The sequence below is a fragment of the Heptranchias perlo genome, unplaced genomic scaffold (genome assembly GCF_035084215.1).
Source record: "Heptranchias perlo isolate sHepPer1 unplaced genomic scaffold, sHepPer1.hap1 HAP1_SCAFFOLD_836, whole genome shotgun sequence".
In the NCBI taxonomy this organism is placed as follows: Eukaryota; Metazoa; Chordata; class Chondrichthyes; order Hexanchiformes; family Hexanchidae; genus Heptranchias; species Heptranchias perlo.
This window is the reverse complement of record NW_027139873.1, coordinates 8,659-80,165: the sequence shown is the minus strand read 5'-3', so window position 1 is coordinate 80,165 and position 71,507 is coordinate 8,659. Positions and strand designations below refer to the sequence as shown.

The 71,507-nt window shown below is 50.5% G+C and overlaps 1 protein-coding gene and 1 long non-coding RNA gene across 3 annotated transcripts; both read right to left on the bottom strand.

Moving 5' to 3' along the window:
* Window positions 1–21,106: 21,106 nt before the first annotated feature.
* Window positions 21,107–49,160, bottom strand: LOC137319408 (E3 ubiquitin/ISG15 ligase TRIM25-like). Of its 2 annotated transcripts, none has more exons than XM_067981622.1 (6): window positions 48,510–49,160; window positions 46,882–46,977; window positions 45,962–46,192; window positions 42,739–42,761; window positions 41,575–41,783; window positions 21,107–24,413 (listed from the first exon to the last, which is right to left on the bottom strand). In XM_067981622.1, the coding sequence occupies exons 1-6, from the start codon at window positions 49,068–49,070 to the stop codon at window positions 23,881–23,883; spliced, it is 1,653 nt and encodes a 550-aa protein (XP_067837723.1). In that variant the 5' UTR covers window positions 49,071–49,160; the 3' UTR covers window positions 21,107–23,880. The 2 variants fall into 2 exon arrangements, with proteins under 2 accessions (XP_067837723.1, XP_067837725.1); XM_067981624.1 differs by having other exon boundaries at window positions 41,650–41,783.
* A 7,798-nt stretch (window positions 49,161–56,958) lies between these two features.
* LOC137319407 (uncharacterized) lies at window positions 56,959–63,705 on the bottom strand. Its single transcript, XR_010962139.1, has 3 exons — window positions 63,576–63,705; window positions 58,714–58,848; window positions 56,959–57,379 (listed from the first exon to the last, which is right to left on the bottom strand). It is a non-coding gene; the product is annotated as an uncharacterized lncRNA (long non-coding RNA).
* Between the last annotated feature and the right edge of the window lie 7,802 nt (window positions 63,706–71,507).

Genomic DNA, 71,507 nt, shown 5'->3' with positions numbered 1-71,507 from the left:
CCTTTAGATGCTTCTTAAAAACCACCTCTTTGTCCAAGCTTTTGGTCACCTGTCCTAATGTCTCCATCTTTGTTTCGGTGTCAAATGTTTTGTCTGATTTACACTCCTGTGAATTTCCTTGGGACGTTTTACTCCGTTAAAGGCGCTATATAAATGCAGTTTGTTGTGTGTGGAATTACAGGGCCCAGCATGAATCCTGAGATCCCTGGGCCCTATATTGTCCCCTCAGTGTGTTGTATCTCTACACGGCCCGAGCTGGGACTGTTTCCTTGTTCTGGGGGCTCTGTCCCGCAGGGCTCTCAACGGCAGAGTAACTGAGAGGGACGGAGTGATCGCAGTGGGGGAAGGGACTTCTCAATCACACAACACAGGGGAATGACCTTCCTTTTAACACCGTCAGACCTCTTTAAAATGGACCCGTGCTGGAGGGAGTTTCAGGGAATTGGTCTGATTCTTCCTTTAAGTGAAAGGAGTTTTAATTTGTGTCACTGGTTGACTTGATGCAGGACTGGAATGAGCTGCCTGGATATTCACAGAGTGAGCAACGTTATATTGGGAACTCGCAGGGCAAGGCAGCGATTGGAGCAATAACTCTGTGTTGTGGGACATTCAGATCATTATCAGCTGTGAATAGAAGAGTGAGGAGCCCCCGAGGGAGGGTAAAACCTGCCCCCAGGAGAGTGGGACCATCAATCGGGGGCTGTGTGTAATTCAGGGCACTGGCTCGGTCTCACTTTCTAATCTCACTCACAGGGAAACACCTGGGTTTCCTCCGTCCTCTGATTAATGCTTTGGGCCTGAGACACTCTCCTGTTTATTGGACTATCGATATCAGTAGAATTGTGTTTGCCTTTTAATGAGGGTCTAATCTCGCTGCTCCCTCTTGGTTCCAGAAAGTCCTCTGCGTGTTGGGAGCGATGCGATTCCTCCCTCTTCTGCTCCAAACAGGAGAGAAATAACAATCCCATTAAACGCTGATATTCCCATCTCTCAGGGACAGAAACACCGGCAGAGATGTCGGTCCCGATGGGCTCAGTTTCTGCTCCAGGTTCTGTTCCGTTTGTCAGTCGGTGAGAACTCGTTCACCAACAGTGAGCCGCTTGATATCAATCAGCGCGACTGATTGACCGGTTATTGGTCCCAATTGTGTCATTAGTATCCTGGCCGGCCCTGGGTTTAATCACATTGATTGATCACCAGAAATATCAGGCAGAAGGAGAGTGCCAGAAGGAGGCAGTAATAAGGGGTTAAATGTGTGTGGAGTTTCCTGTTGTCTCAGATGTTCCTGTTCACACACTGAGCTGTGTTTGAGGATCTGAGATATCAGCGGGGGTTGCACTAAATCCCATGGTTTGTGGGACCCGGGTTCACACAATTAGAAATTAATTACTCCGATCAACAGATCGCAATTAGACAAATGTGGCCGAGAGACAGAACTGAGCATCAAAGGGAGAGAGTGGAGCCCACGGATTATGGGATGTCCGGGAGTTCAGGTTTTAATTCGCTGCCAGAGGGAGAAATCTTTTTGAATGAACAAGCTTACAGAAAATGTGAACATGTTCCCTGTTGTTGAGTTTAACCAGAAACTTTAAACAGATTATTGAGGGTCAGCGGGGCCCAGATTAAAACAATCTCAGAATATTTAAATGTCTCGGAGCTGTGATATTTCAGCTGGTGAACACGGGACGGTTTAATTTAGAATCATAGAATCATAGAAGTTTACAACATGGAAACAGGCCCTTTGGCCCAACATGTCCATGTCGCCCAGTTTATACCACTAAGCTAGTCCCAATTGCCTGCACTTGGCCCATATCCCTCCATACCCATCTTACCCATGTAACTGTCCAAATGCTTTTTAAAAGACAAAATTGTACCCGCCTCTACTACTGCCTCTGGCAGCTCGTTCCAGACACTCACCACCCTTAAATGGAAGGACGGAGACAACGGGAGCAACAGATCGGTTCGTGGCCAGAAACAGGAGGGAACGGATTTATCGCCCGATCTCTCTGCAGCCGGATCCACACAGCTGCTGCTCTGGGCGTTAGTTCCACTGCAGCAACTGGCCCAGGATCCTTCACCAGGACCCCCCAAACCCGCTCCCCCTCCTTAAACACCCCCCCCTCACCTTAAACACCCCCTCCCCCCCCCATCTTAAACACTCCCCCCTCCCCCCACCTTAAACACCCACTCCCTCCCCCCCCACCTTAAACATCCCCTCCCTCCCCCCACCTTAAACACCAGTGGATGTAGTATATTTGAATTTTCAGGTTGGCAGGCTGTAACTAGTGGGGTACCGGAAGGATCAGTGCTCGGGCCTCAGCTACTTACAATCTATATTAATCACTTAGATGAAGGGATCGAGTGTAATGTATCCAAGTTTGCTGATGATTCAAAGCTGGGTGCAAAAGTAAGCTGTGAGGAGGACACTAAGAGTCTTTTTTTTATTCGTTCATGGGATGTGGGCGTCGCTGGCGAGGCCGGCATTTATTGCCCATCCCTAATTGCCCTCGAGAAGGTGGTGGTGAGCCGCCTTCTTGAACCGCTGCAGTCCGTGTGGTGACGGTTCTCCCACAGTGCTGTTAGGAAGGGAGTTCCAGGATTTTGACCCAGCGACAATGAAGGAACAGCGATATATTTCCAAGTCGGGATGGTGTGTGACTTGGAGGGGAACGTGCAGGTGGTGTTGTTCCCATGTGCCTGCTGCTCTTGTCCTTCCAGATGGTGGAGGTCGCGGGTTTGGGAGGTGCTGTTGAAGAAGCCTTGTCGAGTTGCTGCAGTGCATCCTGCAGCCACAGTGCGCCGGTGGTGAAGGGAGTGAATGTTTAGGGTGGTGGATGGGGTGCCAATCAAGCGGGCTGCTTTACCTTGGATGGTGTCGAGCTTCTTGAGTGTTGTTGGAGCTGCACTCATCCAGGCAAGTGGAAAGTATTCCATCACACTCCTGACTTGTGCCTTGTAGATGGTGGAAAGGCTTTGGGGAGTCAGGAGGTGAGTCACTCGCTGCAGAATACCCAGCCTCTGACCTGCTCTCGTAGCCACAGTATTTATATGGCTGGTCCAGTTAAGTTTCTGGTCAATGGTGACCTCCAGGATGTTGATGGTGGTGGGTTCGGCGATGGTAATGCCGTTGAATGTCAAGCGGAGGTGGTTAGACTCTCTCTTGTTGGAGATGGTCATTGCCTGGCACTTATCTGGCACGAATGTTACTTGCCACTTATGAGCCCAAGCCTGGATGTTGTCCAGGTCTTGCTGCATGCGGGCTCGGACTGCTTCATTATTTGAGGGGTTGCGAATGGAACTGAACACTGTGCAGTCATCAGCGAACATCCCCATTTCTGACCTTATGGTGGAGGGAAGGTCATTGATGAAGCAGCTGAAGATGGTTGGGCCTGGGACACTGCCCTGAGGAACTCCTGCAGCAATGTCCTGGGGCTGAGATGATTGGCCTCCAACAACCACTACCATCTTCCTTTGTGCTAGGTATGACTCCAGCCACTGGAGAGTTTTCCCCCTGATTCCCATTGACTTCAATTTTACTAGGGCTCCTTGGTGCCACACTCGGTCAAATGCTGCTTTGATGTCAAGGGCAGTCACTCTCACCTCACCTCTGGAATTCAGCTCTTTTGTCCATGTTTGGACCAAGGCTGTAATGAGGTCTGGAGCCGAGTGGTCCTGGCGGAACCCAAACTGAGCATCGCTGAGCAGGTTATTGGTGAATAAGTGCCGCTTGATAGCACTGTCGACGACACCTTCCATCACTTTGCTGATGATTGAGAGTAGACTGATGGGGCGGTAATTGACCGGATTGGATTTGTCCTGTTTTTTGTAGACAGGACATACCTGGGCAATTTTCCACATTGTCGGGTAGATGCCAGTGTTGTGGCTGTACTGGAACAGCTTGGCTGGAGGCGCAGCTAGTTCTGGAGCACAAGACTTCAGCACTACAGCTGGGATGTTGTCGGTCTGCAAAGGGATATAGACAGTTTAAGTGAGTTGGCAAGAAGGTGGCAGATGGAGTATAATGTGGGGAAATGTGAGGTTATTCACTTTTTGGTACAAAGAATAGAAAAACAGAATATTTTTTTAAATGGTGAGAAACTATTAAATGTTGGTGTTCAGAGAGACTTAGGTGTCCTCGTACAAGAAACACAAAAAGTTAGCGTGCAGGTACAGCAAGCAATTAGGAAAGCAAATGGCATGTTGGCCTTTATTGCAAGGGGGTTGGAGTACAAGAGTAAGGAAGTCTTACTACAGTTGTGTAGGAATTTAGTGAGACCTCACCTGGAATACTGCGCACAGTTTTGGTCTCTTTATCTAAGGAAGGATATACTTGCCTTAGAGGCGGTGCAACGAAGATTCACAAGATTGATTCCTGGGATGAGAGGATTGTCCTATGAGGAGAGGTTGAGTAGAATGGGCCTATTCTCTCTGGAGTTTAGAAGAATGAGAGATGATCTCATTGAAATATATAAGATTATGAGGGGGCTTGTCAGGGTAGAAGCTGAGGGATTGTTTCCCCTGGCTGGAGAGTCTAGAACGAGGGAGCATAGTCTCAGGATAAGGGGTCGGCCATTTAAGATTGAGATGAGGAGGAATTTCTTCACACAGAGGGTTGTGAATCTTTGGAATTCTCTACCCCAGAGGGCTGTGGATGCTGAGTCATTGAACATATTCAAGGATGAGATGGATCGAGTTTTGGACTCTCGGGGAATCAAGGGTTATGGGGATCGGGCGGGAAAGTGGAGTTGAGGTCGAAGATCAGCCTTGATCTGATTGAATGGTGGAGCAGGCTCGAGGGGCTGTCTGGCCGACTCCTGTTCCTATTTCTTATGTCCTTCTGGTCTTACAGACTGTCACACTACAGTCCTTCACACTACAGACATTAAGTACAAACATCACCCGACAGACTGTCACAGTGCAGACTGTTAAAGTGCAGACTGTCACACCATATACCGTTGCATTATAGACTGTCACATAATAAAATGTCACATTACAGACTGTCACATTACAGACTGTCACACTGTAGATTGTGAAACTATGGATTGTCACACTACAGACTGTCACCCTACAGACAAACAGCAGTGAGTCTGCAGATATTTCCCTTTATGGTCTTTAGGATCGTGGGGCAAAATTCAGTGGAATACAATTAAACTTTAATATCACATCGGATTCCCTTCCCATCTTTGTTCTCGGTGTCCTCTCCCTGTCTGTCCCCACGCCCTCCCCTGAACACTCCCACCCCTCTGTCCAGACTCGGCTGTAATCACCTCCACTCCCCCTGAACCCCTCCCCCTCTTTCCAGACTCCACTGTAATCCCCACCCCCTCCCCTGAACTCACCCACCCCCTCTGTCCAGACTCGGCTGTAATCATCTCCCCTCCCCCGAACCGCTCCCCCTGAACCCCTCACCCTTTGTCCAGCCACGACTGTAATCCCCTCCCCCACCCCTCCCCTGATCCCCTCCCCCCTGTGTCTACATTTGACTGCAATCGTTTTCTCATTTTCTAAATAAGATAATCTGTGTATTTATAATAATCCACAGATACATTGGGAGAGAGAATTGAGGCAAACTTCCATCTTCTTACAAACACAAATAATCTCATCGAAACGTTTGCTCCATTATTGCCCCTTATTATCCTGGACCATTATATTAATGTGTGTATTATATTAATATTGGGGGTATTGCCCCTTATTATCCTGGACCAGCCTTGTCCTGTATTATATTAATATTGGGGGTGAGATTGGGGTTGGGGTCATTGCCCCTTATTATCCTGGACCAGCCTTGTCCTGTATTATATTAATATTGGGGTTGAGATTGGGGTTGGGGTTATTGCCCCTTATTATCCTGGACCAGCCTTGTCCTGTATTATATTAATATTGGGGGTGAGATTGGGGTTGGGGTTATTGCCCCTTATTATCCTGGACCAGCCTTGTCCTGTATTATAACTTTACTCGCAGTGACCCTGGATACTGAACCCACGATTAGAATCTGATTTCTTTCCACATTTAACGAGAGGCGGAATCCTGAACTCTGCTCCCTGCAGTTCCACAAATCAATGTGGCCATTTTCCAATGACGGGGAGATTGGTCGGAAGGAGTTCCCGAGCTGTAAAACCCAAGGAGTAAAGTGAGAAAGTGTGGGAGCCGCTTTGATCTGAGGTTTCTATCGGGGAAAGGGGGCTGGTTTGGAATGCTGGAGCTCTCTGATCTCAGGCCCATCATTAGATTAGTGAGGGGGAGAAATCTTTCATTCAAAAACACCAGGAGAAATTAAACAGAAAACACATTCCGGCCTCTGAGACCAAACAGGGGACAGAAGGAGCAAAGATTGGGGCCATCGAGACCCAACTTATTACTGAGATTGAATATTTGGGGAAAGAGGATCAGGTTTTTATAATCCTGTGATATCGGAAAGGATTAGATATTGGAGGGGGGATTAGATCAGTAATTTTGATAAGGAATAAAATTAATTGTGAAGAAGTGATGGATATTTATTGGGGGTGAAGAGGATTTAATTATTTTTGGAGGATTAATTTTCTGGGCCGATGTCCCTTGTGTTGATGATCCACAGACAGTTTTAGATATCGTTTCCTGTCCAGCTCGTTGCCCTTTTACACTGCAGTTATGCTGTGATGCTGATTAAATTTACCTTCTGTCGATGTAATGTAAAACTAGTGTGATTCTAATATTACAATCGAGCTGTACGATGTCTTTAACAGACAGGGGACGTTTGGAAACAATCTTTCTCAGAATTTTCCCATAACATTCAGTGATTTTAAATCCAATCTTCTGACGTCATGAAGAAATATCAGATGAGAGATTAATATTTTGGAAAGCTTGTTTCTAAACATTGCCCGAGGATTAAACATATATCTGTGTAAAAGGGAAGGGCTTTTGATCAAGGTAACCTTGTCTCTTCACAAAGTGGAGTCAGTGCTGATTGTAAATCTTCCAAAACTCTCCTCTGATTTTGTGCTCAAGTCTCTGGAGTGGGACTTGAACCCTGACCTTCTGACCCAGAGGTGAGAGAACGACCCACTGAACCACACTGACACCTCAGGGGATTTCCCCTCTGAATTGTCCTCTAATGTTGAGTGTGAATCTGTCACTGGCCATTCTCAGAGGGGTCAGGACCTTCACTGGTCAAAGGTTTCCCGTCCTCTTCTCTGAGCCTCTGACAGCGAGACTCCAGGATAAAAAGGTACTTTGTCTCTCAGGCCCCAAGTCCTGGGTTCATCGAATCATAGAGTGGGTCCAGGACTGGTGTGTGTAGTCTGAGCTCCCTCTTCATTAAACCTCCCCCAGTGTGTCCCCGGGGACAGAGATACTGAATCATGGAGCGGGTCCAGGACTGGTGTGTGTAGTCTGAGCTCCCTCTTCATTAAACCTCCCCCAGTGTGTCCCCGGGGACAGAGATACTGAATCATGGAGCGGGTCCAGGACTGGTGTGTGTAGTCTGAGCTCCCTCTTCATTAAACCTCCCCCAGTGTGTCCCCGGGGACAGAGATACTGAATCATAGAGCGGGTCCAGGACTGGTGTGTGTAGTCTGAGCTCCCCCTTCATTAAACCTCCCCCAGTGTGTCCCCGGGGACAGAGATACTGAATCATAGAGCGGGTCCAGGACTGGTGTGTGTAGTCTGAGCTCCCCCTTCATTAAACCTCCCCCAGTGTGTCCCCAGGGACAGAGATACTGAATCATAGAGCGGGTCCAGGACTGGTGTGTGTAGTCTGAGCTCCCCCTTCATTAAACCTCCCCCAGTGTGTCCCCGGGGACAGAGATACTGAATCATGGAGCGGGTCCAGGACTGGGGCTGAGGACACAGAGTGAGGGGCCCAGGACCCTGGCCTTTTATAACACTCGACATGGAACAATATAATGGCTGAATTTAAAGTAAGGAGATGGTCCACATTCGATACAAACAGTTCCCAAAGCTGGGCTGTGTCTCCCGAGAGTGACTGTGAGATTCCCACTCATCATCTCCTCGATTAAAAGGCACATTGTTTTCATTAAATGGATAGTTTCTAGAAAATGGATTTTGATCCTCGAGGGATTCCTGGATTTTAATTTGTTTTTGTCACTTGCCGGAGATCAAGAGAACAGGGAGTGACCCTGTTAGTGTCGGGGAGGGCAGATTCTGGTCTGACAGTGTGAGTGTGAACAGGGAGTGACCCTGTTAGTGTCGGGGAGGGCAGATTCTGGTCTGACAGTGTGAGTGTGAACAGGGAGTGACCCTGTTAGTGTCGGGGAGGGCAGATTCTGGTCTGACAGTGTGAGTGTGAACAGGGAGTGACCCTGTTAGTGTCGGGGAGGGCAGATTCTGGTCTGACAGTGTGAGTGGGAACAGGAACACCAGGAATAACTATTCTGAAATACACTTTCCTCATTGCTGCAACCTTTGGATCCGATCGTTACAGAAACCATTCTCCCCTCGACACACCAACCTCCCGACAGTTACTGTAATTCCTGGCCCAGAATTAGTGTCAATTCATTAATAAAGAATATTCGAGCTGGGTTTGTTCACATTACAGTTATTGGATTAAAAGAAGGCAGGAATTCACAGAGTGACAGTAGGAGGGGCTGTAGTTAGGGGAGGAGTGGCGGTGGTTCAGGGAGGAGTGGCGGTGGTTCGGGGAGGAGTGGCGGTGGTTGGGGGAGGAGTGGCGGTGGTTAGGGGAGGAGTGGCGGTGGTTGGGGGAGGAGTGGCGGTGGTTAGGGGAGGAGTGGCGGTGGTTGGGGGAGGAGTGGCGGTGGTTAGGGGAGGAGTGGCGGTGGTTCGGGGAGGAGTGGCGGTCGTTCGGGGAGGAGTGGCGGTGGTTCGGGGAGGAGTGGCGGTGGTTGGGGGAGGAGTGGCGGTGGTTAGGGGAGGAGTGGCGGTGGTTCGGGGAGGAGTGGCGGTCGTTCGGGGAGGAGTGGCGGTCGTTCGGGGAGGAGTGGCGGTGATTCGGGGAGGAGTGGCGGTGGTTCGGGGAGGAGTGGCGGTGGTTCGGGGAGGAGTGGCGGTGGTTCGGGGAGGAGTGGCGGTGGTTCGGGGAGGAGTGGCGGTGGTTCGGGGAGGAGTGGCGGTGGTTCGGGGAGGAGTGGCCGTAGTTAGGGGAGGAGTGGCAGTGGTTCGGGGAGGAGTGGCCGTAGTTAGGGGAGGAGTGGCAGTGGTTAGAGGAGGAGTGGCGGTGGTTCGGGGAGGAGTGGCAGTGTTAGGGGAGGAGTGGCAGTGGTTCGGGGAGGAGTGGCGGTGGTTCGGGGAAGAGTGGCGGTGGTTAGGGGAGGAGTGGCAGTGGTTCGGGGAGGAGTGGCGGTGGTTCGGGGAGGAGTGGCGGTGGTTCGGGGAGGAGTGGCAGTGTTCGGGGAGGAGTGGCGGTGGTTCGGGGAGGAGTGGCGGTGGTTCGGGGAGGAGTGGCAGTGGTTCGGGGAGGAGTGGCAGTGTTCGGGGAGGAGTGGCAGTGGTTCGGGGAGGAGTGGCAGTGGTAACAGCGGTTCTAATGTAATGAGTGCAGCTAAAATCAACTAATAAGGACAGGTTTTAATTGTGAATGAAGAGCTGTGAATATAATTTCCTCCATTAATAATTCAGCAGCTGGATACGATCGATGCCAATCACTCGCGCTCATTACTGGAGATTATTTGATGAGATTTTAATTGATTGGAATTGAAGTCCTAATTCTCATATTAATCAGATGATTTTATCCTGACTCCACCAGACAACTGATCCAATGAATCTCCCCTCTGCTCACTATAAAAAGTGCGATTAACATTTGTACATTATTCGAACTCTTACAGAGGACATGGTTTAAGATTTCCAGCAGATCTCCCATGGCATCACTCGATACGTTGCTTTATAAACTCAGGAGTGTTGTACCAAGTGTTACAAATTTCATATCCACCTTCGGCATTCCCCAGGGTTCTGGGTTCAAGGTTTATGGGTTCAGGGTTCAGGGCTTCACCAGATTTGGTCACTCCCATTAGTGGTCCCTATTTCTTGTGTTCAGGAGTGTGCCCATAGTATTATTAAGGACAGAATCATAGAATTATAGAATCATCCATCGGAGAAGGAGGCCATTCAGCCCATCCTTTCTGTGCTGGCTGTTTGAAAGAGCTATCCAATTAGTCCCACTTCCCCGCTCTTTCCCCATAACACTGCAAATTTCTCCTTTTCAAGTACTTATCCAATTCCCTTTTGAAAGTTATTATTGAATCTGATTCCACCGCCCTTTCAGGCAGCGCATTCCAGATCAGAACAACTCGCTGCGTAAAAAAAATTCTCCTCATTTCCCCCCAAACCTTTTGCCAATTACCTAAAATCTGTGCCCTCTGGTTACCGACCCTCCTGCCACTGGAAACAGTTTCTCCTTATTTACTCTATCAAAACCCTTCATGATTTTGAACACCTCTATTAAATCTCCCCTTAATCTTCTCTGCTCGAAGGAGAACAATCCCAGCTTCTCCAGTCTCTCCACATAACTGAAGTCCCTCATCCCTGGTCCCATTCTGGTAAATCTCCTCTGCATTGTGTTTGAATCACATTCTCCCCTCACCCTCAGTGAGAACCGTAATAATCAGCCCGGGTTTAACATTGGTGGTTGTGGTCAGTGAGTCTGGAGATCTGGAACTGGTTCCTGGACTTTGACTGATTTTACCCCACAAGATTCTACTGGAATATGAAGAATAATGTTGGGAACAGGAGAAATTACAAAGTGATGAACCTGCGGCCGGTATTAACTCGAGTGTGTGATTTATATTCACATATTTCAGCAGGAAATCCAAAACTCCCTCAGATCGGAGTTGATTCTCTTGGGCTTTGCCTCCTCCGCAGTTTCGGTGCCTGATTTTATTCAAAGGTTTTCTGAACATAGAAATATTACAAAACGGACGGACAGGAGAAGACCCTCTGGTCCATCCAGCCTGTCCCATATAGTCACGGTGCCCAATGCTTCACAATACAGACACTCCCCACCCACCCGGAATCCATGGGATCTCCTGGGAGAGGTGAGAAAACAGATAAAAACCCAGGACAATTAGGGGAAAAATCTGGGAAATTCCTCTCCGACCTCCCTAGGTGATTGAAACTAGTCCAGGAGGTCACTCTGACCCTGATTAATGTCACCAGGTACCGACCTTTTGTACCAGGAGATCTCCGCCCCAGACAGAAACAGGTCCAGCTCTCGCTCGAAGGAATTCAGTGAATCGGTGTCCACCGCACGAGCCGGCAGCCTGTTCCAGAGGCCCACGATTCCCCGGGGAAAGAACCACCTCCTGACATCTAACCTCCACCTGGCCTCACATAACCTGTAGGCCTGACCCCTGGTCACCCCTGACCCATCACACTCAGCTAGAACCACAGTACGGGCAGCACATTTGGCCTCAGTGCCCTTGGGGAGGGGGAGGGACAGTGATTGTTTTATAGAAAGTGTTTTTCACAGTGCAGAGGATTTGATCCACAAATTAACTCCCAACCGTGACCTTATTGGACCCTGAACACGAGGCAGCTCCTGGGCTCATTGGGTCTTCCAGCACCGCCCTGAATCTATAACTGAAGCGTCTGTTTATTCACAAACTCATCGCCTCTCCTCATTTCTCACTGATTGCTCCATTTTATTTGGAGCTGATTGATGTCAATAATAAAACCAATCAGGGAATGAGCTTGTGGTGAGAGGGCAAATCTCATCAGTTGTACTTTGAAGATCAGGAGATAAGAACAGAAGAAATAGGAGCAGGAGTAGGCCATTCGGCCCCTCGAGCCTGCTCCGCCATTCAATCAGATTGTGGCTGATCTTCCACCTCAACTCCGCTTTCCCGCCCGATCCCCATATCCCTTGATTCCCCGACAGTCCAAATATCCATCGATCTCAGTCTTGAATATACTCAACGACTCAGCATCCACAGCCCTCTGGGGTAGAGAATTCCAAAGATTCACAACCCTCTGAGTGAAGAAATTCCTCCTCATCTCAGTCTTAAATGGCTGACCCCTCTATCCTGAGACTGTGCCCCCTAGTTCGAGACTCTCCAGCCAGGGGAAACAGCCTCTGAGCATCTACCCTGTCAAGCCCCCTCAGAATCTTATATGTTTCAATGAGATCACCTCTCGTTCTCCGAAACCCAGAGAGTTTAGGCCCATTCTACCCAATGGTGACAATTAGTGAAGTGGAGGCTGAGAACAGAGTCTGGTCTCAATGGACTGGTGTCTGAATGATGCTCGATAACAAGCTCAGTCTCCAATCAATGAATCCCCACTTCAAACCAACAAAGAGAGAAAAGAAACACTTTGGGACATCCTGAGGTTGTGAAAAGAGCAATAAAAATGCAAGTTGTTCCTTTGTTGAAAGGGATGTCCTTGTTTGAGTCGAAGGCCCTTCCCCTGTCCCTGTCTCCTGATGTTCCAGCAGCTGTGACAGAGGTCTGGGAGTGAGTTACATGCCCACCCTCCCATCCAGTGAATGGTGGGCAGTGAGAGGGAGTGAAAGGGAAGATGAAATGGTTGTAACAATGAAGGAGGAAGAAGGGAGAAGTTTACAAAGAAACATCGACAATGATAAACAGGTGACTGGAAACTTAACACACAGAAACACAAATACTTTCCCACAGACCCTCCCTGACCCATGGGCTCAGGGATAAGATTTATATTTTAACTGACTGCAGTCAGAATAAAGAAACACATCTTTGAATTATTGATCTTTACGACCTATTTATTTCAATATGATTTAACCCTCACTGGACATCTTGTCACCAGAGGCAGTAAATATTTCACTTGTGACGTCTGTTGATGTGATTGTTTACGCACAGCAAGATCCCACAATAGCAATGAGATAATGATCAGAAAATCTGTTTTATTGACGTTGGTTGTGGGATAAATATTGGCGAGGACACCGGGGAGAACTCTCCTGCTCTTCTTTGAATAGTTTACATCCACCTGAGAGGACAGACAGGGTTTCAGTTTAACATCTCTTCCTGAAGGCAGCACCTCCGACAGTGCAGCGCTCCCTCAGTACTGACCCTCCGACAGTGCAGCGCTCCCTCAGTACTGACCCTCCGACAGTGCAGCGCTCCCTCAGTACTGACCCTCCGACAGTGCAGCGCTCCCTCAGTACTGACCCTCCGACAGTGCAGCGCTCCCTCAGTACTGACCCTCTGACAGTGCAGCGCTCCCTCAGTACTGACCCTCCGACAGTGCAGCGCTCCCTCAGTACTGACCCTCCGACAGTGCAGCGCTCCCTCAGTACTGACCCTCCGACAGTGCAGCGCTCCCTCAGCACTGACCCTCCGACAGTGCAGCGCTCCCTCAGCACTGACCCTCCGACAGTGCAGCACTCCCTCAGCACTGACCCTCCGACAGTGCAGCGCTCCCTCAGCACTGACCCTCCGACAGTGCAGCGCTCCCTCAGTACTGACCCTCCGACAGTGCAGCGCTCCCTCAGTACTGACCCTCCGACAGTGCAGCGCTCCCTCAGCACTGATCCTCCGACAGTGCAGCGCTCCCTCAGTACTGACCCTCCGACAGTGCAGCGCTCCCTCAGTACTGACCCTCCGACAGTGCAGCGCTCCCTCAGCACTGCACTGGGAACGAGTGTGACACAGAAGGAGTGTGACACAGGAGTGTGAGATCGAGTAACTGCACATTTACTCCCCGATGTCGGGATCTCTCGGGGAGACTCTCTGATCCGGGAGATTCCCTTTCGGGAGCGACGCTCACTGGGAAACGGATCCCAGGATGTCACAGGTGCTTTTTGATCCCAGAATCACCCCTGGTCCTGACCAAGGGACGTGTAAAATTACTGAACATACAACGGCCGCCGGTCAATAAACTCCCGCAGCCCCTCAGAGTGAAGAGAAAGAAATCAAAGCCGAGAATACTGGAAACTCTCAGCAGGTCAGGCAGCGTCTGTGGGGAGAGAAACAGATTGTTCTGATGAAAGGTCATCGACCTGAAACATTCACTCTGTTTCTCTCCCCACAGATGCTGCCTGACCTGCTGAGTGTTTCCAGCATTCTCGGGTTTGAGTTCTGATTTGCAGCGTCCGCAGTATTTTGCTTTAGTTTGCGTGAAGAGAAGGGTGGTGTCATCTTTTCCCTGATTGGAGATCTGTCCCCAGTGAGCTGCCATTTAAGAAGAAAGTGCTCGGTGAGTGAAATGACAGGAAGATATTGCCAACGGGCTCTGACCTCAGTGATAGGGAAAGGCTTCAGTTTGAAATATGAAAAGCTCACTTCACGAGAGACCTTTAAACCAGTGAATGGAGATCGAGCTTTGAGTTCAAGTCGTCAACATCGAAACTGTTAAAGATCAACGGAGAAAGTTGGTGTTTGATGTCATGACGAGGGATTAATACCAAAAACAAGCTCTTAATTCTGTAGTTAATCTCCATAATATTCACTCCATCCTTCCCTTGTACAAAGGGTCCAGGTTATGAATTGTTATTGGCCCTAATATCACCGCCATCAATCAGCTGGGGTCAAAGTGTAAAGTTGTGTGAAGTGTTTCTGAATAATGTGAGCTGTGATGGGGAGATGGATTCCTCTCACATTCAGCACCAACACAATAATCACACCAAGTAACTCGCCAAGGCTTCTTCAACAACACCTCCCAAACCCACCACCTCCACCACCGAGAAGGACAAGGGCAGCAGGTGCATGGGAACACCGTCACCTCCAAGTTCCCCTCCGAGTCACACACCATCCCGACTTGGACATATATCGGCCGTTCCTTCATCGTCACTGGGTCCAAATCCTGGAACTCCCGACCGAACAGCACTGTGGGAGAACCTTCACCACACGGACTGCAGCGGTTCAAGAAGAAGGCCCATTACCACCTTCTCAAGGGGCAACTGGGGATGGGCAATGAATGCCGGCCTTGCCAGCGACGCCCACATCCCAAAGAATTGATGATAAAAATATTTTGTCAGAGTTTCCCCCGGTCACAGGAGAAACGAACGATGGGTTTCTTGTGAAAGAAGGAAATAGTGGGAGTGAGATTCCTCTGTGTGTTGTAGGATCCTGAAGCAATGTCCAGATTCCAATGGGCCCCGGGGTTACTGGACGGAGAGAGGCTGAACCCTGATCCTCAGAGGGAGCAGTGGGGGGAGACCCCAAACCTCCAATGGACGACCAGTCCCACTCCTCTCTGTGGGGCCCACAGAAACCTCCCCCCTCCCCCGCTCACTCAGTGCCTTAAATATTCAACCAGCCCCAGTTCAGGCAAAGGACATCACAAAACCTGCAGGGTCACCCTGGGGTCAGACTGTAACTCATCCCAGCTTTTATTAATATCACGTGTCAGAGGAATCCAATAATACAGAAATCATAAGAGAAACTTTACTCTTTGAATCACTTCCCAGCTGAAATATAATGTGCAGTAAAAATATATTCTGAGAGTGAAGGAAAGGCAACTCCCAGTGTAAGGCCAGTGATTCTCTCCCCGTATTACACACCTTGTAACCCTGTCTGCAGATCGAGCACTTTCCCAGTAACAGGACTCACAGTTCAATGGCTCCATTAACCAGGGAAGGTTCCACATCCAGAAACAATCAGTAGAGTTCAGGTACCCGATGATATGAAGCTTATAGAGCAGAGTGGGAGAGAAGGGAGACAGCAGACACACTGTCCACCTCAGCCCCTTCACATCAACTCATTCCCACAGGTTCCTCACTCAGGCCCAGAGCTCAGCTCCATCCGAGGGGACAGAAATATTCAGAGTTACAAAACTTTCACCCAAACCGTGTCTGACTGACAGTTTCTGTCCCCGAGGGAGGAAACATTCCTCGGCCCACAGAACCTAACAGACAGTTGATCTTCACATGGCCTCGCCCCTCCCTATCTCTGTAATCTCCTAAATGTCTCTCAGACGCCCTGACTGACTGTTCAGGGAGCTGGTGAGAAGGTCCTTGTGAGGGTTTGATGGAAACACAAAGTGCTGTGAAAGAGCTGGACTGGAAATGACATTTCGACACTTCCTCACTCACAGCCAGAGCCTTGTTTACAAACTGCACTCAATGGCACATCAGTTCAGGCAAATCAGCTCCCCGCAGACTCCCATTCTGGGTTAACACACAAGGTACAGAGATTACCTGCCCAGGGTCTGAGGCTAAACACCATCTCCAAAGGCCACCCATTCTCTGACCTTCCGAAGGACACTCTCTGGGACTTATCTCTAATGTTCCTGAGCTCACTCTCACAGCCGAGCTCTGACTCCCCCTTTGTGAATTCCATCAGCCCATTGAGAGAAACATTGATTCCCAACCTCGTCTGTGACCATCTTTGAGCCGCAGAGATTACAGGAAGAAACCTTTGATCTTCCTGGGAACGCTGGAGAATGGTGGAGAGGTTTGGGCCCTTCGTGTGATATGGAGTGTCGGCCTGGATTATGGGCTCGAGTCTCTGGAGTGGGACTTGAACCCACGACCTTCTGACTCCGAGGCGAGTCACGATTCTGGCCGTGACAGAGCACTGACCTGAGGTTTGGAAATGTCTGTATGGGGAGTTTTCTGACTGTTCTCCATCAGTCACTGGTCCAGGGACCCTTTACAATTCGACCAATCCCCAGCAGGACTCGGTGAATATGATGGAGTTTGTTACAGGTGTCAACCATGACAAGCCTCTCATCTCCATTCAGATAAAGCCCAACAGGAGATTATTTGTACAGCATGATTCGGTTGAATTACAATGAAATCGAAGATGGAATTAAATCAGCCCTCGTCAGTTCCCCCGAGCTCAGGGGACGGGCTGTTGAATCTGTCTCAGGGAGAATTTGTGCTGGGAAATTCTGATTTAACTTTCAATCACTAGTGGACCTCCTGTGAGGGGTTTAATGGTCAGTTGGTTGAACCTTGGCTTTATAAACAGAGGCAGAGAGTACAAGAGCAAGGAAGTTATGCTAAACCTTTATAAATCACTGGTTAGGCCTCAGCTGGAGGATTGTGTCCAATTCTGGGCACCGCACTTTAGGAATGATCTCAAGGCCTTGGAGAGGGTGCAGAGGAGATTTACTAGAATGGTACCAGGGATGAGGGACTTCAGTTATGGGGAGAGACTGGAGAAGCTGGGGTTGTTCTCCTCAGAGCAGAGAAGGTTAAGGGGAGATTTAACAGAGGTGTTCAAATCATGAAGTGTTTTGATAGAGTAAATAAGGAGAAACTGTTTCCAGTGGCAGGAGGGTCGATAACCAGAGGACACAGATTTAAGGTAATTGGCAAAAGAACCAGAGGGGAGATGAGGAGAATGTTTTTACGCAGCGAGTTGTTCTGATCTGGAATGTGCTGCCTGAAAGGGCAGGGGAAGCAGATTCAATAGAAAATCTCAAAAGGGAATTGAATAAATACTTGAAGGGGAAAAATTTACAGAGTTATGGGAAAGAGCAGGGGAGTGGGACGAATTGGATAGCTCTTTCAAAGAGCCGGCACAGGCACGATGGACCGAATGGCCTCTGAATCAGAAGGTCGTGGGATCAATCTCCACTCGAGAGACGTGAGCTCATAATCCAGACTGAAACTTCAATGCAGTACTGAGGGAGCGCGGCACTGTCGGAGGGTCAGTACTGAGGGAGTGCTGCACTGTCGGAGGGTCAGTACTGAGGGAGTGCTGCACTGTCGGAGGGGCAGTACTGAGGGAGCGCTGCACTGTCGGAGGGTCAGTACTGAGGGAGTGCTGCACTGTCGGAGGGTCAGTACTGAGGGAGTGCTGCACTGTCGGAGGGTCAGTACTGAGGGAGCGCCGCACTGTCGGAGGGGCAGTACTGAGGGAGCGCCGCACTGTCGGAGGGGCAGTACTGAGGGAGTGCTGCACTGTCGGAGGGGCAGTACTGAGGGAGCGCCGCACTGTCGGAGGGTCAGTACTGAGGGAGTGTGGCACTGTTGGAGGGTCAGTACTGAGGGAGCGCCGCACTGTCGGAGGGGCAGTACTGAGGGAGCGCTGCACTGTCGGAGGGTCAGTACTGAGGGAGCGCCGCACTGTCGGAGGGGCAGTACTGAGGGAGCGCCGCACTGTCGGAGGGGCAGTACTGAGGGAGTGTGGCACTGTTGGAGGGTCAGTGCTGAGGGAGTGCGGCACTGTCGGTGGGACAGTACTGAGGGAGTGTTGCACTCTTGGAGGGGCAGTACTGAGGGAGTGTTGCACTCTTGGAGGGGCAGTACCGAGGGAGTGCTGCACTATCGGAGGGGCAGTACTGAGGGAGTGCTGCACTATCGGAGGGGCAGTACTGAGGGAGTGCTGCACTATCGGAGGGGCAGTACTGAGGAAGTGTCGTTTTTCGAATGAGACTTGCCACTTATCAGCACAAGCCTGGATGCTGTCCAGGTCTTGCTGCATGCGGGCACAGACTGCTTCATTATCTGAGGGGTTGCAAATGGAACTGAGCACTGTGCAATCATCAGCGAACATCCCCATTTCTGACCTTATGGAGGGAAGGTCATTGATGAAGCAGCTGAAGATGGTTGGGCCTAGGACACTGCCCTGAGGAACTCATGCAGCAATGCCCTGGGGCTGAGATGATTGGCCTCCAACAACCACGACCATCTTCCTTTGTGCTCGGTATGACTCCAGCCACTGGAGAGTTTTCCCCCTGATTCCCATTGACTTCAATTTTACTCGGGCTCCTTGATGCCACACTCGGTCAAATGCTGCCTTGATGTCAAGGGCAGTCACTCTCACCTCATCTCTGGAATTCAGCTCTTTTATCCATGTTTGGACCAAGGCTGTAATGAGGTCTGGAGCCGAGTGGTCCTGGCGGAACCCAAACTGAGCATCGGTGAGCAGGTTATTGGTGAGTAAGTGCCGCTTGATAGCACTGTCGATGATACCTTCCATCACTTTACTGATGATTGAGAGTAGACTGATGGGGCGGTAATTGGCCGGATTGGATTTGTCCTGCTTTTTGTGGACAGGACATACCTGGGCAATTTTCCACATTGTCGGGTAGATGCCAGTGTTGTAGCTGTACTGGAACAGCTTGGCTCGAGGCGCAGCTAGTTCTGGAGCACAAGTCTTCAGCACTACAGCTGGGATGTTGTCGGGGCCCATCGCCTTTGCTGTATCCAGTGCACTCAGCTGTTTCTTGATATCACGTGGAGTGAATCGAATTGGCTGAAGACTAGATTCTGTGATGGTGGGGATATTGGGAGGAGGCGGAGATGAATCATCCACTCGGCACTTCTGGCTGAAGATGGTTGCAAATGCTTCAGCCTGACTCATCAAACACTCCCAGGGCAGGTACAGCACGGGTTAGATACAGAGTAAATCTCCCGTACCGTTAACTCTGGAGTTCCCCATGGATCTGTGCTTGGTCTCCTCCTATTTCTCATTTACATGCTACCTCTCGGTGACATCATCCGAAAACACAGTGTCGGGTTCCACATGTATACTGACGACACCCAGCTCGATCTCACCCCCACCTCTCTCGACCCCTCCACTCTCTCTGATTTGTCACGCTGCTTGTCCGACATCCAGTACTGGAGGAGCACAAATTCCCTCCAACTAAATATTGGGAAGACCGAAGCCATTGTCTTCAGTCCCCGCCACAAACTCCGTTCCCGAGCCACCGACTCCATCCCTCTCCCTGACCACTGTCTGATGCTGACTGTTTGCAACCTTAGCGTCCTATTGGACCCTGAGCTGAGCTTCCGAACCCATATTCTCAACATCACCAAGACCGCCTACTTCCACCTCAACATTACCCGTCTCCACCCCTGCCTCAACTCATCTGCTGCTGAAACCCTCATCCATGCATTTGTGACCTCCAGACTTGACTATTCCAATGCTCTCCTGGCCGGCCTCCCATTTCCACCCTCCTTAAACTTCAGCCCATCCAAGACTCTGCTGCCCGTATCCTAACTTGCACCAAGTCCCATTCACCCATCACCCCTGTGCTCACTGACCTACATTGGTTCCCGGTCCAGCAACACCGTAAATTCAAAATTCTCATCGTTGTATTCAAATCCCTCCCTGGCCTCGCCCCTCCCTATCTCTGTAACCTCTTCCAGCCCTACAATCCTCCGGGATCTCTGCGCTCCTTCAATTCTGGCCTGTTGTGCATCCCCGATTTTCATCGCTCCACCATTGGCGGCCGTGCCTTCAGCTGCCTCGGCCCTAAGCTCTGGAATTCCCTCCCTGAACCTCTCCCCCTCTCTCTCCTCCTTTAAGACTCTCCTTAAAACCGACCTCTTTGACCAAGCTTTTGGTCACCTGACCTAATGTCTTTTTCTTTGCCTTGGTGTCAGTTTTGGTTTGATTGCTCCTGTGAAGCACATTGTGATGTTTTACTACGTTAAAGGTGCTTTATAAATACAAGTTTCTGTTGTTCTTGTAACACTGCAGCTAATGGGACAAGGCCCATCTCACGGGAATCTCATTGCAGCTGAAATTTCCTCCTCTGATTTATGTGTCAGTGACAAAGAATGAAAATATATTAAAACAACTCGTAAAAGGTGGAGGGAAGCAGGGCATTTATTGAGAGATGTATTGTGGTGAATTCTTTGATGAATCTTTGCTCACTTGGAATGTTTTCGATCGGTTAATTTGAACTTCACAATCTTCTCTTTTCAATTTGGACCTGGGTGTCGAGGGCACAATTTCAAAATTTGCAGATGATACAAAACTTGGCCGACGAGGAGTGTGGGAACCAGGCCTCACGTCCCCCTCCCCGCATCCCCCCCCTCCCCCCTCCCCCTCTCTTCCTCCCTCCCCGACCCCCAATCTCCTCCCCTTCTTCCCTCTTCTCCCCCACTCCCTCCTCACTTCTCCCCACTCTTGCTGGCAAAACTCACTGTTGTTACTTTTCCCTCTCTCTCTTTCCCATGGTTTGAACAAGTTGATATGACAGCATCTGATGTTTACAACAGCTTCTCACAGACTTTCAAGGCCTTGCATCTGTCTTACCTTTAACCTTCGAGACAATCTGCTGAATGAAACTTTTCCAATTTGGCCAACCTTCCCAGCATGTCGTCTTGAACAGTCAGTTTAACCGTTCCTTTGTTGAAATAATATTTTTAACCAAACTCAGCTCCTTTAGCAGGTAATTAATAACTGGTGTTGAAAGTCCAAAATCCTTCAGTCGCCCCTCAATTGAGTGTGAGATCGAACAACTCACTTTAACCCATTCATTGAATCTGAATTGCACTCACCACAGATAAGTTTAAACATTGTTACAAGAAGTTTAATCAGCGTCACATTTACAAAAAAGTTATTTCAAATACGACAAATGAGAAAGAAAAGTGTTACAATCATAACAAGCTGTATAATAACAAAAAGCAGAGACATGATTTTCACCCAAGGATGCTGTCCCACATTATAGACGACCTCCCTCCATTCATGATCCCCAGGGGTAGAGGTCCCCTTTTCAATTTCAGCATTACGTTGTTTCGAATGCACTGTCAGTCTATTAATATTAGGGGTTTTAAACTACAGAAGTAATCTAAGAAAGTGATTTCCCTCATTACTTCTCAGTCTTAATCTTCTACAATCTCCCCCCACCCTCCTTTGTGTGATCCTGGGGCCTTATCTAAGGTCCTCATCCTGTGAGCATCACAGACCGATCTCCAGCCATTTGCTCTTCTAATCTAAGTTTCATTTGGTTAATATCACACATCATGATACAGTCAAAGAAAATCATAATGCATTGCACAGAAAACTACAGAAACTAGGCTCCCCCCAAATACTACCATATCATCATGAAATCTTGGACTTCAAAGATCCTCCAGCTCTCCTTTTTACCATTATCCATCTTGTGGATGATTCAGGCTCAGTATTATTTCTCCCCGGCCCTCAGTTGTCCCAATTTCATTGTTAACTCGAAGGAATCCAACCCTGAATTTTGGAAATCCAAATTCTATGTCCATCTTTACTTTAATTTCAATCCCTCTGATCGGGACCAGTGTGTTTAACACTGTCCTGATTGTTTCATTAACTAGTCGGTTTCTCTATGGAGCATGTGTCAGTGCCTTGATTACCAAGTGTAAATCAGTAGTGATCCAGTATCTGTCCTCACTCTCCTGAGCACATTAACCATTTCATGTAGTGGTGTTGTCAACGTGACTGAGCATGTCTGAGACCCGTCCTTCAGGGCATCTCCATCATGCGTTCCACAGACTGGTTGCCTCACGTGCAAAATATCACATTTACACACACAGCTGTTTCCCAAAATCACACCGAACGTGACATCAAATACAAGCCATTCCTGTGCTTTCAGGCTATCTGATCAACAGACCGGGGGGTGTCTGGAGGTCTTTGCTTATCTCCCCCTGCATGGTCCCGATCTCTCGGGTGGAGCCCAGGTTATAAAATATTCTTCTCACTGTTCAGTATAAGCAAGGACACAACCATCTCCAAGAGAAAGCGATCAATTAACGATTGTTAACTCCCCTTTCCTGACTTTCACTGGATTGTGTATTGATTCCTGATTGATGCCCTTTGGGGGTTGTTCCCAGGTGATCTTTGTTTCTCACCGGTCACTCACACATCGTTTTCCTGACCCTTTGGTTTTTGGTTATCACAAAATGTCCCATTATCACCCATGACCACCTGGGACGCTGATTGTCGACCCCAATTGGTGGGGCAATTTTCCTGTTTGTGTCTCACACACTCAGTCACCTCCTCGTGTCGAATTAAGTTAAACATCCCATAATATTCCCATTTCATGTTGGTTGTGAGCCCTGGAGGAACCTTACTGTCCAATAAACTAAAAATCACCACCCCATAAAACACAGATTAAAAGTTCCCAGTCTGGTCCAATGAATCAATACATTTGCTTAGTTTCAGACAGATGTGTTACCCCCCCTGGGCAGTCCCAGAAGCTCTCAGCGATGCCCAGGAGACCCCGGGGGTGAAATTAGTCTCTGGTGTTAGTGCAACACGGGCGATAGTGAATGGACAGCCCATTTTACACCCGCACCATTTTCTTTCCCACTGAAGTCAGTGTAACTCGGGCTGTCGATTCACCATCACTGTTTGGAGCGACCGTCAAAGAACAATTTCAAACCCCAGCCTCAGATTTTCACAGCAGCACTTTAAAGGGACCGTGCCCTGTCACTACCATTCACTACTGAGATTAACACAGTCGTGCCCTGTCACTACCATTCACTACTGAGATTAATACAGTCGTGCCCTGTCACTACCATTCACTACTGACATTAATACAGTCGTGCCCTGTCACTACCATTCACTACTGAGATTCATACGATCGTGCCCTGTCACTACCATTCACAACTGTGATTCATACAGTCGTGCCCTGTCATGACCATTCACTACTGTGATTAATACAGTCGTGCCTTGTCACTACCATTCACTACTGAGATTAATACAGTCATGCCCTGTCACTACCATTCACTACTGAGATTAATACAGTCGTGCCTGCCACTATTCTGATTCACTACTGTGATTAATACCACTACAATTCTGCAACTAAAGTGGTAAAATTCTACAACTGAAGGAGACAATTAATTGGAACGCTACGAATTACAAGCAAACTCAACCAAAAGCAGCTATTTTTAGCTTTAGTGACCGATCCTCACAAAGAAAATCACAAAGACCCCGGATCCTGACAAAGAGGGGCAGTGCTGGAAGTGACATAATTAGAGGTGCGGACCCGGAAATACCGTCAGCAGAGAGGTGCTCCCGGAAGTGACATTATCAGAGGGGGCGGAGCCAGGAGTGACATCATCAGAGGGACAGAGCGGGGAGTGACATCATCAGAGGGGCACTCCTGGAAGTGACATCATCAGAGACACGCTCCCGGAAGTGACATCATCAGAGGGGCAGACCTGGAAGTGACATCATCATATGGAGCAGACCTGGAACTGACATCATCAGAAGAGCAGTCCTGGAAGTGACATCATCCGAGGGGCAGACCTGGAAGTGACATCAGTCCTGAAGAGGAAGTGACATCACTGAGTCTGAACTATCAGGATTAATTTAACAGTTTTAGGGATGTTTTTTTCCAACAATAAAATGCCGGAAACACGGGTTCAGTGAATGTGGTTTGAAATGTGTGTAAATGTGTCAGTGAGTCAGTGACCCGGTGAAATGACACAGTCCCGGCCTCGTAGTCCAACTGAACTCGGATCCGGCTCTTAGACGGGATCAGTGGGAGGTCAGTGAACCGGGAATTGTGACCGGCACTGAGAGAATCAACACCAAACAAACCATAACATAAACACCAGGATTTACTGCTGACCCCGAGACCAGACTCTTCCCCCTCTCTCTCTGCGCTCCCACACACAATCCCTATTCTCCACTCTTTCCCATCAGTCTCCACATCCCAGGAATGGGGTCCTGAGGAGAAACTCTGGGAGCAGAGGACTTGGGGATCGTCTTTAAACCTCTCTGGGTGAGGTGGGTAGGGCTGTTTCTGTTTAGTCCGTGTTACTGATCTCAGATCATCCGACAGAACCAAGTTCCAGTTTGCTGTCTTTGGATCCAGGCTCATCGCTGACCTTTGCCCTGGAGAGGAGAGAAGAGATTGGTCAGACAGGGTTATTCCACTCCCATCAATGATTGACAGCTGCAGGGTGGGAGTGTCAGTATTTCCCAGACACTGTCAGCCCCATATTACCTCTGAGACTGTGTTCATCCCCTGTTAAATAAATGGCCTTTGATCAGAATCCCTGTTAAATAGCAGTGTGTGGGTCCCAGTGCTGTACACTCAGTGCAAACACTGCAGTGGAGACACACATTAGCAGTCAGTTTAATCACACAAGCCCCTGGCACTGTGCACACGTTCTCCCAGACACAATGGAGGGGATTCACCGGCACACAACACATCCCACAGACTCACAGTTACAGCCCCACAATCTCAGCACTGGCTGTACTGGGAACTCACAGCTCACAGGAGTGTGTCCTGGGCTCTCTCCCTCCTGTTACTGTCCCATCCTGAATACAGGAGTGTGCCCTGGGCTCTCTCCCTCCTGTTACTGTCCCATCCTGAATACAGGAGTGTGCCCTGGGCTCTCTCCCTCCTGTGACTGTCCCATCCTGAATACAGGAGTGTGCCCTGGGCTCTCTCCCTCCTGTTACTGTCCCATCCTGAATACAGGAGTGTGTCCTGGGCTCTCGTCCTCCTGTTACTGTCCCATCCTGAATACAGGAGTGTGCCCTGGGCTCTCTCCCTCCTGTTACTGTTCCATCCTGAATACAGGAGTGTGCCCTGGGCTCTCTCCCTCCTGTTACTGTCCCATCCTGAATACAGGAGTGTGCCCTGGGCTCTCTCCCTCCTGTTACTGTCCCATCCTGAATACAGGAGTGAGCCCTGGGCTCTCTCCCGCCTGTTACTGTTCCATCCTGAATACAGGAGTGTGCCCTGGGCTCTCTCCCTCCTGTTACTGTCCCATCCTGAATACAGGAGTGTGCCCTGGGCTCTCTCCCTCCTGTTACTGTCCCATCCTGAATACAGGAGTGAGCCCTGGGCTCTCTCCCTCCTGTTACTGTTCCATCCTGAATACAGGAGTGTGCCCTGGGCTCTCTCCCTCCTGTTACTGTTCCATCCTGAATACAGGAGTGTGCCCTGAGCTTTCTCCCTCCTGTTACTGTCCCATCCTGAATACAGGAGTGTGCCCTGAGCTCTCTCCCTCCTGTTACTGTCCCATCCTGAATACAGGAGTGTGCCCTGAGCTCTCTCCCTCCTGTTACTGTTCCATCCTGAATACAGGAGTGCGTCCTGGGCTCTCCCCCTCCTGTTACTGTTCCATCCTGAATACAGGAGTGTGCCCTGGGCTCTCTCCCTCCTGTTACTGTCCCATCCTGAATACAGGAGTGTGCCCTGGGCTCTCTCCCTCCTGTTAGTGTTCCATCCTGAATACAGGAGTGTGCCCTGGGCTCTCTCCCTCCTGTTACCGTTCCATCCAGAATACAGGAGTGTGCCCTGGGCTCTCTCCCTCCTGTTACTGTCCCATCCTGAATACAGGAGTGTGCCCTGGGCTCTCTCCCTCCTGTTACTGTCCCATCCTGAATACAGGAGTGTGCCCTGGGCTCTCTCCATCCTGTTACTGTTACATCCTGAATACAGGAGTGTGCCCTGGGCTCTCTCCCTCCTGTTACTGTTCCATCCTGAATACAGGAGTGTGCCCTGGGCTCTCTCCCTCCTGTTACTGTCCCATCCTGAATACAGGAGTGTGCCCTGGGCTCTCTCCCTCCTGTTACTGTTCCATCCTGAATACAGGAGTGTGCCCTGGGCTCTCTCCCTCCTGTTACTGTTCCATCCTGAATACAGGAGTGTGCCCTGAGCTCTCTCCCTCCTGTTACTGTTCCATCCTGAATACAGGAGTGTGCCCTGGGCTCTCTCTCTCCTTTTACTGTCCCATCCAGAATACAGGAGTGTGCCCTGGGCTCTCTCCCTCCTGTTACTGTTCCATCCTGAATACAGGAGTGTGCCCTGGGCTCTCTCCCTCCTGTTACTGTTACATCCTGAATACAGGAGTGTGCCCTGGGCTCTCTCCCTCCTGTTACTGTTCCATCCTGAATACAGGAGTGTGCCCTGGGCTCTCTCCCTCCTGTTACTGTCCCATCCTGAATACAGGAGTGTGCCCTGGGCTCTCTCCCTCCTGTTACTGTTCCATCCTGAATACAGGAGTGTGCCCTGGGCTCTCTCCCTCCTGTTACTGTTCCATCCTGAATACAGGAATGTGCCCTGGGCTCTCTCCCTCCAGTTACTGTCCCATCCTGAATACAGGAGTGTGCCCTGGGCTCTCTCCCTCCTGTTACTGTTACATCCTGAATACAGGAGTGTGCCCTGGGCTCTCTCCCTCCTGTTACTGTTCCATCCTGAATACAGGAGTGTGCCCTGGGCTCTCTCCCTCCTGTTACTGTCCCATCCTGAATACAGGAGTGTGCCCTGGACTCTCTCCCTCCTGTTGCTGTCCCATCCTGAAGACAGGAGTGTGCCCTGGGCCCTCTCCCTGCTGTTACTGTCCCATCCTGAATACAGGAGTGTGCCCTGGGCCATCTCCCTGCTGTTACTGTCCCATCCTGAATACAGGAGTGTGTCCTGGGCTCTCTCCCTCCTGTTACTGTCCCATCCTGAATACAGGAGTGTGCCCTGGACTCTCTCCCTCCTGTTGCTGTCCCATCCTGAATACAAGAGTGTGCCCTGGGCTCTCTCCCTCCTGTTACTGTTCGATCCTGAAGACAGGAGTGTGCCCTGGGCTCTCTCCCTCCTGTTACTGTTCCATCCAGAATACAGGAGTGTGTCCTGGGCTCTCTCCCTCCTGTTACTGTTCCATCCTGAATACAGGAGTGTGCCCTGGGCCCTCTCCCTCCTGTTACTGTCCCATCCTGAATACAGGAGTGTGCCCTGGGCTCTCTCCCTCCTGTTACTGTCCCATCCTGAATACAGGAGTGTGTCCTGGGCCCTCTCCCTCCTGTTACTGTTCCATCCTGAATACAGGAGTGTGCCCTGGGCTCTCTCCCTCCTGTTACTGTTACATCCTGAATACAGGAGTGTGCCCTGGGCTCTCCCCCTCCTGTTACTGTTCCATCCTGAATACAGGAGTGTGCCCTGGGCTCTCTCCCTCCTGTTACTGTTCCATCCAGAATACAGGAGTGTGCCCTGGGCCCTCTCCCTCCTGTTACTGTTCCATCCTCAATACAGGAGTGTGCCCTGGGCCCTCTCCCTCCTGTTACTGTCCCATCCTGAATACAGGAGTGTGCCCTGGGCTCTCTCCCTCCTGTTACTGTTCCATCCTGAATACAGGAGTGTGCCCTGGGCTCTCCCCCTCCTGTTACTGTTCCATCCTGAATACAGGAGTGTGCCCTGGGCTCTCTCCCTCCTGTTACTGTCCCATCCTGAATACAGGAGTGTGCCCTGGGCTCTCTCCCTCCTGTTACTGTTCCATCCTGAATACAGGAGTGTGCCCTGGGCTCTCCCCCTCCTGTTACTGTTCCATCCTGAATACAGGAGTGTGCCCTGGGCTCTCCCCCTCCTGTTACTGTCCCATCCTGAATACAGGAGTGTGCCCTGGGCCCTCTCCCTCCTGTTACTGTTCCATCCTGAATACAGGAGTGTGCCCTGGGCTCTCCCCCTCCTGTTACTGTTCCATCCTGAATACAGGAGTGTGCCCTGGGCTCTCTCCCTCCTGTTACTGTCCCATCCTGAATACAGGAGTGTGCCCTGGGCTCTCTCCCTCCTGTTACTGTTCCATCCTGAATACAGGAGTGTGCCCTGGGCTCTCTCCCTCCTGTTACTGTTCCATCCTGAATACAGGAGTGTGCCCTGGGCTCTCTCCCTCCTGTTACTGTCCCATCCTGAATACAGGAGTGTGTCCTGGGCCCTCTCCCTCCTGTTACTGTTCCATCCTGAATACAGGAGTGTGCCCTGGGCTCTCTCCCTCCTGTTACTGTTACATCCTGAATACAGGAGTGTGCCCTGGGCTCTCTCCCTCCTGTTACCGTTCCATCCAGAATACAGGAGTGTGCCCTGGGCTCTCTCCCTCCTGTTACTGTTCCATCCTGAATACAGGAGTGTGCCCTGGGCTCTCTCCCTCCTGTTACTGTTCCATCCTGAATACAGGAGTGTGCCCTGGGCCCTCTCCCTCCTGTTACTGTCCCATCCTGAATACAGGAGTGTGCCCTGGGCTCTCTCCCTCCTGTTACTGTTCCATCCTGAATACAGGAGTGTGCCCTGGGCTCTCTCCCTCCTGTTAATGTCCCATCCTGAATACAGGAGTGTGTCCTGGGCTCTCTCCCTCCTGTTACTGTTCCATCCTGAATACAGGAGTGTGCCCTGGGCCCTCTCCCTCCTGTTACTGTTCCATCCTGAATACAGGAGTGTGCCCTGGGCTCTCTCCCTCCTGTTACTGTTACATCCTGAATACAGGAGTGTGCCCTGGGCTCTCCCCCTCCTGTTACTGTTCCATCCTGAATACAGGAGTGTGCCCTGGGCTCTCTCCCTCCTGTTACTGTTCCATCCTGAATACAGGAGTGTGCCCTGGGCCCTCTCCCTCCTGTTACTGTCCCATCCTGAATACAGGAGTGTGCCTTGGGCTCTCTCCCTCCTGTTACTGTTCCATCCTGAATACAGGAGTGTGCCCTGGGCCCTCTCCCTCCTGTTACTGTCCCATCCTGAATACAGGAGTGTGCCCTGGGCCCTCTCCCTCCTGTTACTGTTCCATCCTGAATACAGGAGTGTGCCCTGGGCCCTCTCCCTCCTGTTACTGTTCCATCCTGAATACAGGAGTGTGCCCTGGGCTCTCTCCCTCCTGTTACTGTTCCATCCTGAATACAGGAGTGTGCCTTGGGCTCTCTCCCTCCTGTTACTGTTCCATCCTGAATACAGGAGTGTGCCCTGGGCTCTCTCCCTCCTGTTACTGTTCCATCCTGAATACAGGAGTGTGTCCTGGGCTCTCTCCCTCCTGTTACTGTTCCATCCTGAATACAGGAGTGTGCCCTGGGCTCTCTCCCTCCTGTTACTGTTCCATCCTGAATACAGGAGTGTGCCCTGGGCCCTCTCCCTCCTGTTACTGTCCCATCCTGAATACAGGAGTGTGCCTTGGGCTCTCTCCCTCCTGTTACTGTTCCATCCTGAATACAGGAGTGTGCCCTGGGCCCTCTCCCTCCTGTTACTGTTCCATCCTGAATACAGGAGTGTGCCCTGGGCCCTCTCCCTCCTGTTACTGTCCCATCCTGAATACAGGAGTGTGCCCTGGGCTCTCTCCCTCCTGTTACTGTTCCATCCTGAATACAGGAGTGTGCCCTGGGCTCTCCCCCTCCTGTTACTGTTCTATCCTGAATACAGGAGTGTGCCCTGGGCTCTCTCCCTCCTGTTACTGTCCCATCCTGAATACAGGAGTGTGTCCTGGGCCCTCTCCCTCCTGTTACTGTTCCATCCTGAATACAGGAGTGTGCCCTGGGCTCTCTCCCTCCTGTTACTGTTACATCCTGAATACAGGAGTGTGCCCTGGGCTCTCTCCCTCCTGTTACTGTTCCATCCTGAATACAGGAGTGTGCCCTGGGCTCTCTCCCTCCTGTTACTGTTCCATCCTGAATACAGGAGTGTGTCCTGGGCTCTCTCCCTCCTGTTACTGTTCCATCCTGAATACAGGAGTGTGCCCTGGGCCCTCTCCCTCCTGTTACTGTCCCATCCTGAATACAGGAGTGTGCCCTGGGCCCTCTCCCTCCAGTTACTGTTCCATCCTGAATACAGGAGTGTGCCCTGGGCTCTCTCCCTCCTGTTACTGTTCCATCCTGAATACAGGAGTGTGCCCTGGGCTCTCTCCCTCCAGTTACTGTCCCATCCTGAATACAGGAGTGTGCCCTGGGCTCTCTCCCTCCTGTTACTGTTCCATCCTGAATACAGGAGTGTGCCCTGGGCTCTCTCCCTCCTGTTACTGTTCCATCCTGAATACAGGAGTGTGCCCTGGGCTCTCTCCCTCCTGTTACTGTTCCATCCTGAATACAGGAGTGTGCCCTGGGCTCTCTCCCTCCTGTTACTGTTCCATCCTGAATACAGGAGTGTGCCCTGGGCTCTCTCCCTCCAGTTACTGTCCCATCCTGAAGACAGGAGTGTGCCCTGGGCTCTCTCCCTCCTGTTACTGTTCCATCCTGAATACAGGAGTGTGCCCTGGGCTCTCTCCCTCCTGTTACTGTTCCATCGTGAATACAGGAGTGTGCCCTGGGCTCTCCCCCTCCTGTTACTGTCCCATCCTGAATACAGGAGTGTGCCCTGGGCTCTCTCCCTCCTGTTACTGTTCCATCCTGAATACAGGAGTGTGCCCTGGGCTCTCTCCCTCCAGTTACTGTCCCATCCTGAATACAGGAGTGTGCCCTGGGCTCTCTCCCTCCTGTTACTGTTCCATCCTGAATACAGGAGTGTGCCCTGGGCTCTCTCCCTCCTGTTACTGTTCCATCCTGAATACAGGAGTGTGTCCTGGGCTCTCTCCCTCCTGTTACTGTCCCATCCTGAATACAGGATTGTGCCCTGGGCCCTCTCCCTCCTGTTACTGTTCCATCCTGAATACAGGAGTGTGCCCTGGGCTCTCTCCCTCCTGTTACTGTCCCATCCTGAATGCAGGAGTGTGCCCTGGGCCCTCTCCCTCCTGTTACTGTTCCATCCTCAATACAGGAGTGTGCCCTGGGCTCTCTCCCTCCTGTTACTGTTCCATCCTGAATACAGGAGTGTGCCCTGGGCCCTCTCCCTCCTGTTACTGTTCCATCCTGAATACAGGAGTGTGCCCTGGGCTCTCCCTCCTGTTACTGTTCCATCCTGAATACAGGAGTGTGCCCTGGGCTCTCTCCCTCCTGTTACTGTTCCATCCTGAATACAGGAGTGTGCCCTGGGCTCTCTCCCTCCTGTTACTGTTCCATCCTGAATACAGGAGTGTGCCCTGGGCTCTCCCCCTCCTGTTACTGTTCCATCCTGAATACAGGAGTGTGCCCTGGGCTCTCTCCCTCCTGCTCACAGCTCTGATTAAAGTCTCCATTAGTTTCCACACAGTAGTGAGGATTCTGTTGTCAATTGAGATGAATCTGATGTCCCTTCTGTACATTAAACTGTTGCTCCCTGTTCACTCTGAATTCACCAACACTCCCTCTCGCCCTGGGTCTGAGACTTGGACCAATTCCGAGCTGCGAGGAGGGAACAGGTGCAGGAACTCGACCCGCGAATCCCTCGCACTGAACCCTGACTGAAGAAACGTCACCGAGAAATAAAGGGTTAACTAGGAACAGAAAGGGTTAAATAGAAACATAAAGGGTTAAATAGAAATTATGAACATTGTGATCCCCTGTGATATAAACACACCTTGGAATATTCCGCTCTCCCCCTGATCCCTGTCGACTGCTCGATGACGATCCCTGGGACTGGGGCTGCCCCTGTTGTGCTGATTCAGCCCCCTCCCCGGAGCACAGATGCTGACAGCCCTGTGAGGGACAGTGTCCCTTTAAGAGACACTCTGATTGACAGTGTGTAACCCCGCCCCTACCTGACCCATGGCGGGTGAAGCTTTGGCCCATTCCAGTGAGGAATGTTTAAAGCAGGTGTCACTGGCGACTGAGGATTAATCTCAGGCTCCTGATCCACACACACAGGGACCTGAGATTAAAGTTCGGGGATATTTCCAGCTGTCTGAACACAACTAACCCGACCTGCTAACTGGCCATAACTTTCCAAACATCCGTAGATACGGGGGGTGGTGCCAGAGGACTGGAGAATCACAAATGTTACACCCTTGTTCAAAAGAGGGTGTAAGGATAAACCCAGCAACTATAGGCCAGTCAGTTTAACCTCAGTGGTGGGGAAACTTTTAGAACCGATAATCCGGGACAGAATTAACAGTCACTTGGTCAAGTGTGGATTGAATAGGGAAAGCCAGCACGGATTTGTCAAAGGCAAATCGTGTTTAACTGACCTGATAGAGCTTTTTGATGAGGTAACAGAGAGGGTCGATGAGGGTAATGCAGTTGATGTGATGTACATGGACTTCCAAAAGGCGTTTGATAAAGTGCCACATGGTAGGTTTATCATCAAGATTGCGGCCCATGGAATAAAGGGGGCAGTGGAAACATGGATACAGAATTGGCTAAGTGACAGGAAACAGAGAGTAGTGGTGAACGGTTGTTTTTCGGACTGGAGGGAGGTGTGCAGTGGTGTTCCCCAGGGGTTGGTGCTGGGACCACTGCTTTTCTTGATAAATCTTCTTCTTTGGCAGTCCCTCAGGGTCGAGGATGACTTGCTTCCACTCCGGGAGGGTGGGTTCTGCGGTGGCTGAATAGTCCAATCCTGGAGCCGCAGACTCTGCCACAGGTGGGGCAGGTAGTGTTTGATAAGGTGGGTGGGTGAGACGCTCTGGATTCTGTGCGCTCTTTTTGCTGCTTACGCTTGGCCTCCGCGTGCTCCACTCGGTGACGCTCGAGGTAATTGGCGCCTTCATGGATGCTTCTTCTCAAGTTTGGGCGATTTAGGGCAAGCGATTCCCACGTGTCAGTGGGGATGTTGCATTTTTTTCGGGAGGCTTTGAGAGTGTCCGTCTCGCGTTTCCTCTGCCCTCCTAGTGATCGCCTGCCATTGCGGAGCTCGGAGTAGAGCACTTGTTTAGGGAATCTTGTGTCGGGCATGCGGACAATGTGGCCCCGCCCATCGCAGCTGGTTGAGCGTGACCAGTGCCTCGATACTGGGGATATTAGCCTGGGAGAGAACGCTCACGTTGGTGCGTCTATCCCGCCAGTGGATTTGCAGGATTTTGCGGAGACAACGTTGGTGATATCTCTCCAGTGATTTGAGGTGTCTGCTGTACATTGTCCATGTTTCTGATGTGTACAGGAGGGCGGGGACCACGGCTGCTCTGTAGACCATGAGCTTGGTGCTGGATTTGAGGTCTCGGTCTTCGAACACTCTGTTCCTCAGGTGTCACTGGCACATTGGAGTCGATGTTGAATTTCATCGTCGATGTCTGCTCGCACCGAGAGGAGGCTCCCGAGGTATGGGAAATGATCCACACTGTCCAGAGGCTCACCGTGGATCTTGATGGTCGGGGGACAGTGTTGTGTGGCAGGAGTGGGCTGGGAGAGAACCTTTGTTTTCGGGATGTTTAGCCCGAGTCCCATTCTCTCATCCACCTCGGTGAATGCATCGACGATGGTTTGTAGCTCGGCCTCTGAGTGTGCGCACACGCTGGCATCGTCTGCGTACTGCAGCTCGATGACAGAAGTTGGGGTGGTCTTGGTTCTGGCCTGGAGGTGTCGAAGGTTGAACAGTTTCCCGCTTGTCCTGTAGGTTAGCTCCACTCCGGCGGGGAGCTTCATGGTGATGGGGTGGAGTGTTGCAGCGAGGAAGATGGAGAAGAGCGTTGGTGCGATGACACAGCCCTGCTTGACCCCAGTTTGCACTCGTATTGGGTCTGTGGTGGATCCGTTGGTGAGGATCACGGCTCGCATGTCATCGTGGAGCAGGTGGAGAATGGTGACGAATTTCTGGGGGCAGCCAAATTTGAGGAGGATGCTCCACAATTCCTCACGGTTGACAGAGTCGAAGGCCTTTGCGAGATCGAAGAAGGCCATGTACAGAGGTTGATGCTGCTCCCTGCACTTTTCCTGGATTTGTCGCGCGCTAAAGATCATGTCCATTGTGCCTCTTGACGGGCGGAAGCCGCATTGAGACTCAGGGAGGAGCTCTTCGGCCACTGGAAGGAGGCGGTTGAGGAGGATTCTCGCGATGACCTTTCCCGTGGTGGACATTAGGGAAATCCCTCTGTAATTTCCGCAGTCGGACCTATCTCCTTTCTTGAAGATGGTCACAATTACAGTGTCTCTGAGATCTCCCAGCATGCTCTCTTCCTTCCAGACAAGGGTGATAAGGCCGTGTATTCGTGTCAAGAGTGCCTCTCCGCCGTGTTTTCGTACTTCAGCGGGGATTCCATCTGCACCGGGGGCCTTGTTGTTTTTCAGTTGTCGAATGGCTTTTTCGACCTCACGGCGGGCTGGGGTTGAGCTGTGATGGCGGCGGGCTGGGGTTGTGCTGAGATGGTGGCGGGCTGGGGTTGTGCTGAGATGGTGGCGGGCTGGGGTTGAGCTGAGATGGTGACGGGCTGGGGTTGTGCTGAGATGGTGGCGGGCTGGGGTTGTGCTGAGATGGTGGCGGGCTGGGGTTGTGCTGAGATGGTGGCGGGCTGGGGTTGTGCTGAGATGGTGGCGGGCTGGGGTTGTGCTGAGATGGTGGCGGGCTGGGGTTGTGCTGAGATGGTGGCGGGCTGGGGTTGTGCTGAGATGGTGGCGGGCTGGGGTTGTGCTGAGATGGTGGCGGGCTGGGGTTGTGCTGAGATGGTGGCAGGCTGGGGTTGTGCTGAGATGGTGGCGGGCTGGGGTTGTGCTGAGACGGTGGCGGGCTGGGGTTGTGCTGAGATGGTGGCGGGTCGCGTGTTGCGGGACGGTGTCGAGGGTACTTGCGTCGAGGACTGGGTCTTGGTTGAGGAGGTCCTCGAAGTGCTCTCTCCAGCGGGCGTTGACTGCCTCTCTGTCTTTGATGAGCGCCTCTCCATGTTTGGCTCTCAGTGGGGTAGGTCCCTGGGTACTCGGACCGTGGATGGCTTTAATTGCGCTGAAGAAGCCGCGCACGTCGTGGTTGTCAGCGAGTTGCTGAGTCTCCTGCGCTCTTTCCACCCACCATCTGTTCTTTAGGTCACGGGTTCTTTGTTGCACCTCGGCCTTCAGTTGCCTGGAGGCTTGTTTCCTCTCACTCGAGTTTTGGTGGAGCTGCCAATTCAGGAACGCCTTGCGTTTACGGTCTAAGAGATCCTGGATCTCCTGATCGTTCTCGTCGAACCAGTCTTGGTGTTTCCTGGTCGAGAGACCGAGCGTCTCCTCGCAGGTGCTGACTATGGTGGCTTTTAGGGCGGACCAGACGCTGTGGGCACTCTGGGACTCTGGATCATTGGTCGTCACCAGATTGGTTGTCAGGCGACGGCTGAGTCGGTCTTTCTTCTCAGGGTCTTTGAGTCCAGCGACATTCAGTCTCCTGCGGCAGAGGTTTTTCTGCCGCTGCCGGTTTGGGGCCAGGTTGATGGAGATGGTGGAGTGGATTAGTCGGTGGTCAGTCCAGCAGTCGTCGGCTCCAGGCATGGCGCGGGTGATGCGGACATCTTTGCGGTCCCTCGCTCGGACCATGATGTGGTCTATTAGGTGCCAGTGCTTGGAGATACTTTCCTTGATATATATTCATGACTTGGGTGTAGAGGGGACAATTTCAAAATTTGCAGATGACACAAAATTTGGAAGGGTAGTAAACAGTGAGGAGGATAGTGATAGACTTCAAGAGGTATAGACAGGCAGGTGGCCTGGGCGGACACGTGGCATGAAATTTAACGCAGAAAAATGCAAAGTGATACATTTTAGTAGGAAGAATGAGGAGAGGCAATATCAACTAATGGACACAACTCTAAAAGGGGTACAGGAACAGAGAGATCCTGGGCTTTATACATAGAGGCTGAGTGTACAAAAGCAAGGAAGTCATGATGAACCTTTATAATTCACTGGTTCAGCCACAACTGGAGTATTGTGTCCAGTTCTGGGAACCGCACTTTAGGAAAGGTGTAAAGGCCTGACAGAGGGTGCAGAAAAGATTTACGAGAATGATTCCAGGGATGAGGGACTTTCGTTCCGTGGATAGACTGGAGAAGCTGGGGTTGTTCTCCTTGGAACAGAGATGGTTGCGAGGAGATTTGATCGAGGTATTCAAAATCATGAAGGGTCCAGACAGAGTAGATAGAGAGAAACTGTTCCCATTGGCAGAAGGGTCAAGAATGAGAGGACATAGATTTAAGGTGATTGGCAAAGGAACCAAAGGTGATATGAGGAAAAACCTTTTTACACAGCGAGTGGTTAGGATCTGGAATGCACTGCCCGAGGGGGTGGTGGAGGCAGATTCAATCATGGTCTTCAAAAGGGAACTGGATAACTACTTGAAAGGAAAAAATCAGCAGTGATACAGGGAAAGGGTGGGGGAACGGGACTAGCAGGATTGCTTTTGCATAGAGCAGGCGTGGACTCGATGGGCCGAATGGCCTCCTTCTGTGCTGTAACCTTTCGATGATTCTATGCTGCAGTCCCCTATAGAATCATGGAATCTTACAGCACAGAAGGAGGCCATTCGGCCCATCGTGCCTGTGCCGGCTCTTTGAAAGAGCTATCCAATTAATCCCACTTCCCCGCTCTTTCCCCATAGCCCTGCAAATTTTTCCTTTTCAAGTATTTATCTGATTCCCTTTTGAAAGTTATTATTGAATCTGCTTCCACCGCCCTTTCAGGCAGCGCATTCCAGATCAGAACAACTCACTGTAAAAAAAATTCTACAAATCTCCCCTCTGGTTCTTTTGCTGTTTACCTTAAATCTGTGTCCTCTGGTTACCGACCCTCCTGCCATTGGAAACAGTTTCTCCCTCTCTACTCTATGAAAATCACTCAAAATTTTGAACTCCTCTGTTAAATCTGCCCTTAACCTTCTCTGTACTCAGGATCAATGAGCAGATAATGGATCGCAAGTTGGCAACAAAACAGAAAACAGAGAGTCGGGGTTAAGGGTAGTTACTCAGACTGGCAAAAGGTGGGAAGTGGTGTTCCCCAGGGATCGGTGCTGGGACCACTGTTGTTCACAATTTACATTCATGATTTGTATTCGGGAATCGGAAGTACAATTTCAAAATTTGCAGACGACACCAAACTGGGGGATGTGGTTAATACAAAGAAAGAATGTGTCAAAATACAAGAGGACATTAATAAACTTACAGAGTCGGCTGTAATTGGCAAATGAATTGCAATATCGATAAGTGTGAGGTGGTGCATTTTAGTAGGAAGAATAAAGAGGCCACAAACTGCTTGTTCAATAAGAGTCTAAATGGGGGAGAGGAGCAAAGGGATCTGGGGGTACAGACACACAAATCACTAAAAGCAGCGACACAGGTTAATCAGGCCATAAAAAGGCAAATCAAGCACTGGGTTCATTTCTAGATGGGTAGAATTGAAAAGCAAAGAAGTTATGTTAAACTTATATAGAATCTTGTTTAGACCACACTTGGAGTATTGTGAACAGTTCTGGTCTCCATATTATAAATAGAATATAGAGGCATTGGAGAGGGTGCAAAAAAAGATTCACAAGGATGATATCAGAACTGAGAGGATAAACTTATCAGGAAAGGCTGAACAGGCTGGGACTCTTTACTCTAGAAAAGAGAAGGCTGAGGGGTGACCTGATAGAGGTTTTTAAGATAATGAAGGGGTTTGATAGGGTAGACGTAGAGAAAATGTTTCCACTTGTGGGGGAGTCGAAAACGAGAGGTCATAAGTACAAAATAGTCGCTAATAAATCCAATAGGGAATTCAGGAGAAACCTCTTTACCCAGAGAGTGGTGAGAATGTGGAACTCACCACCACAAGGAGCAGTTCAGGCAAATAGCACAGATGTATTGAAGGGGAAGCTCGATAAACACATGATGGAGAAAGGAATAGAAGGGTATCCTGATTGGGTGAGATGAAGTAGGGAGAGGGGAGGCCCGTGTGGAGCATAAACTCCGGCATGGACCAGTTGGGCCGAATGGCCTGTTTCTGTGCTGTAGACTTGATGTGACTCGATGTAAAGAGAACAATCCCAGTTTCTCTAATCTCTCCACATAACTGAGGTCCCTCATCCCTGTACCATTCTAGTACATCTCCTCTGCACCCTCTCCAAGGCCTCGACATAAATAGAATTACATAGAATGTACAGCACAGAAACAGGCCATTCGGCCCAACTGGTCCATGCTGGTGTTATGCTCCACACGAGCCTCTTCCCTCCGACTTGATTTAACCCTTTCAGTGTATCCTTCTATTCCTTTCCCCCTCATGTCTTTATCCAGCTTCCCCTTATATGTATTTGTGTGTTCGCCTCAACTACTCCTTGTGGGAGCGAGTTCCACATTCTCACCACTCTCTCAGTAAAGAAGATTCTCCTGAGTTCCCTATTGGATTTATTAGTGACTATCTTATATTTATGACCCTAGTTTTGGTCTCCCCCACAAGTGGAAACATCTTCTCTACGTCTACCCTATCAAACCCTTTCATAATCTGAAAGACCTCTATCAGGTCACCCCTCAGCCTTATAGAATCATAGAATCATAGAAGATTACAACATGGAAACAGGCCCTTCGGCCCAACATGTCCATGTCCCCCAGTTTATACCACTAAGCTAGTCCCAATTGCCTGCACTTGGCCCATATCCCTCCATACCCATCTTACCCATGTAACTGTCCAAATGCTTTTTAAAAGACAAAATTGTACCCGCCTCTACTACTGCCTCTGGCAGCTCGTTCCAGACACTCACCATCCTTTGAGTGAAAAAATTGCCCCTCTGGACCCTTTTGTATCTCTCCCCTCTCACCTTAAATCTATGCCCCGTCGTTATAGACTCCCCTACCCTTGGGAAAAGATTTTGACTATCTACCTTATCTATGCCCCTCATTATTTTATAGACTTCTATAAGATCACCCCTTAACCTCCTACTCTCCAGGGAAAAAAGTCTCAGTCTATCCAACCTCTCCCTATAAGTCAAACCATCAAGTCCCGGTAGCATCTTAGTAAATCTTTTCTGCACTCTTTCTAGTTTAATAATATCCTTTCTATAATAGGGTGACCAGAACTGTACACAGTATTCCAAGTGTGGCCTTACTAATGTCTTGTACAACTTCAACAAGACATCCCAACTCCTGTATTCAATGTTCTGACCAATGAAACCAAGCATGCTGAATGCCTTCTTCACCACCCTATCCACCTGTGACTCCACTTTCAAGGAGCTATGAACCTGTACTCCCAGATCTCTTTGTTCTATAACTCTCCCCAACGCCCTACCATTAACGGAGTAGGTCCTGGCCCGATTCGATCTACCAAAATGCATCACCTCACATTTATCTAAATTAAACTCCATCTGCCATTCATCGGCCCACTGGCCCAATTTATCAAGATCCCGTTGCAATCCTAGATAACCTTCTTCACTGTCCACAATGCCACCAATCTTGGTGTCATCTGCAAACTTACTAACCATGCCTCCTAAATTCTCATCCAAATCATTAATATAAATAACAAATAACAGCAGACCCAGCACCGATCCCTGAGGCACACCGCTGGTCACAGGCCTCCAATTTGAAAAACAACCCTCTACAACCACCCTCTGTCTTCTGTCGTCAATCCAATTTTGTATCCAATTGACTACGTCACCTTGGATCCCGTGAGATCTAACCTTATGTAACAACCTACCATGCGGTACCTTGTCAAAGGCTTTGCTAAAGTCCATGTAGACCACGTCTACTGCACAGCCCTCATCTAGCTTCTTGGTTACCCCTTCAAAAAACTCAATCAAATTTGTGAGACATGATTTTCCTCTCACAAAACCATGCTGACTGTTCCTAATCAGTCCCTGCCTCTCCAAATGCCTGTAGATCCTGTCCCTCAGAATACCCTCTAACAACTTACCCACTACAGATGTCAGGCTCACCGGTCTGTAGTTCCCAGGCTTTTCCCTGCCGCCCTTCTTAAACAAAGGCACAACATTTGCTACCCTCCAATCTTCAGGCACCTCACCTGTAGCGGTGGATGATTCAAATATCTCTGCTAGGGGACCCGCAATTTCCTCCCTAACCTCCCATAACGTCCTGGGATACATTTCGTCAGGTCCCGGAGATTTATCTACCTTGATGCGCGTTAAGACTTCCAGCACCTCCCTCTCTGTAATATGTACACTCCTCAAGACATCACTATTTATTTCCCCAAGTTCCCTAACATCCATGCCTTTCTCAACCGTAAATACCGATGCGAAATATTCATTTAGGATCTCACCCATCTCTTGTGGTTCCGCACATAGATGACCTTGTTGATCCTTAAGAGGCCCTACTCTCTCCCGAGTTACTCTTTTGCCCTTTATGTATTTGTAGAAGCTCTTTGGATTCACCTTTGCCTTATCTGCCAAAGCAATCTCATGCCCCCTTTTTGCCCTCCTGATTGAGAGAAAAGAGCCCCAGCCGGTTCAACCTTTCCTGATATTTATAACCTCTCAGTTCTGTCATCATCCTTGTGAATCTTTTTTGCACATTATCCGGTGCCTCTACATCCTTTTTATAATATGGAGACCAGAACTGTGCACCGTACTCCAAGTGTGGTCTATCCAAGGTATGTGGAGACCAGAACAGTGCACAGTATAGAATCATAGAAAAGTTATGGCACAGAAGGAGGCCATTCGGCCCATCGTGTCCGCGCCGACCGAAAATGAGCCACCCAGCCTAATCCCACTTTCCAGCACTTGGCCCGTAGACTTGTAGTTACGACACTTCAGGTGCACATCCTGGTACTTTTTAAATGAGTTGAGGGTTTCTGCCTCTACCACCCTCTCAGGCAGTGAGTTCCAGACCCCCACCGCCCATTGGGTGAAATGTTTTTCCTCAGCTCCTGTCTAATCCTTCTACCAGTTTAATCTATGTCCCCTGGTTATTGACCTCTCTGCTAATGGAAACAGGTCCTTCCTATCCACTCTATCAAGCCTTCTCATAATTTTGTACACCTCAGCCTCCTCTGTTCCAAAGAGAACAACCCCAGCCTGTCCAATCTTTCCTCATAGCTAAAATTCTCCAGTCCTGGCAACATCCTCGTAAATCTCCTCTGTACCCTCTCCAGTGCAATTACATCCTCCCTGTGGTGTGGTGACCAGAATTGTGCACAGTACTCCAAGTGAGGTCTAACCAAGGTATATGGAGGCCAGAACTGTGCACAGTGCTCCAAGTGAGGTCTAACCAAGGTATATGGAGGCCAGAACTGTGCACAGTGCTCCAAGTGTGGTCTAACCAAGGTATATGGAGACCAGAACTGTGCACAGTGCTCCAAGTGTGGTCTAACCAAGGTATATGGAGACCAGAACTGTGTACAGTGCTCCAAATGAGGTCTAACCAAGGTTTGATACAAGTTTAACATAACTTCCCCACTTCTCCATTCAGATGTCCTCAGTACACACCGCCTTCCTCCTCTTTCAGTCCAATCAGTATATTGATCGTAATCCCCTTGGAAATCTTATTTTAATGATTCAATAACAGTTTCTTCATGTCTCAGACAAGCCCAGCCAACGGCAATCATCTCTAACCTGAGGGCTTTAATCTAAGTGCCTCCTCACCTCTTGAAATTCTTAACCTTGACATCTCTCCTAAAGTGTGGTGCCCAGAATTGGAGAAAAGCTGCACGTTCTTACTTATCATTCCCAATATGTCTGAGTGGTACTTTTCCGATCCATTCAGCCTCTTCTGGATAAGTTGAGATATTTTGGACAGGTTCAGGGTGAGCGCTGGAACATCTGGGTCTGTGTCTCTCTGAGTCTCAGTCACTCTGTAATGAAAGAGGAGAGAATGTTTTTATCAGTGGGGACATTTCAGATCAGAAACCCAAAGGGGAACGAGTGATCAGTGCAACAACCTGCACCCCTTCTAATGCTCGTACTAACACCCCGCAGCAACCCATCCTGAGAATGGCAGAATCCCGGGATTTGCAGTCTCCCTGCATTCACACTGATCTCCACACGAGCAGTGGGATCCTGGTTTGCTGCCACTTCAGCTCAGTTTGTGATTTTCAAAGCCGTCTGTGTTCAGTCCAGTTTCTCTGTACTGGAGCCCTTATCTTTCCATGATTAATAATTATTATTATCCCGAGGGTCTCCAGTCTGTGCTCCCCACTCTCTGCAGGAACACACTCACTACGATCATGTGAAGTGAGGAGAGGAGAAGGAACAGCCTCCCAGGGACCTGGGATCGGTGGGATTCCCTCACAGAGTGTCCAGTCACACTGACATTACTGGGACATTTCAGCACACACTCATTTCTCTGTTAGTGGATAGAATGAGCCAATCACAAGACATTTTACTGTCACTCTGACACTGGGACCTGCCCCTCTCCTCATTTCTCCATGGGCTGGTTGATAGAACAAGCCAATCACACATCACTTACTGACCCAATGGAATAAAGCTGTCACTGACACACATGGAGCCTTTAGGAAGCCTCGGTTAGATACAGGTCACTGCAGGTTTCTCTCACTCTCAATTCCTGTCTAACAGGTTCCTGAGAAGCTCTGCACACTGATGGAACAGCCCATCTCACTCCCATTTCCCACAGGCTGCCTGAACCAAGAACCCCTCAAACCACAGTTAAACATCACTCAATATTCGCCCCATTTGAAAGCCCCTGATCTGGGGAGGTTTCCAAGCGGTGATTCTACTTTCACTCTTCTCCCAGATACAGGTGAAGGTTCCCTATCAGCAGCAGGTACTGTATGACTGAGAGGAACTTACCTGGAAAGGAGCTGCTTCGTGTTCTGTGAATAAAAAGAGGAGATCAAATCAGCCCTGTAAATTTTTCCCTTCAAGTATTTATCCAATTCCCCTTTTGAAAGTTATTATTGAATCTGCTTCCACCGCCCTTTCAGGCAGCGCATTCCAGATCAGAACAATTCGCTTCCGAAAAATTTTCTCCACATCTCCCCTCTGGTTCTTTTCCCAATTACCTTAAATCTGTGTCCTCTGGTTACCGACCCTCCTGCCACTGGAAACAGTTTCTCCTTATTTACTCTATCAAAACCCTTCATGATTTGAACACCTCTATTAAATCTTCCCTTAACCTTCTCTGCTCTGAGGAGAATAATCCCAGCTTCTCCAGTCTCTCCCCATAACTGAAGTCCCTCATCCCTGGTACCATTCGGGTGAATCTCCTCTGCACCCTCTCTGAGGCCTTAACATCCTCCCTAAAGTGCAGTGCCGAGAATTGGACACAATACTCCAGTTGTGACCTCATCAGTGTTTTATAAAGGTTTAGAATAACTTCCTTGCTTTTGTTCTCTGCCTCTGTTTATAAATTGTAAACAATTTTACAACACCAAGTTATAGTCCAGCAATTTTATTTTAAATTCACAAGCTTTCGGAGACTTCCTCCTTCCTCAGGTAAATGAGGAAGGAGGAAGTCTCCATTTACCTGAGTAAGGAGGAAGTCTCCGAAAGCTTGTGAATTTAAAATAAAATTGCTGGACTATAACTTGGTGTTGTAAAATTGTTTACAATTGTCAACCCCAGTCCATCACCGGCATCTCCACATCTGTTTATAAAGCCCAGGACCCCGTGTGCTTTTTTAACAGCCTCCTCACCTTGTCCTGCCACCTTCAAAGATTTGTGTACGTACACCCCCAGGTCTCTCTGTTCCTGCACCTCCTTTAAAATTGTACCATTTAGTTTATTTTGCCTCTCCTCAATCTTCCTACCAAAATGCATCACCTCACACTTCTCTGTGTTAAATTTAATCTGCCATGTTTCTGCCCATTTCACCAGTCTGTCTCTGTCCTCCTGAAGTCTGTTACTATCCTTCACATCGTTTACTACATTTCCGAGTTTCGTGTCATCTGCAGACTTTGAAATTATGCCCTGTATACCCAAGTCGAGGTCATTAATATATATCAAAAAGAGCAGCGGTCCTAATACTGACCCCTGGGGGACACCACTGTAAACTTCCCTCCAGTCTGAAAAACAACCGTTCACCACTACTCTCTGCTTTCTGTCTCTGAGCATATCTCGTGTCCACGCTGCCACTGTCCCTTTAATCCCATGGGCTTCAATTTTGCTAACAAGTTTTCATCGAAGAATTCAATCAAGTTAGTCCGACACGATTTGCCTTTAATAAATCTGTGTTGTCTGTCGTTCATTATCCCATTTTCTTCCAAGTGACAATTAATTTTGTCTTGGATTATTGTCTCCAGAAATTTCCCCACCATCGACGTTAGGCTGACTGGCCTGTAGTTGCCGGGTTTATCCCTCTCCCCTTTTTTGAACAGAGGTGTAACATTTGCAATCCTCCAGTCCTCTGCCAGAGCCTCCACTATTTCCACCCTTACTTCCCTCAGCAACCTCGGATGCATCCCACCCGGACCAGGTGACTTTTCCACTTTGAGCGCTGCCAACCCTTTTAGTACTTCCTCTTTATCTATTTTAATTCTCTCCAGTTTCTCTCCCCCTCCTCCTTTACTGTAAGATTGGCAGCATCCTCTTTAGTGAAGACCGATGCAAAGTATTCATTTAGTACCTCAGTCATTCCCTCTGCCTCCACAAGAAGGTTTCCTTTTTGTTCTTAGTCGGCCCCACCTTTCCTTGAACTACCCTTTTACACTTTGTAAGTTTCTAAAAGACTTCATGTTACCCGCTAATCTTTTCTCATACATTATCTTCACCCCTCTTATTTCCTTTTTCGGTTCTCCTCTGCACTCTCTGTATTCTGTTTGATTCTCTACTGTATTTTGAACCTGACATTTACCATAAGCCTCCTTTTTCTGTTTCATTTTAATCTGTTTCTTTAATCATCCAGGGAGCTCGAGCTTTGGATGCCCTTCCTTTCCCCCTCGTGGGAATGTGTCCAGTCTGTACCCGAACTATCTCCTCTTTGAAGGCCTCCCATTGCTCATTTACTGTTTTACCTGCCAATCTTTGTTTCCAATCCACCTGGGCCAGATCCCTTTTCAACTCACAGATATTATCCCTCCTCCAGTTGAGTATTTTTACATTTGGTTGTTTCTTGTCCTTTTCCATTACTTTTCTAAACCTGATGATATTGTGATCACTGTTTCCCAAATGCTCCCCCACTGAAACGTGCTCCACTTGCCCCACTTCATTCCCCAGAACTGGATCCAGCACTGCTTCCTTCTTCGTTGGGCTGGAAACATATTGAAGAAAGTTCTCCTGAACACATTTGAGGAATTCCTCCCCCTCTTTGCCCTTTACTCTGTTTTTTCCCCAGTCTATATTCGGATAATTGAACTCCCCCATTATCACTATTCGATTGTTTATACAACAAACCAATCAACACCCAATGAAACCAAACCGTGAATTTGGGATTGAGAGTAAAGAGTTCAGTGTATAACAGTAGGTGGGGCCAGTCACAGGAATGGGGAATAATCCAACATTTCACTGCACTCCATCCTGGGGCAGCACCAACACTCCTGGGACAGGGCTGAGGGGGCAGCACCAACACTCCCGGGGCAGGGCTGAGGGGGCAGCACCAACACTCCTGGGACAGGGCTGAGGGGGCAGCACCAACACTCCCGGGGCAGGGCTGAGGGGGCAGCACCAACACTCCCGGGGCAGGGCTGAGGGGGCAGCACCAACACTCCCGGGGCAGGGCTGAGGGGGCAGCACCAACACTCCTGGGGCAGGGCTGAGGGGGCAGCACCAACACTCCTGGGGCAGGGCTGAGGGGGCAGCACCAACACTCCTGGGACAGGGCTGAGGGGGCAGCACCAACACTCCTGGGACAGGGCTGAGGGGGCAGCACCAACACTCCTGGGGCAGGGCTGAGGGGGCAGCACCAACACTCCTGGGGCAGGGCTGAGGGGGCAGCACCAACACTCCCGGGGCAGGGCTGAGGGGGCAGCACCATTGCTGGGCCCCACCAACAATCTTCAAACAATTCAGTCCTCTCACCAGCCTCACAGAAACGCCCCATTCCCCAGACATGGCCCTGTTTATATTGAAGATGTACCTGAATAAAGGAGAGAGGGTCCCTCTGTTCCAGACTCTGGTATTCTCCATCTATTAATGTCATCTGTTCCATCCTCTTGTTTAATGCTTCAGAACAGCTTCTAATCTGTGAGAGAGCTCGGAGCCCCTCCTCATCGATCAGTTTCAGTGCGTATTCTTCATCTTCTTCCAGCTGTCTCCTCCAGTCAGAGTAGCTCTTCGATAGCTTTCCTTTCAGCTCATTGATTCGTGTCTGAAACCCAAACCAACTCTCATTACAAACGGCCCTTCCACACAGCTCTTACCCTGAGCACACGGCACTTTCCAGGGACGGGACAGTTTGTTTCGATCACTACTCGATCACCCGTTAAAGATAGACAAGCAGTGGGGGGTGTCTACTGGGAGAGAAAACAGAGTTTAACAAGTGTTGCCTTGAGCCTTGAGTTTAAAAGAAAGAGCACTGTATTTGGACTGTGTATGGCACTGCCACCTGGTCCATCCACACCTGGAGTGATGGGTCCAGTTTTGGTGCCCACACCTGGTGAAGGAGATCAAGACTCTGGAGAGGACGGTGGCCAGAATGACACGTAGTCTGATGGATTTAATTCTGAGGATCGGCTCCAAGAGGGAGGGCGATTTAGAGAAAGGCCGAGAGGGACAGGATTGATGTTTTTAAAACGATCGAGGAATTATTGGACTCACTGGTTGGGTGAGGTATTGAGATGGATCAGGATGGTAGGACCAGAGGGTCTGTGTATAAAATCCATAGGCACAGAGTTAGGTTAGACACCAGAGTCCTTGATCTCTGGAACAGACTCCCTGAACATGTGGGGGGTTTGGAGTCACTCCCACCCTTTAAAAGGGAGCTGGGGAGGAATTTCCCAGAGTTTGTCCTGAATTGGCTGCAGATTCCAGAGTAAATCCAGTCCCACTTTTCCCTACCTTTATTTCAGCTTCTGATCTCTCCAAGTCTCGCTGTTTGCTGGAACAATTCTGCTGGACTCCCCGAAGCCTCTCGATTTCTCTCTCCAATTCTTCCTGTAAAGGCAATTGGAAAGTTTTCAAAAGGGATTCAAACTGGGATTTAAAGGGGAAATGATTCCGTTCCAGGAGTGACCCCACTGGGTGTGGATAGAAAGTGGTTTGGGGGATTCTCAGTGTCTGGGCCCTGAGCAGAAATATTCCCTTCTGTGGCTCTCAGTAAAGAGGCGCTCCCTGCCCTGTATAAACTGAGTGACCACACACACCGGCTTCTTTTCACACTGACACACCGTGTGCTGCATTTTCACACGGACTCAGCTCCTCCATTTCCAGGAATCAGCCGAGGGGAAAGGGAGACAGACTCAGTCACACCAGCATTTCTCAAACACCAATTCCCTCTTGTTGTGAGAAACAGTTTCCCCCCCCAGCCCCTGAGTCACCCCCCGTGGGTGTCCCTCACTCCCCCCACCGGTGATGGTCCTCTCCCTGCTGGTCAGATGGCAGAATACCCCAGCGTTACACAGGGCTCCAACATGCTCTGCTCTACAGCCCTATGCCATGGAGTGCCAGTTCTCACAGGTGCCCATGAGAATCCATACGCAGTGCCCCTTTAATGAAAATGCTTACATAGTCAGTAATACTAGAAGCTAGGATTGCTTATGTGGCAAAGTAGAAACAGGAGTTACTTCGAAGCCAGCATACTGTGGGTCAGGACAAGGGGCCCCATCAAGGCTGATAGTTATATGCTGAGTTTGTTAGATATAGAGGTCTGTTGATGCTCATCATGGAAGAGACCTGACAGGACTCGGGAGTCTCTGGTGTGAGTGTTTTGGTACAGCCGGTTAATCAATAAAAGCAATAAGCTGATCAAGGCTGGAAACATTCCAAGCTAGTAGATAAGAGTGGAGAAGGACCACGAAGGCATTCCAAACTGGGAGATAAGAATACATTCATCTGTGTCTGTCAATGTTGCATGTTCAGGCCCCTGTACTACCTGTAATTGGCCGGTAATTATGTAACCTTACATGGCCTACCGATGCCCCGCTGATGATTGGTGTGGACCCTGGCTGTACAGGTGCCCACCTCCTCTGATAAATGTATAAAAGTGTGAACTCCTGTATGTAACTTGTCTTGTTCTGTTAGGATCGACACGGCTCTGTCCGGAGTCAAAATCGATGCTAGAGACCAAGCCCCGCGGTAAATAAAATTGTGTTGAATTTAAAGACGTATTCGATTTCAGTTTTTGCTGAACCAGACTGAGGGGAAAGAATCGAGTTCATCACCCACACAGTGAATTACTGAGCTCCACAATGCCCTCACCAGGAGGGGATGATTGTGGGTGAGGGGCAGTCACCCTGGGTCACTCTCACACCCCTCCCAGTGCCCACCCTGTTCTCTCAGACAGACTGTAAGAGAAAGGGGAGGGAGCATCTGACTGACAAAAAATTAACAGCACGAAACCCAGACCCAGGGCAGAAAGAAAACACTGGGCTAAATCAGCACTGTCTGCAATCAGTTCGAATTAATGTTCGTTATTAAAAGGAAAACTCTCCCTCACTGTATTTAATATCAGGAATTATGTCACTCACCTTAATTGCAGCTTGTGCCTGATCGAGGCTCAGCAGTGTGTGGGATTTATGTTTCCCTATTATTGTACAGGAAGCACACACACACTCTGCATCATCTTTACAGTAGTATTCAAGGACCTTCTTATGGTCAAGGCACTGTCTCTCTGTAAGATCAGCCGTAGGCTCGATTAGGGTGTGATCTTTCAAGGCCTCTTTCCGTAAATGTGGTTTTAAATGAAGGGAGCAAAAGGAAGCTTCACATTTCAGACACGTCTTCACAGCTGGGGTTGGATTTTCTTCACAGCAATCACACATGACACGGCCTGAATTAGCAGGAGGCTGTGAGCGATTGTATTTCTCCACGATATTACACAGCGTGAAGTTTCTCTCCAGACTGGGCCTGGGGTTGAATTTCCGGCGACACTGAGGGCACTCAAACCCTTCTGGGCCTGCTGTCTGGGCCCAAACTCCCTCAATACATTTCAAACAGAAACTGTGCAGACAGGGTAATATCACCGGGTCCTGGTACACCTGGAGACACACAGCACAGGTTAATTCATCCTCGAAAGCTCCGGGCTCCATTCCTGCAGCACCTGAAAGAGTTTTCACACAGCACAGAGAGAGAGAGAGAGAGCAACCAGAGCAGGAAGTGAAATTCTCATAAACACTCGCTTTGAGGAGTGACAAAGTTCATTTCACTTTCATGACTCACTTTGGCTGAAAATTAACCCTTTCAGGCCTGCAGTAGCAGCTCAGAAACAAAAATCAGAAAAACAAGATTGCAATTTTACAATCTGGAGTCAGAATACAGCAAGCTGGACTCAGTAAACACAAACCGAAAAGTAATCAGCTCAGACCAGACCCTAAACGGTTTAACAAATGATTTAAAACTGATATAAAGAGGAACAATAACCTTCACAAATCCCCCAGAGAGGAAAGGGAAGGAGCTCTCTGGGAGGAATAGAAAATATACAGAAAAAGTTAAAATGTTCATCGGTGGGAAAGTAAGCTGTGAGGAGGACACAGGAATTCTGCAAAGGGATATTGACAGGTTAAGAGAGTGGGCGAGAAGGTGGCAGATGGAGTATAATGTGGGGAAATGTGAGGTTATTCACTTTTGTGGGAAGAATAGAAAATCAGAATATTGTTTAAATGGTGAGAAACTATTAAATGTTGGTGTTCAGAGAGATCTGGGTGTCCTCGGACAAGAAACACAAAAGTTAGCACACAGGTACAGCAGGCAATTAGGAAGGCAAATGGAATGTTGGCCTTTATTGCAAGAGGTTGGAGTACAAGAGTAAGGAAGTCTTACTGCAATTATACAGGGCTTTGGTGAGACTTCACCTGGAGTACTGCGCACAGTTTTGGTCTCCTTATCTCAGGAAGGATATACTTGCCTTAGAGGCAGTGCAACGAAGATTCACTAGATTGATTCCTGGGATGAGAAGGTTGTCCTTTGAGGAGAGATTGAGTAGAATGGGCCTATACACTCTGGAGTTTAGAAGAATGAGAGGTGATCTCATTGAAACATATAAGATTCTGAGGGGGCTTGAGAGGGTAGATGCTCAGAGGCTGTTTCCCCTGGCTGGAGAGTCTAGAACTCGGTGGTATAGTCTCAGGATAAGGGGTCGGCCATTTAAGACTGAGATGAGGAGGAATTTCTTCACTCAGAGGGTTGTGAATCTTTGGAATTCCCTACCCCAGAGGACTGTGGATGCTGAGTCATTAAGTATATTCAGGGCTGAGATGGACAGATTTTTGGGTTCTTGGGAAATCAACAGATCTGGGGATCGGGCAGGAAAGTGGAGTTGAGGTTGAAGATTAGCCGTGATTTTATTGAATGGCGGAGCAGGCTCGAGGGGCCCTGTGGCCTACTCCTGCTCCTATTTCTTATATTCTTATCAGTGGGGCAAAGACCGATGAAGAAAAGCAAAGCAGCAGAGGCTACAAGTCTGAGTAAACTCGACACGAAACATGTCCGACCAACATTGCTGCAGGAGTTCCTTAGGGCAGTGTCCGAGGCCCAACCATCTTCAGCTGCTTCATCAATGACCTTCCCTCCATCATAAGGTCAGAAATGGGGATGTTCGCTGATGACTGCACAGTGTTCAGTTCCATTCGCAACCCCTCAGATAATGAAGCAGTCCGAGCCTGCATGCAGCAAGACCTGGACAACATCCAGGCTTGGGCTCATAAGTGGCAAGTAACATTCGTGCCAGATAAGTGCCAGGCAATGACCATCTCCAACAAGAGAGAGTCTAACCACCTCCCCTTGACATTCAACGGCATTACCATCGCCGAATCCCCCACCATCAACATCCTGGGGGTCACCATTGACCAGAAACTTAACTGGACCAGCCATATAAATACTGTGGCTACGAGAGCAGGTCAGAGGCTGGGTATTCTGCGGCGAGTGACTCACCTCCTGACTCCCCAAAGCCTTTCCACCATCTACAAGGCACAAGTCAGGAGTGTGATGGAATACTCTCCACTTGCATGGATGAGTGCAGCTCCAACAACACTCAAGAAGCTCGACACCATCCAAGATAAAGCAGCCCGCTTGATTGGCACCCCATCCACCACCCTAAACATTCACTCCCTTCACCACCGGTGCACTGTGGCTGCAGTGTGCACCATCCACAGGATGCACTGCAGCAACTCGCCAAGGCTTCTTCGACAGCACCTCCCAAACCCACGACCTCTACCACCTAGAAGGACAAGAACAGCAGGCACATGGGAACAACACCACCTGCACGTTCCCCTCCAAGTCACACACCATCCCGACTTGGAAATATATCGCCGTTCCTTCATTGTCGCTGGGTCAAAATCCTGGAACTCCCTTCCTAACAGCACTGTGGGAGAACCGTCACCACACGGACTGCAGCGGTTCAAGAAGGCGGCTCACCACCACCTTCTCGAGGTCAATTAGGGATGGGCAATAAATGCCGGCCTCGCCAGCGACGCCCACATCCCGTGAACGAATAAAAAAAAACACAGAGCTGCAAACCAACAAAGACAAAAGAATGTTGGACAACAAATCCAAAACAGGAGAATACAGTCAGAGGAAGTCATGGTCAAACTGTACATGGCTCTGGTCAGACCTGTGTCCAGTTCTGGTCATAGAGTCATAGAGTCATAGAGTTATACAGCACGGATAGAGGCCCTTCGGCCCATCGTGTCCGCGCCGGCCATCAGCCCTGTCTACTCTAATCCCATATTCCAGCATTTGGTCCGTAGCCTTGTATGCTATGGCATTTCAAGTGCTCATCCAAATGCTTCTTGAATGTTGTGAGGGTTCCTGCCTCCACAACCCTTTCAGGCAGTGAGTTCCAGACTCCAACCACCCTCTGGGTGAAAAAGTTCTTTCTCAAATCCCCTCTAAACCTCCCGCCTTTTACCTTGAATCTATGTCCCCTTGTTATAGTACCCTCAACGAAGGGAAAAAGCTCCTTAGTATCCATCCTATCTGTGCCCCTCATAATTTTGTACACCTCAATCATGTCCCCCCTCAGCCTCCTCTGCTCCAAGGAAAACAAACCCAATCTTCCCAGTCTCTCTTCATAGCTGAAGCGCTCCAGCCCTGGTAACATCCTGGTGAATCTCCTCTGCACCCTCTCCAAAGCGATCACATCCTTCCTGTAGTGTGGCGACCAGAACTGCACACAGTACTCCAGCTGTGGCCTAACCAGTGTTTTATACAGCTCCAGCATAACCTCCTTGCTCTTATATTCTATGCCTCGGCTAATAAAGGCAAGTATCCCATATGCCTTCTTTACCACCTTATCTACCTGTTCCGCCGCCTTCAGGGATCTGTGAACTTGCACACCAAGATCCCTCTGACCCTCTGTCTTGCCTAGGGTCCTCCCATTCATTGTGTATTCCCTTGCCTTGTTAGTCCCTCCAAAGTGCATCACCTCGCACTTTTCCGGGTTAAATTCCATTTGCCACTGTTCCGCCCATCTGACCAACCCATCTATATCGTCCTGCAGACTGAGGCTATCCTCCTCGCTATTTACCACCCTACCAATTTTTGTATCATCAGCGAACTTACTGATCATACCTTTTACATTCATATCCAAGTCATTAATGTGGACCACAAACAGCAAGGGACCCAGCACCGATCCCTGTGGTACCCCACTGGCCACAGGCTTCCAGTCACAAAAACAACCTTCGACCATCACCCTCTGCCTTCTGCCACTAAGCCAGTTTTGTATCCAAAGTGCCAAGGCACCCTGGATTCCATGGGCTCGTACCTTCTTGACCAGTCTCCTGTGGGGGACTTTATCGAAGGCCTTACTGAGACCCACCTCGAGTACTGTGTCCAGTTCTGGTCAGACCCACCCCGAGTACTGTGTCCAGTTCTGGTCAGACCCACTCGAGTACTGTGTCCAGTTCTGGTCAGACCCACCTCGAGCACTGTGTCCAGTTCTGGTCAGACCCACCCCGAGTACTGTGTCCAGTTCTGGTCAGACCCACTCGAGTACTGTGTCCAGTTCTGGTCAGACCCACCCCGAGTACTGTGTCCAGTTCTGGTCAGACCCACCCCGAGCACTGTGTCCAATTCTGGTTATGGGAACATAGGAGCGGGAGGAGGCCATTCATCCCCTCCAGCCTGTTCCGCCATTCAATTAGATCATGGCAGATCTGTATCTTAACTCCATTTACCCGCCAATGTTCTGTAACCCTTCATCCCCTCACCCAACAAAAATCTATCAATCTCAATTTTCAAATTTTCAATTGACCCCCAGCCTCAACAGCTTTTTGGGGGAGAGAGTTCCAGATTTCCACTCCCCTTTGTGTGAAGAAATGTTTCCTGACATCACCCCTGAACGGCCGAGCTCGAATTTTAAGATTATTCCCCCTTGTTCTGGACTCTCCCACCAGAGGAAATAGTTTCTCTCTATCTACCCTATCAAATCCTTTAATCATTTTAAATATTCAATTAGATCTCCCCTTAATCTTCGAGACTCAGGGCATATGAGCCTAGTGTGTGCAGCCTGGCCTCGTAATTTAACCATTCCAGCCCCGATATAAGAACATAAGAACTAGGAGCAGGAGTCGGCCATACGGCCCCTCGAGCCTGCTCCGCCATTCAATCAGATCATGGCTGATCTTTTACCTCAACTCCACTTTCCCGCCCTAATAAGAACATTCTGGTGAATCTGTGCTGCACCCCCTCCAGGGCCAATATATCCTTCCTGAGGTGCGGTGCCCAGAACTGAACCCAGTCTCCAGATGTGGTCTGACCAGAGCTCTGTACAGCTGGAACATCACTTCCTCCCCTTTGTATTCCAGCCCCCGAGATAAAGGTGAACATTCCATTCGTCTTTTTAATTATTTTTTGTACCTGTCCACTGGCGTTTAGTGATTTCTGTGCTTGGGCCCCTAAATCTCTCTGCTCCTCCACAGTTCCCGGCTTCTCACCATTTAGAAAATACTCTGATCGATCTTTCTTAGGTCCAAAGTGAATGACCTCACACTTCCCCACATTGAACTCCATCTGCCCCAGTTTTGCCCACTCACTGAATCGACCAATGTCCCTTTGCAACTTTCTGCTCCCATCTACACTATTTACTGTGTCACCTAACTTAGTGTCGTCAGCAAACTGAGATACACGGCTCTCTATTCCTTCATCCAAGTCACTGATAAATATAAATTTAACCCTGACTGATTCTTTGTCCTGCCCCAGTTTAATGAGACCGAGACCATGTGGAGCCCACGGTCAACACATCAGACCAGTTACACTTTACCCACTAAACCATGGGCAGGGGGGCTTCAATAACTGATTGCTCGGTCTCTGAAAGGAACCAGGAATGCTCACTAATATTTCACCTTCAATTCCTTTAGTGTGAGCGTGTGTACACTGTTTCTCCGTTTTTAGATTAAAGACATTTCGACAAAATGGCATCTGTACTTTGAATAAAACAAATTGCTGGCAATAAACAGCAGAACTGACTCAGGATCCCACCCAAAACGTTGCCCCTCAGATGCTGCCTGACCGGTGCAGAGCTCAGTTGGTAACATGTTCTATTCTGGGACTAGAGAGTTGTGCGACTTGCTGGGGCTCGGGAGTTTGAGCTCATGATCCAAGCTGCCACTCCAGGGCAGTGCGGAGGGAGTGCTGCTTTGTCTGGATTCCCGGGCCTTCTCCTTCACACCTCGTGAGAGGAGGTGAGAAGGCCCCAAACAGCAGGTGAGTGCCTTTATCGCAGGGCTTGTGGGCCCGGAGGAGCAGGAGTGCTTCCCCCAGGCCCAACAAGCTTCCCTTGGGCAACCCCTCCGCCCCATGATCTCTGACCCCCCGACACACAATCTCCAACCTGCCCCTACAATCTCAGACCCCCCCCCCCACGATCTCCGACCCCACCACGATCTCCGACCCCCCCCTCGCCACGGTCGCCGATCCCCCCACAACAATCTCCGACCCCATCACCATCTGTGACCCCACCCACGATTTCCAACCCTACCACGATCTCTGACCCCTCACGATCTCTGACCCCCCCACGACCTGCGACCCCCCACAACCTGCGACCCCCACATGATCTGGGACCCCACCACGATCTCCGACCTCACCACGATCTCCGACATCCCCCACAATCTCTGACACCTCCCATGATGACCCCTGTACCCTGCGATTACTCCTGCCCGCTGGTGCCAACCCCCGATGACCCCTGATGACTATCGACCCTTCACCCCCGGTGAATTCCAGCCCCAATACCTCCCTCCCGCCCTCCGTCTAACACTTACCCCTCACATCATCTTCCTTGCTCTTCTCCCGTCCGACTGAGACCAGCCTGTCAATCCAGACGAACTTTTGGGCGCAAAAAAACCTAAAAGACGTCCTGACGTCAAAATCCTCAGGACGTCCGGGAAACCCGGAATCAGGGAATTCGCCCCCCGCCGACTTCACAGCTCGGAGTTAAAATTTCAGCCGGTGTCTTCGATCCCCGCCACAAACTCCGTTCCCATGCTACTGATTCCACCCCCTCCCCTCCTCCCTGGCCACTGTCCCCCTCCCCCTCCGCCGCCTGTCTGGGGTCACGGGGTCAGGTCACTCAATCTCCCAGAGTGCAATACGGCCCAATCTGTCGATGGCTCCCGTTCAACAGGCTCCTGGAATCGGGGAACCCAGGACTGGAACCGACCCGGGACACTCCCCCCGAACCCCCTTCCTAACCCCCTTAACCCCTTCCCCTCCCCCTCAACACCTTCCCCTCCCCCTCAACCCACTCCTCCCCCCGAACCCCCTTCCTAACTCCCTTAACCCCTCCCCCTCAACCCCTTCCCCCTCCCCCTGAACCCCTCCCCACAGACACACAGTCAGGACCCAGATCAGGAGACCAGGACACTTTCTGCAGCAGCTTTTATTGTTGTCCAGAGTAAAGCATCAAATCCTTTCCTGGATCTTATGACACTTTCCAGAGCTGTAAACTCAGATTCTTTGATGTCAGCACGTTGCAGTTACAGAGAAATCTGTGCACAGGAAAATCATACAAATAAAATAAAACCGTCTCATTCCCCCCGTCGCTGGGAATTACACAGTGAGAGATATATTCATCAACACAAACCGCGATTCACACAAAAACTACATGGAACATTGTGGGATTGCAAGAAAATAACTTCATCTTAATACAAAAGAATCGATAAACGCACTAACACTCTCCACTCACTGCTCAGGATTATTCCCCCATCGCTCTGATGCGCTCCAGGATTACACACAACGGGCACTAAAGCCCAGGTTCTAGGCCGCTCGAAGCCGGCCCACAGATTTCCTCAGGTCACGATGTACCGACAGCAATCCCTCGCAGTGAGTGAGGGAGGGAGGGAGTGAGGAATGAGTGAGTGACTGAGTGAGTGAGGGTGGGAGTGAGGGAGGGAAGGAGTGAGGGAAAGAGTGAGGGAGGGAGTGAAGGAGTGAGTGTGGAGAGTGAGGAGTGAGTGAATGAGTGAGGAGTGAGAGGGATGGAGGGAGTGAGTGAGTGAGGGGCAAGCAATTGATGAGTGAGTGGAGTGACTGAGGGAGTGAATGAATGAAGTGAGGGAGGGAGGGAGTGTGGATTGAGTGAGTGGAGGGACAGAGTGAGTGAGGAGTGAATGAGGGTGTGAGGGAGAGTGAGGAAGGGAGAGAGTGAGGGAGAGGGAGGGAGTGAGTGAGGGGCGAGCGAGCGAGGGCTGCACCAGAGCGGGGAACGGCCTCCTCTGAGCTCCACAAATTTTCTGCCGTGTTTCCTACATTCCAACAGTGACGACACTTCAAAAGTACTTCATTGTCTGTAAAGCTCTTTGGGACGTCCTGAGGTGGTGAAAGGCGCTATATAAATGCAAGTCTTTCTTTCTTTCTTTCTTCTTTCCCAAAGCTGGCCATCCGAGGCCAGGCTGGCGATTGGAGAATGAATATTAGCAGCTGCCTCCCTCCCTCCCTCCCTCCCTCCCTCCCTCCGGCGGGGGGTCTGAAAGTACAGTCCCCACTGACTGCCCATTCCTTCAGGGCTCGGAGATACAGTCGGGCTCGGTGGGTGGGTGGGTGGGCTCAGGCCTGGGTTACAGTTTGCCTTTCCCGGGCCGGAGGGCGGGGACCGTGTTTAACGGGGACGCAGTAAACGCTGGATTCTCCTCCGCTCTTTGCACCTTCCCGTGAGCGTCCGTGGCGCTGGAAGCGGGTCAGAGCGCCGGGCGTCCGTTAGCGGTGGTTAGCAGCGCAGTGAGTGACAGCAGCACCCGGTGTAAGGTGGGGTCCCGGGGGGATTGGGAGACACACCCTCCTGCTTCCTTCCCACACTGGCCTTTCTCACACAGGAGCCCGGTGTAGGGAGCGGGACAGCGACACCTCCCATTGTCCTCGCACACTCCTCCGTTCTGACACCGCGTCAGCAAGTTATCGCACACGCCGGCTGCAAGAGGTCAGAGAAAAGAAACGTCAGGTCACTGGAAATCTCCTGACCTCAGAGATTGTTTGAACTGTCGCCGCTCCCAGTGTTTCACTTTTACACCAACAACTACTTGCATTTATATAGCGCCTTTAACGTAGTAAAACGGCCCAAGGTGCTTCACAGGAGCGTAAATCAGAGAAAAATTAACACTGAACCACATAAGGAGACATTAGGACAGGAGACCAAAAGCTTGGTCAAAGAGGTAGATTTTAAGGAGCGTCTTAAAGGAGGAGAGAGAGGGGGAGAGGTTTGGGGGGAATTCCAGAGTTTCGGGTCCAGACAGCTGAAGGCACGGCCGCCAATGGGGGGGTGAAGGAAATGGGGGATGTGCAAGAGGCCAGAATTGGGGGAGCGCAGAGATCTCGGAGGGGTGCAGGGCTGAAGAAGGTTACAGAGATAGGGAGGGGCGAGGCAACGGAGGGATTTGAATGTGAGGATGTGAATCTTTAAATCGAGGCGTTGCTGGACCGGGAGCCAATGTAGGTCAGAGATCACAGGGGTGATGGGTGAATGGGACTAAATTGATGATTAAATACTGAAGGAGAGACTGAGGGTTAAATTCTGTGTCCAATTATTGTGTCCAATTCTGGGCACCACACTTTCGGAAGGATGTCAAGGCCTTGGAGAGGGTGCAGAGGAGATTTACTGGAATGGGACCATGGTTGAGGGACTTCAGTTATGTGGAGAGACTGGAGAAGCTGGGATTGTTCTCCTCAGAACAGAGAAGGTGAAGGGGAGATTTAATAGAGGGGTTAAAAATTATGAGGGGTTTTAATAGAGTAAATAAGGAGAAACTGTTTCCACTGGCAGGAGGGTCGGTAACCAGAGGACACAGATTTAAGGTAATTGGTGAAAGAGCCAGAGGGGAGATGAGGAGAATTTTTTTACACAGCGAGTTGTTCTGATCTGGAAGCAGATTCAATAATAACTTTCAAAAGGGAATTGAATAAATACTTGAAAAGGAAAAATTTGCAGAGCTATGGGGAAAGAGCGGGGGGAGTGAGACTAATAGGATCGCTCTTTCAAAGAGCCAGCACAGGCTCGATGGGCTGAATGGCCTCCTTGTGTGCTGTCTGATTCGATGAAATGCTCCTCACTGAACTCCAGTCCCTCCCTTTGTGAGGAGCTGTGCCACTAATTGTTTCTCAGGGTGATGGGGGAACCCAGGAGGGTTCCTTGTCTAAAAGCCTTTGTCTTTCCCCCCCTGGTATCTCTGCTATCGGATCCACTGCTGACCCTGACACACAGGAGCCAGGCGGAGTGAGGGAGGGTCTGGTGCTGGAACGGTTACTTACCTCGGCAGCCCCTGTGCCAGTAATATCCGGGCAGGCACTTGTCACACTTGGGCCCTGCTGTCCCCTCCTTACAGTCACAATATCCCGTCTCATTACAGCGATCATGGAGTGAGCCATAGGGGTGACACTGACAGTCTGCAGAAACAAGACAACACACACACTGCACATGGCTGTTCCCAATAAAACCCATCGACACAATCTCAGGGACACAAATGACTCGGGCCCAGGACAGGGGACGAGCCGACTCTGGGGGGAAACAAGTCTCCAACAGTTTACAAACAGCGTCAATCGTCCACACACTGATTGGACACGGCCCGTGTTCCACTCCTTGGGGCGACTGCACACAATTAACGCAGGTTATTACATCGATTTTGTTTACATAGAATTTACAGCACAGAATCAGGCCATTCGGCCCAACTGGTCTATGGCAGCGTTTAGACTCCACATGAGCCTCCTCCCACCCCTCTTCTTCTAACTGTATCAGCAAATCCTTCCATTCCTTTCTCCCTCACGTGTTTATCTCACTTCACCTTAAATGCATCTTTTCGTTGCAGTGAGGTTCTGTAACCTGGAGCTTGGCTTCTCACCGACCCTGTACAGTTCACGTAATGTTGTTCATCCGTCCCACTGACCCAGACCGACACCGAGACCCCACTGACCCAGACCCACACGACACCCCACTGACCCAGACCCACACCGAGACCCCACTGACCCAGACCCCCACGACACCCCACTGACTCAGACCCACACCGAGACCCTACTGACCGAGACCCACACCCCACTGACCCAGACCCACACCGACACCCCACTGACCCAGACCCACACTGAGACCCCACTGACCCAGACCCACACCGACAACCCACTGACCCAGACCCACACCGACACCCCACTGACCCAGACCCACACCGACACCCCACTGACCCAGACCCACACCGAGACCCCACTGACCCAGACCCACACCGACACCCCACTGACCCAGACCCACACCGACACCCCACTGACTCAGACCCACACCGACAACCCACTGACCCAGACCCACACTCCACTGACCCAGACCCACACCGAGACCCCACTGACCCAGACCCACACCAAGACCCCACTGACCGAGACCCACACCCCACTGACCCAGACCCACACCGACACCCCACTGACCCAGACCCACACTGAGACCCCACTGACCCAGACCCACACCCCACTGACCCAGACCCACACCGAGACCCCACTGACCCAGACCCACACCGACACCCCACTGACCCAGACCCACACCGACACCCCACTGACTCAGACCCACACCGACAACCCACTGACCCAGACCCACACTCCACTGACCCAGACCCACACCGAGACCCCACTGACCCAGACCCACACCGACACCCCACTGACCCAGACCCACACCGACACCCCACTGACCCAGACCCACACCGACACCCCACTGACCCAGACCCACACCGACACCCCACTGACCCAGACCCACACTGAGACCCCACTGACCCAGACCCACACCCCACTGACCCAGACCCACACCGACACCCCACTGACCCAGACCCACACCGACACCCCACTGACTCAGACCCACACTCCACTGACCCAGACCCACACCGAGACCTCACTGACCCAGACCCACACCGAGACCCCACTGACCCAGACCCACACCGACACCCCACTGACCCAGACCCACACCGACACCCCACTGACCCAGACCCACACTGAGACCCCACTGACCCAGACCCACACCGAGACCCCACTGACCCAGACCCACACCGACACCCCACTGACCCAGACCCACACTGAGACCCCACTGACCCAGACCCACACCGACACTCCACTGACCCAGACCCACACCGAGACCACACTGACCCAAACCCACACCGAGACCCCACTGACCCAGACCCACACCCCACTGACCCAGTCCCACACCGACACCCCACTGACCCAGACCCACACCGAGACCCCACTGACCCAGACCCACACCCCACTGACCCAGTCCCACACCCCACTGACCCAGACCCACACCCCACTGACCCAGTCCAACACCCCACTGACCCACACCCACACCCCACTGTCCCAGACCCACACCCCACTGACCCAGACCCACACCCCACTGACCCAGACCCACACCCCACTGACCCAGTCCCACACCTCACTGACCCAGTCCCACACCAAGACCCCACTGACCCAGACCCACACCAAGACCCCACTGACCCAGACCCACACCGAGACCCCACTGACCCAGACCCACACTCCACTGACCCAGACCCACACCAAGACCCCACTGACCCAGACCCACACCAAGACCCCACTGACCCAGACCCACACTCCACTGACTCAGACCCACACCAAGACCCCACTGACCCAGACCCACACCAAGACCCCACTGACCCAGACCCACACCCCATTGACCCAGTCCCACACCGAGACCCCATTGACCCAGTCCCACACCCCACTGACCCAGACCCACACCGAGACCCCACTGACTCAGTCCCACACCGACACCCCAGTAACAGGGAGTGAGAGGTTACATTCAAAGTTTGATGTGTGAATTGTGAAGTTTGATGTGTAACAGGAAGTGAGTGTGACAAGAGAGGAGTGCAGCAGTAAGTGTGATGCTTACACAAAGTGTGCAATATAAATAAGACTTCTGATTGATTCCTGGTGAATCTCGATGGCCTTTGACAGATGAACCAAAATGTGTTCTCACTGTGTTTGTTGAAATGGGCCAGAATGGCAGGCGGACATGTGCGAATGTTCGCTACAGCGCCACAGATGCTGGGAGGACTGAATAGCAAGTGAAACAATATTCTCCATTAAAAAGTTATTGGAACAGGCGTTACCAATCTTAGAAAAGTGTTCTTGAACCATGGCAACAGGACGTCTTGTGAATTAAATGTATCGACACAACCTACTGCTGGATTATAATTTTATTTTTTTTGGTTTAGCAGAAATGATATTGAAATGTATTCCCCGTATCCAGAAGATGTTCCTGCTCCTGGTCTGTTGAATACACAGATAGGAGTTTACACTGAATGTTTCATGGTCTTTCAGATATAAATTGGGGCCAACACCTCTTGTGCTGAGATCTGACAGATTGTTACCCTGGCAACAGAGGAAATCACTCACTGAAAATAACTGAAACGGAAGTAACAAAACCAACATCATGTGTTCTGAGTTTAGTTGAGACTAAACTATGAAGCTTTTATTTTATTCATTCATGGGATGTGGGCGTCGCTGGCGAGGCCAGCATTTATTGCCCACCTTGAGAAGGTGGTGGTGAGCCGCCTTCTTGAACCGCTGCAGTCCGTGTGGTGACGGTTCTCCCACAGTGCTGTTAGGAAGGGAGTTCCAGGATTTTGACCCAGCGACGATGAAGGAACGGCGATATATTTCCAAGTCGGGATGGTGTGTGACTTGGAGGGGAACGTGCAGGTGGTGTTGTTCCCATGTACCTGCTGCCCTTGTCCTTCCAGGCGGTAGAGGTCGCGGGTTTGGGAGGTGCTGTCGAAGAAGCCTTGGCGAGTTGCTGCAGTGCATCCTGTGGAAGGAACACACTGCAGCCACAGTGCGCCGGTGGTGAAGGGAGTGAATGTTTAGGGTGGTGGATGGGGTGCCAATCAAGCGGGCTGCTTTGTCCTGGATGGTGTCGAGCTTCTTAAGTGTTGTTGGAGCTGCACTCATCCAGGAAAGTGGAGAGTATTCCATCACACTCCTGACTTGTGCCTTGTAGATGGTGGAAAGGCTTTGGGGAGTCAGGAGGTGAGTCACTCGCCGCAGAATACCCAGCCTCTGACCTGCTCTTTTAGCCACAGTATTTATGTGGCTGGTCCAGTTAAGTTTCTGGTCAATGGTGACCCCCAGGATGTTGATGGTGGGGGATTTGGCGATGGTAATGCCGTTGAATGTCAAGGGGAGGTGGTTAGACTCTCTCTTGTTGGAGATGGTCATTGCCTGGCACTTATCTGGCGCGAATGTTACTTGCCACTTATGAGCCCAAGCCTGGATGTTGTCCAGGTCTTGCTGCATGCGGGCTCGGACTGCTTCATTATTTGAGGGGTTGCGAATGGAACTGAACACTGTGCAATCATCAGCGAACATCCCCATTTCTGACCTTATGATGGAGGGAAGGTCATTGATGAAGCAGCTGAAGATGTTTGGGCCTCGGACACTGCCCTGAGGAACTCCTGCAGCAACAACCTGGGTCTGAGATGATTGGCCTCCAACAACCACTACCATCTTCCTTTGTGCTAGGTATGACTCCAGCCACTGGAGAGTTTGCCCCCTGATTCCCATTGACTTCAATTGTACTAGGGCTGTACATTCTCTGTAATTCTGTGTGTGGAGAATGGGAAGGAGATGAGGAAATGGAGAGAGAACATTGATGTTGGACAATGGGGGGAGGGTAACATTGAGCAGAGGCGAGTGATGCTGCTACGATGAAGGATGTTCGTTTGCCAAGAGGACAAACAACATACAAATTCCAGAAAAACAATGGAGACAGGGAAGCAATGATTATATCGTCACAACACAGGGCTTTCAATTTACCTCAGGGCCAGGCCGCATCGCTAGGGAAAGGTCGGACCGGGTCTGATCTCTGGGGAAAGGTCGGACCGGGTCTGATCTCTGGGGAAAGGTCGGACCGGGTCTGATCTCTGGGGAAAGGTCGGACCGGGTCTGATCTCTGGGGAAAGGTCGGACCGGGTCTGATCTCTGGGGAAAGGTCGGACCGGGTCTGATCTCTGGGGAAAGGGGAGCTGATTCCTTTTGCTCAGCCCTATCGAAGGTTCCTTTTTGTTTCTTTATCTTGTTTTGGGCTGAAATCTGAAGGGTGAAGGAAGGAGGCGAGAGCGGAGATTGTAACAGGAACTGACCGAGGCAAACGTTGTGATGGTCCAGCTCTGCTGACGGGTTTCGGTGATAGCCCAGTCGGCACAACTGGCAGTGTCGGCCTCTCGTGTTGTGCTTACAGCTCACGCAAATGGTGGTGGTGAGCAGCTCGATGTAACTGCACCGGTTCGAGTGGCCGAAACATTCGCAGTCTTGCAAGGAAAAGACAGAAAGTGTAGACGGGACGTAGACAGGACGTAGACGGGTCGTAAACTGCGAGCGGGTCACATGCTGCAGGAATGAGAGGCGGAGAGGAAATGTCTGGAATGGGAGGGAGGGGAGACACTGAGACTTTTAGCAGTGAGGGGAGAACATCAGACTCCTGGCTCGATACGGTCACATTGAATCAGGCAGATGGCGATGGATGGGAACGTTCCAGGGTTTATAGAGTCCGGTGGTGGGTTTTATACAGGGCTTCCAAGGTCGGGGCCTTTCAACTGTGACTCAGAGGGTCGCACTCTCACCTCTGAGTTATGATGTGGAGATGCAGGTGATGGACTGGGGTTGACAATTGTAAACAATTTTACAACACCAAGTTATAGTCCAACAATTTTATTTTTAATCCCACAAGCTTTCGGAGGCTTCCCCCTTCCTCAGGTGGTGTGGAAATGAAACACCACCTGAGGAAGGAGGAAGCCTCCGAAAGCTTGTGGGATTAAAAATAAAATTGTTGGACTATAACTTGGTGTTGTAAAATTGTTTACCTCTGAGTTAGGAGGACGTGGGTTCAAGTCCCACTCCAGAGACTTGAGCAGAAAATCCAGGCTGACACTCCAGAGCAGTACTGAGGGAGTGCTGCACTGTCGGAGGGTCAGTACTGAGGGAGTGTGGCACTGTCGGAGGGTCAGTACTGAGGGAGTGCGGCACTGTCGGAGGTGCCGTCTTTCTGATGAGACGTTAAACCGAGGCCCCGTCTGCCCTCTCAGGCAGATGGAAAAGATCCAATGCCACTATTTTGAAGAGAAGGGAATTCTCCCCGGTGTCCTGGCCAAAATTTATCCTTAAACCAACCTCAAAAAACAGATTATCTTGTCATTTATTTCATTGCTGTTTGTGGGATCTTGCTGTCCGTAAATTGGCTGCCACTTTTCCTACATTACAACACTGACTATCACCCCCAGTGATGAGATACTTGGCCGTGTCTGACCTTGCTTTGTGTTAGTGACCCCTCGTGATGAGATACTTGGCCGTGTTTGACCTTACTTTGTGTCAGTGACCCCAAGTGATGAGATACTTGGCCGTGTCTGACCTTGCTTTGTGTTAGTGACCCCTCGTGATAAGATACTTGGCCGTGTTTGACCTTACTTTGTGTCAGTGACCCCGAGTGATGAGATACTTGGCCGTGTCTGACCTTGCTTTGTGTCAGTGACCTCTAGTGATGAGATACTTGGCCATGTCTGACCTGACTTTGTGTTAGTGACCCCTAGTGATGAGATACTTGGCCGTGTCTGACCTTGCTTTGGATGAGCTGCATCAGGAGAAATCAGCAATGAATAATCCCAGATGGAGAACAACGCGCGGTCTGAACAGAACATCTGTACTGTGCGCACAAACACATCGACTCGAGACTGCACGGGACAGTGAGTGGGTCCGAGAGACAAGCAACCAGACACTTCCATCAAAACCCAACAAATATTTCTGAAAATCGTCACAGATTTCAATCTGCTGGGGTCAGACAGATGTTTGTAATGATTTCAATCTGCTGTGTTCAACAGATGTTTGCAATGATTTCAATCTGCTGGATTCAGCAGATGTTTGGAATGATTTCAATCTGCTGGGGTCAGACAGATGTTTGTAATGATTTCCTGACAGAAGTAACTTTTCAGCTGATAGATTTTTTTAAAGATGATGTCAGCAGTGAAACCTCACTATCCACAGGATATTGGAACATGAGGAGGCCATTCAGCCCCTCGAGCCTGTTACACAGGAACAGGAGGAGGCCATTCAGCCCCTCGAGCCTGTTACACGGGAACAGGAGGAGGCCATTCAGCTCCTCGAGCCTGTTACACAGGAACAGGAGGAGGCCATTCAGCCCCTCGAGCCTGTTACACAGGAACAGGAGGAGGCCATTCAGCTCCTCGAGCCTGTTACACAGGAACAGGAGGAGGCCATTCAGCCCCTCGAGCCTGTTACACAGGAACAGGAGGAGGCCTTTCAACCCCTCGAGCCTGTTCTGCTGTTCATTTTAGATCATGGCTGATCTGTACCTCAACTCCATTTACCCTCCTTTGCTCCGTATCCCTCGATACCCTCACCCAACAAAAATCTATTGATCTCAGACTTGAAAGCTCCAATTGACCCCCAGCATCCACAGCCTTTTGGGGGAGAGAGTTCCAGATTTCCACTCCCCTTTGTGTGAAGAAACGCTTCCTGACATCACCCCTGAACGGCCTGGCTCTAATTTTAAGATTATTCGCCCTTGTTCTGGACTCTCCCACCAGAGGAATTAGTTTCTCTCTATCTACCCGATCAAATCGTTCAATAATTTTAAACACCTTGATCTGATCACCCCTCAATCTTCTAAACTCGAGGGAATACAAGTCTGGTTTATGTAACCTGTCCTCTTAATTTAACCCTTTTAGCCCCGGTATCATTCTGGTGAATCTGCGCTGAACCCCCTCCAGGGCCAATATATCTTGTCCACATTGAACTCCATCTGCCTCAGTTTTGCCCACTCACTCAGTCTGTCCATGTCCCTTTGTAACTTCCTGCTCCCATCCCCACGACTGACTGTGTCTCCGAACTGAGTCTCACAAACTTCAATAAAAACAAACTCCTTCTTGCAGGGGTCAAGTTGCTCAGTTAAAAATATATTTTTTACATAAGGTTATATCTCATGGGATCCAAGGTGAGGTAGCCAATTGGATACAAAATTGGCTTGACGACAGAAGACAGAGGGTGGTTGTAGAGGGTTGTTTTTCAAACTGGATGCCTGTGACCAGCGGTGTGCCTCAGGGATCGGTGCTGGGTCCGCTGTTATTTGTTATTTATATTAATGATTTGGATGAGAATTTAGGAGGCATGGTTAGTAAGTTTGCAGATGACACCAAGATTGGTGGCATTGTGGACAGTGAAGAAGGTTATCTAGGATTGCAACGGGACCTTAATAAATTGGGCCAGTGGGCCGATGAATGGCAGATGGAGTTTAATTTAGATAAATGTGAGGTGATGCATTTTGGTCGATCGAATCGGGCCAGGACCTACTCCGTTAATGGTAGGGCGTTGGGGAGAGTTATAGAACAAAGAGATCTAGGAGTACAGGTTCATAGCTCCTTGAAAGTGGAGTCACAGGTGGATAGGGTGGTGAAGAAGGCATTCGGCATGCTTGGTTTCATTGGTCAGAACATTGAATACAGGAGTTGGGATGTCTTGTTGAAGTTGTACAGGGCATTGGTGAGGCCACACTTGGAATACTGTGTACAGTTCTGGTCACCCTATTACAGAAAGGATATTATTAAACTAGAAAGAGTGCAGAAAAGATTTACTAGGATGCTACCGGGACTTGATGGTTTGACTTATAGGGAGAGGTTAGATAGACTGGGACTTTTTTCCCTGGAGAGTAGGAGGTTTAGGGGTGATCTTATAGAAGTCTATAAAATAATGAGGGGCATAGATAAGGTAGATAGTCAAAATTTTTTCCCAAAGGTAGGGGAGTCTATAACGAGGGGGCATAGATTTAAGGTGAGAGGGGAGAGATACAAAAGGGTCCAGAGGGGCAATTTTTTCACTCAAAGGGTGGTGAGTGTCTGGAATGAGCTGCCAGAGGCAGTAGTAGAGGCGGGTACAATTTTGTCTTTTAAAAAGCATTTGGACAGTTACATGGGTAAGATGGGTATAGAGGGATATGGGCCAAGTGCAGGCAATTGGGACTAGCTTAGTGATATAAACTGGGCGACATGGACATGTTGGGCCGAAGGGCCTGTTTCCATGTTGTAAACTTCTATGATCCTATGATTCTATGATTTTATTCAATCTGAACAAACGGTCACAGTTTCTGACCCTCGCCCAGAGATAATAACAACAACCTGCATTTATATAGCGCCTTTAACGTAGTAAAACGTCCCAAGGCCCTTCACAGGAGCGATTATCAAACAGGATTTAACACCGAGCCACATAACGAGATATTCGGACAGGTGACCAAAAGTTTCATCAAAGAGGTAGGTTTTAAGGAACATTTTAAAGGAGGAGAGAGAGGCGGAGAGGTGGAGAGGTTTATGGAGGGAATTCCAGAGCTTAGGGCCTCGGCAGCTGAAGGCACGGCCGCCAATGGCGGAGCAAAGGAAATCGGGGATGGACAAGAGGCCAGAATTGGAGGAGCGCAGAGATCTCGGAGGGGTGTAGAGCTGGAGGAGGTTACAGAAATAGGGAGGGGTGAGAGGCTGGAGGAGGTTCCAGAGATAGGGAGGGGTGTAGGGCTGGAGGGGGTTACAGAGATAGGGAGGGGTGTCGGGCTGGAGGAGGTTACAGAGATAGGGAGGGGTGTAGGGCTGGAGGGGGTTACAGAGATAGGGAGGGGTGTAGGGCTGGAGGAGGTTACAGAGATAGGGAGGGGTGTAGGGCTGGAGGGGGTTACAGAGATAGGGAGGGGTGTAGGGCTGGAGGGGGTTACAGAGATAGGGAGGGGTGTCGGGCTGGAGGAGGTTACAGAGATAGGGAGGGGTGTAGGGCTGGAGGGGGTTACAGAGATAGGGAGGGGTGTCGGGCTGGAGGAGGTTACAGAGATGGGGAGGGGTGTAGTGCTGGAGGGGGTTACAGAGATAGGGAGGGGTGAGGGGCTGGAGGGGGTTACAGAGATAGGGAGGGGTGTGGGGCTGGAGGGGGTTACAGAGATAGGGAGGGTGTAGGGCTGGAGGGGGTTACAGAGATAGGGAGGGTGTAGGGCTGGAGGGGGTTACAGAGATAGGGAGGGTGTAGTGCTGGAGGAGGTTACAGAGATAGGGAGGGTGTAGGGCTGGAGGGGGTTACAGAGATAGGGAGGGGTGTAGGGCTGGAGGGGGTTACAGAGATAGGGAGGGGTGTCGGGCTGGAGGAGGTTACAGAGATAGGGAGGGGTGTAGGGCTGGAGGGGGTTACAGAGATAGGGAGGGGTGTAGGGCTGGAGGGGGTTACAGAGATGGGGAGGGGCGAGGGGCTGGAGGAGGTTACAGAGATAGGGAGGGGTGTAGGGCTGGAGGAGGTTACAGAGATGGGGAGGGGTGTCGGGCTGGAGGAGGTTACAGAGATAGGGAGGGGCGAGGGGCTGGAGGAGGTTACAGAGATAGGGAGGGGCGAGGGGCTGGAGGGGGTTACAGAGATAGGGAGGGGCGAGGGGCTGGAGGAGGTTACAGAGATAGGGAGGGGCGAGGGGCTGGGGGATGTTACAGAGATAGGGAGGGGCGAGGGGCTGGAGGAGGTTACAGAGATAGGGAGGGGCGAGGCGAGGGAGGGATTTGAACGTGAGGATGAGAATTTTAATTGCGAGGCGTTGCTGGACCGGGAGCCAATGTCGGTTCAATCAATCGCTTCTCCGGGTCGAATCACTGCCCGGGTTGGAGCTCGAAGCCGAGCGAACGCGAATTAGCTGGAATCTGGTCTGTGGAGCCGATGATTTAATGGGGGGAGGCCGGTGACAGGCTGTTATTATGGGATTTCAGTAATTCGAGTCGGTTGAGTGTTTGAAAGACAAACTGTGTAATCCAGTATCTGACTGAGTCTCCCTGTTATTATTCAGCGAGACTGAATCCAGTAACAATCACGGTCAGTCATTAAGGACAAAATAGATAATCATTGAAGACATTCGAACGAGTTTTATCTTTCGTTAAGTTTGTGCCAGTGATGAAGGTTTTGATGGTCTGTTTTTTCATGTCGGTTCTGGCTGTACCTGGGCAGGAAAGGGGCAGGTTTGGGTCCAAAGTGTAACGTTTCATAGAACTCCAGGGTGTCCCAGTCCCAGTCCCAGTCCCAGCATCGCACATGTTCCTGTCCAGTATCGGACTGTGATACGGACACTCTGTCCCGGTCAGTACGGGGAGTTATGGACACTCTGTCCCGGTCAGTACGGGGAGTTATGGACACTCTGTCCCGGTCAGTACGGGGAGTTATGGATACTCTGTCCCGGTCAGTACGGGGAGTTATGGACACTCTGTCCCGGTCAGTACGGGGAGTTATGGACACTCTGTCCCGGTCAGTACGGGGAGTTATGGACACTCTGCTCCCGGTCAGTACGGGGAGTTATGGACACTCTGCTCCCGGTCAGTACGGGGAGTTATGGACACTCTGCTCCCGGTCAGTACGGGGAGTTATGGACACTCTGCTCCCGGTCAGTACGGGGAGTTATGGACACTCTGTCCCGGTCAGTACGGGGAGTTATGGACACTCTGTCCCGGTCAGTACGGGGAGTTATGGACACTCTGTCCCGGTCAGTACGGGGAGTTATGGACACTCTGCTCCCGGTCAGTACGGGGAGTTATGGACACTCTGCTCCCGGTCAGTACGGGGAGTTATGGACACTCTGTCCCGGTCAGTACGGGGAGTTATGGACACTCTGTCCCGGTCAGTACGGGGAGTTATGGACACTCTGTCCCGGTCAGTACGGGGAGTTATGGACACTCTGCTCCCGGTCAGTACGGGGAGTTATGGACACTCTGCTCCCGGTCAGTACGGGGAGTTATGGACACTCTGCTCCCGGTCAGTACGGGGAGTTATGGACACTCTGTCCCGGTCAGTACGGGGAGTTATGGACACTCTGCTCCCGGTCAGTACGGGGAGTTATGGACACTCTGCTCCCGGTCAGTACGGGGAGTTATGGACACTCTGCTCCCGGTCAGTACGGGGAGTTATGGACACTCTGTCCCGGTCAGTACGGGGAGTTATGGACACTCTGTCCCGGTCAGTACGGGGAGTTTTGGACACTCTGTCCCGGTCAGTACGGGGAGTTATGGACACTCTGTCCCGGTCAGTACACGGAGTTATGGACACTCTGTCCCGGTCAGTACGGGGAGTTATGGACACTCTGTCCCGGTCAGTACGGGGAGTTATGGACACTCTGTCCCGGTCAGTACGGGGAGTTATGGACACTCTGCTCCCGGTCAGTACGGGGAGTTATGGACACTCTGCTCCCGGTCAGTGCGGGGAGTTATGGACACTCTGCTCCCGGTCAGTACGGGGAGTTATGGACACTCTCTCCCGGTCAGTACAGGGAGTTATGGACACTCTGTCCCGGTCAGTACGGGGAGTTATGGACACTCTGTCCCGGGGTCAGTACGGGGAGTTATGGACACTCTGTCCCGGTCAGTACGGGGAGATATGGACACTCTGCTCCCGGTCAGTACGGGGAGTTATGGACTCTCTGTCCCGGTCAGTACGGGGAGTTATGGACACTCTGTCCCGGGGTCAGTACGGGGAGTTATGGACACTCTGCTCCCGGTCAGTACGGGGAGTTATGGACACTCTGCTCCCGGTCAGTACGGGGAGTTATGGACACTTCTCCCGGTCAGTACGGGGAGTTATGGACACTCTGTCCCGGTCAGTACGGGGAGTTATGGACACTCTGCTCCCGGTCAGTACGGGGAGTTATGGACACTCTGTCCCGGTCAGTACGGGGAGTTATGGACACTCTGCTCCCGGTCAGTAAGGGGAGTTATGGACACTCTGTCCCGGTCAGTACGGGGAGTTATGGACACTCTGTCCCGGTCAGTACGGGGAGTTATGGACACTCTGCTCCCGGTCAGTACGGGGAGTTATGGACACTCTGCTCCCGGTCAGTACGGGGAGTTATGGACACTCTGCTCCCGGTCAGTACGGGGAGTTATGGACATTCTGCTCCCGGTCAGTACAGGGAGTTATGGACACTCTGCTCCCGGTCAGTACGGGGAGTTATGGACACTCTGTCCGGTCAGTACGGGGAGTTATGGACACTCTGTCCCGGTCAGTACGGG

What these genes read in the sequence shown, in the direction of transcription:
- LOC137319408 (XM_067981622.1), bottom strand. Translation starts at nt 49,070, where the DNA reads ATGGAGCCCGGAGCTTTCGAGGATGAATTAACCTGTGCTGTGTGTCTC. An exon ending in AGGCACAAGCTGCAATTAAG is followed by an intron (nt 46,978 to 48,509) that starts GTGAGTGACATA and finishes TTGCCTTTACAG; the next exon opens with GAAGAATTGGAGAGAGAAAT. An exon ending in AAGGTTAAGAATTTCAAGAG is followed by an intron (nt 24,414 to 41,574) that starts GTGAGGAGGCAC and finishes TCTCCTCTCCAG; the next exon opens with GGCAAAGGTCAGCGATGAGC.